Source organism: Cupressus sempervirens, chromosome 2 (assembly GCF_028749045.1).
Source record: "Cupressus sempervirens isolate cs-2001-9-10 chromosome 2, ASM2874904v1, whole genome shotgun sequence".
Taxonomy (NCBI): domain Eukaryota; kingdom Viridiplantae; phylum Streptophyta; class Pinopsida; order Cupressales; family Cupressaceae; genus Cupressus; species Cupressus sempervirens.
Genome location: NC_143119.1, coordinates 609,786,174 through 609,858,262, shown reverse-complemented (window position 1 = coordinate 609,858,262; position 72,089 = coordinate 609,786,174). Strand labels below are relative to the sequence as shown.

The window sequence follows — 72,089 nt, the reverse complement described above, 5'->3', positions numbered from 1 at the left end:
GCAAGAAAAATACCTATACAACAAGAAGGCAATGGCTAGAAAATTTGAGCCTGAAGATTTGATCCTAATGTGGAGTGCAAGGATTGAAGATAAAGGTAAGCATGGAAAGTTTGACCCAATTTGGCTTGGCCCATACTTGACCGAATCCACATGGGGTGAGGATTCATATATTTTGAATGAATTATCAAGACATATTCTTGAATTGCTAGTTCATGAACAATCCTTGAAGAAGTACTTCTGTTGAAGGTACTTTTCTCTTTATGAGCAGTAGTTTAGGTTTATGTAAAAGTTGTATTTTTGTATATATGAGTGCCTCTCTTTATATATTTATTGTGTTTTCCTATGTGTGGGTTGCTCTCTAAAAAGTTGTCATTTTCCAAGTTTGTGGTCAACTCAAACCAAAAATTCTAAATTCTTGTATGGATGCTTGCTATCCATCATCCCCAGATAGAGCCATTGTTGGCCTATATTTTCACCTGGTTCTAAATCCTAAAAATGTGTTGTGAAAATCCAGTTCTTGTCTTAATCAATTAGGGTTTTCAATTTTTATGAGTAAAGTTGCCCTAGGAAATGCACTAGTTCATAATGCATACCCTTGTTCTATTTAAAAAACCCTCCTCATGTATTGAATGTGTTTTCAACAAATCCTAAAGAGAATCACATGATGACTATAAAGAGGATATTGAGATATCTAAAAGGTACAAAAGACTATGGATTATATTACAAGAGAAGTGATAGATTTGAACTTAAGGTTTTCATTGACTTAGATTGGGTTGGAAATATTGATGACAAAAAAAGCACTAGTAGAGGTACATTCTTTGTAGGAAAGAGATTGGCGTTATGGACAAGCAAGAAGAAGAATTGTATTTCCCAATCAATAGCTAAAGCCGAGTATGTAGTAGCTACAATGAATTATTCAAACATAATGTAGATTAAGCAATTGTTGAAAGGTATGAAAGAAGAGATTACATATCCAATAGTTATCTATTGTGATAACAGAAGTGATATCAACATTTCAAAGAATCTATTGATGCACACCAAGACAAAGCATATTGCTATCAAGTATCACTACTTGAGAGAATTAGTTAAAGATAAAGAAGTGAAGCTAGAATATGTGAATACAAAGGAATATATTGCTATCATATTCACAAAACCATTACCCAAAGATGCTCATGAATATATTAGAGGTAAACTAGGGATGATTCCCTTAACTAAGGCTACTTAAGAAGACAAGGTGTATTGCATCACATGTGCTAATCAAAACATTCTACATAGTGGTGCAATATACCTCTACTTTGGGACATGCCTAAGGTAGAATACTTCAGTAGAGCATAAATAGATCAGTCATAGATAGATGAGAAGTATCAGCTAGACATGCAAAATCTACATAATTAGAGTTTGAAGTTGAGAGAGCTACACATCTTTGGCATTGTTGTCAAAGAGGGAGAGATTACTAAAGAGGGATAAATTACTAAGAGAAATAAAATCTAAGGGAGAGATTACATATTAAAGAAGAGATTACTGAGAAAGGGGGTAAGATAAACCTCAAAGGGAGAGAATCATGTAAGAGCAATTTGAAAATATAGAATGATGATAGAGGGAGTTTTTAGAAATTGCATGGATGAGAATCAAAATGAAACTAAGGATATTGGTCACTCATGATAGTGAAATATTTTGGATTGTATGGTAACCTAGCTACTAGTAGTATTCAAATGTTTGAGATGTTGCCATTAATGCCAAATAGGGAGATTGTTGAAAAATTATAATTGGAACAATTGTTATTTTGTCATTAATGTTAAATCTATGGATGAGACATATTTCTACCTAATCTAAATGTCATATCTATTTTATTGATGAAGAGGATTTGAGAAGTTACTCATAACTACAACACCTAGAGGAAAGGTTGAAGTTATGAAAAGGAAATTACAATGGGCATTTGATTAGATAGACTTTGGTAAAGCAAAGTAATTATTTATGTCAAGAAAGTTAAGCTAAGCTAAGTCTAGCAAAAGAGTAAAATACTAAGGAGTGTCGAGTAATGCTAGTGTCAACTGAGCTAAAGTTAGTGTTGAGCAAATCTAGTGTTGACCAAGTAAGACCGAGTATTTTAGTGTTGACCAAGTATCATAATTTAGAGATTTCCAAGTGAAAGTAAGAGAGCAAAATTGAAAGAAATCGTAAGATCAAGCCGACTCAATTAATTTCTTGGGAGATGTAAAACATGTTGAAGATAAGATTGATGAGTTGGATCATTAAATTCAAGGAGATAATTAGGTAAAAACCTAACAAATGGATTCTAGAGAAGTTTCTGGAGGATGATCAAGAAGATGAACAGATACATTGAATCGAATTGAATATGATCATAAACCCTAAGATCTATAGTGGATGTAGAAATGGTAAAGCATGAATTGCCTATTTAAAGAGACACGTAACTGATCATTTGGTGTTGTGTCTAGGCAAGCCCAACTGATCCCAGTCAATGTGTATATGAGCGAGTTTGTATGTGAAGGAAGGCATACAAAGCAAGAAGCTAAATGAGAAAGCTTCTAGATATGGTGTTGTTATTGATAAGTGAATTAGAGCATAAGGATTAAGTGTTGGTGAGAAGAGTGGACTGATTGCTTGAAAGGTGTCCAAGTAAATCAAGATTAGAGATGACAATGAAAGGCTTATTAGTAAACCAACATCAAGATCGAATAGAGATCTGAACCAGCAAAAGTGAGTTGTAATCACACAGATCAAACCTATTATTTTCTTTCTTATCATTGTAAATAGTTTTTATTGAAATTATTTTAACAGAGGTTGACCTAGCAGTCATTTAAAGACTTAACAATCTATGTTAATCCTTTAACTAGGTGACATTCTAAATGGAATGATCAAAGTCCTCTTACAAGGCCACTCCTAATAGGGTGATTAAATCTGGTCACATTTAACAACGTGTTTTGTAACCTTTAATAGAGTTGGCTCCTAACTGAGCTCACTTTGAAAGAGTGAAAAAGAGTGACATTTTGCTAGTGGTTTTTTCCAAATTGGGTTTCCACATAAAATCTTAGTGTCAAACTATGATGAATGTTTTATGAATTTTTACATTTGATAATGTTTCCATTATGCAATGCAAGTTATGTTTATGAGAGTTTTATAGTAGAGACCGAGAAACAATAGGATAAGTAGAACAATAAAGTGTTTAATGTTTGATTGTTCAAGTGGTAAATAGAGACCTTGAGTGACCAATTCAACCCCCCCCCCCAGTTATTGTAAACATTTCTAACAGATACAACTCTATGACACAATTGACATGGGCAAATTCTATGTCCAAAGAATATTTTGGCAAGTTTGAAATGAGTTGATTTGGATTTTTGGGAAAACTATGTTTATGGAAAACAAAAAATGGTTAGATTTCTTAGAGTTAGGAAGGAAAATAAAAGTTAAAAATTAGAGTTTGTACATTCTTGTGTATGGGGACCAATCTAGATAGTGTTTTTTAGTGGGTCTTATTGTTATGATACTTCTATTGATGATGCAACTAAGAAGACTTTCTTTTATTTCATTCTAAGAAAAAAATGATGTATTTAAAGTTTTTAAGAAATGGAAAAAATTGATTGAGAATGAGACACAAAACAATATGAAGTGTCTCAGATCAGGTAATGGAGGTGAGTATTATAGCAAAGAGTTTGATATTTATTTTTCATACCATGGGGTTCATATACAAAAAAGAATTCTTAGAACCACGTAGGAAACGAGTGCATCTGAAAGGATGAACACAACCATTATGGAGACTACAAGAAGAATGAGATTGTATGCAGGACTGTCATTACAATTTTGGGTAGATGTTAATTGATAAATAGAGGGCATTCTAGTTTATTAGATGGTGGTATTTTATAGAAGGCATGTATGGGTAAAAGATAAGTTATTCATTTCTAAATACTTTTGGTTGTAAAGAATATGTCCATATTGATATAGAAAATTGATCTCGAAGCTTGAGGCAAAATTCAAGAGGTGTACTTTCATTGGATATGGAGTTAATGGTTTTGGTTATCATTTATGAGATTTTGAAAAAAGTTGTGTCACTTTTTATGAAAAGGTCATGTACAAGGATCAGATGCATAGAAAGAAGCAAGAAGAGGAACACACAAGACACATGGTTCTTAATGAAATCCTCATAAATGTATTACCAATAGTGCAAAAAATATTGCACAACTATAAGCTCAATAGGTTCTTAAAACTCCAATAATAAGATCTTATAGGATAGATAGACCTCAAAACAATATTATCCTTCATTACAATATGTATTATTGATTAAATCAAGTCAGGTAGAAAGTTATGCAGAAGTGATCTAGGTTGAAAGTAGAAAGAAGTGAGAGAAAGGAATGAGACAAAATATGGATTCCTTGATAAAAAATTGAACCCAAGAGTTAGTTAAATTTCCTAAAGGTAAAAGAGAAATTCCTAATAAACATGTTTACAAATTAAAGTAAGAACATAAAGGGAATAAAAGATACAAGGTTATACTTGTTGTAAAAGGTTGATTTTGATGAAATATTTTCCCTTGTTGTTAAGATGACTTCATTTTGAACTATTCTAAGTCTTTTTGCTATAAAATATTTTCATTTGGATATATTAGATGTCAATACAACTTTTGTCCATGGAGATTCAAAAGAAGAGACTTATATGCAACAACCACAAGGATGTAAAGTCAAAGGTGAGGAGGCTTTAATGTGTAGGTTAAATAAAGAAATCATATGGATTGAAACAAGCACCACATTAATGGTATTTGAATTTTGATAGCTTAATGGCTGAAAAAAGTTACAAAAAATGTCATTCGAATTACTATGTTTATTTCATGAGATTAGATAATGGTAGCTATTTTATCTTGTTATTATATTTTGATTGACATGCTTGTTGCTAGGTCAAATATGTAGCATATAAATTCCCTTAAAGAAAATTTAGAAAATTAATTTTTTATAGAGGATTTGGGTTCAAAAAAATAAGCCTTGGGTGTGAGATTAGCTAGGGATAGAAAAAAATAGACATTGACAATTTCTAAGAGTGATTACATAGAAAAAGTGTTGAAAAGATTTTATATGTAATATGGAAAACCAAATAGTATACCTTTTCATAGTCATTTTAAATTGTCCAAGGAAATGAGCCCCAAATATAAGAGGAGACAAAGTACATGTCTAAGGATACATACTTTTCTATAATTGGTAGCTTGATGTATGCCATGGTGTGTAGAAGATGAGATATTTCACATGCACTAGGAGTTGTGAGAAGGTATATAAACAATCTTGGAAAAGAGCATTGGAATGAAGTAAAGTGGATTTTTAGGTGTTTGAGAGGTAAAACAACTGGGCCTTTATGTTTTGGAGGCTCTCATTCCACCTTAAAATGCTATGTTAATTTATATTTAGTAGGAGATAATAATAGTTGGAGGAGCACTACAACGTATGATTGTACTATAGGTGGCAGAGTAGTTAATTAGATTTCTAAAGTATAAATGTTTTAACATTATTAATAATGTAAGTACAATATGTTGCTACTACAAAGGTTAGTGATGAGATAATTTGGTTAAAAAGGTTTATGGATGAATTGAGATAGACATAATAGAATAATATGTTGTATAGTGATAATCAGAGTGTAATCCATCTTGCAAAGAATTCAACCCTTCACTATAAAACCATATACATCCAACTTCAATATCATTTCATACACTCAATTTTAGAGAATAGAAAATTTAATCTAGATAAGATACACACTAGCAAGTATCTTGTAGGTATGTTGAGGGGATTCTTGGTGTGATGGTGCACAAGCTAAAAATGTTGTGTATTTTTGTGCATGCATTAATTTTTTCTTATGACTGTGATAAGACTTGGGAGCTGAATATATATTGCCAAACTATAATTTTTGGCTTCTACACATGACACAAATGGTTTTCCTTCCTATGCTGCCACTTATAAAGGGTATGGGCATGATTTTCTTGATTGGAGGAGCATTTATTGACCCATTTTCTGTCATTTCATGATCATATTTTTTCACATAATCAAATTTTATCTAATTTTTTCTTGATTTACACTTTGTAATCTTAACTCTAGTTGGTTGGAGTTTGAACTCAACGATTGTAACTAAGTTATGCTTGATCTTTTTAAAAGATAACTATTAGAGTAAAGGATTAATTTAATTACATTTATTAAATTACCTTTACTCGCTACTTAAGATTTCACTTTATGCACATACATTTCCATTTAATAATTAAATATTAATTATTAAATGTCATTTATCTCTTAGGGTTTCCCTTTTAGGTTTTAAGATCTCCTTCTATAAGGATTAATCTATTATATATTTTACTCATTCTTTTTGTCTGATAATATAGACTTACACATTTCAAATCCAGATCTGCCACAGCTTGTTTGGGTTTATTGAAGAAAATAGGAACAAGGGTTTGTTGGATCAGATCTGGCATTTTTTGGGTATTTTTTTGTGGAAATAAGGGGGTCTCTAAAATTTAGAGCACTTTGATTCCAAATAGACATAACAGTTGGATTCAAAGTGCATCAAAACCCTTATTTCCATATAAAGCACTTCAATTTTGGAGACAAGTCAATTTTGTGGCAACGTTTTTTGGTGTACCAGAGTCGTATGACCCTCAACATGCATACTAAGGCAAAAAAATTACAATTTTTTTAATATTGTTTTAAGTTCTATGTGTTGGGCAAAATCCCCTATAGTTTTAAAATAAACTACATGGTGTTCACAAACCACTATGGGTGCAATATTTTGCAAAAACCATCATCGTTTCTTGACCATTGATGATTTTTTTCTTGCCATTGCCGATGCCTTTTCGTCCACCACCCTTGGTGTCCAAAACTTCACCAGCCATCAACACTTGTGTACCACTGTCAGGACACCATCACTCTCCAACGCTAGCCCAAGGCCATATGCGGGACCAAGGGGGCTTATTTTCAGCCCCAATGATTTTTTTTAGGCCTTTTTTTTGCTTCCAGAGTACTTTTCATTTTTGGGGGTATATATGGAGCATAGGTTATCATTTGTTCGCAAACAAGATATTGTCAGAAAGCTAAATCCAAGACTGACACATTGGTACATGTTTGTTCTAGGTTTTTTTCAGTATGGTACCTATTTTAACTATTGAAGTCCAATGATCATTTTTTAATTATGGGGGGCATAACTTGCTCATTTTAGCTCAATTCTTTAATTTGAAAGAAACATCAAAAAGATCTTCTCAAGAACTTTCTAGATTCTCTGCCATTTTCATTAGTAATTTATATTAAGGTACACATGATACTCAATTGAAGCTTTTTTTTCTCTTCTCATTGTATAAGCTTTATTTCTAGTTATTTGGGTTCGGTTTTTTGCATTGTGGAGGGTGTTTTTTGTTCTTGTTTTTGTCATTTACATTGCTAAACTAGAAGTATATAAAAATAGACACCTTCTAAAAACATGGTTGAGACCTCTTCTTGTCTAGTTCCTCTAAACCAACATAACTATCAAACATGGACAACTACCACGACACGACTTCTCTATTCAAAGAGTTTGCGGTCTTGTTTAGATGAAGTGCAACCAATTTTTCAAAGTTTCTATTAGACCTTTTAGCACAAGAATAAGATGGATGGGGCCATGGGTTTGATTTCTTTGATTATTTCTAAGAACTTGTAGTTTCATCTTGATGGGTGTGATACTCCTCAAGAGATGTGGGCCAAGTTCAAGGATTTGTTTGGTACCATTAATGAGTTCAAAGAACTTTATATTGAGGTAGAACTTACATCACTTATACCCAAAGCTTTTCTCTCCATTAAGGACTTTATGATGAGGTTTAAACAACAAAGATCTTTGTTACATGATTGTGGGAAAGCGAAGACTGATAAGAAGTGCATTTATCTAATTTTGTCAAAGCTTCAAGGAAACTTTTAGAATTTTTTTTCTACCTCCATTCCAATATGGATGTTTTAGGTCCTAGATATACCATGCCCACATTTGAGGTATTTTATGATCAGTTGACTAGAGAGTAGGCCAAGCTTACATAGTTGGACTTTCTAATAGGATCAAAGAACTTGGCATTGGTTGCTTAGACATCTACAAGGAAGTAAAAGCCAAAATCAAAGCCCAAAATAGATTCAGTTGGGAGTGAGAGTTCCTCCAAGCCATCTCCTAAATTAGATACACAAAATTCCACTCTGAAGGGTAAACTTTCTAATTCTAGTGAGTATTCCTTCAAGATTAAGAAGTTTACACGTGATCCTTGTAGTTTCTATGCCAAGAAAGGACATCCAATTTCCAAGTGTTGGAAACATCTTGAGGCTTCAGAGGAGGCCATGCAACAACACAATATTGCTTCTCTGAATCCACCACCCCTCCTTCAAGGAAAGGACATGCTCTTTCTACATGAGCTTTGTCTTCTTCTTCTACTTGGATCATTGATTTAGATGCTTCACACTATATGACACACTCACATGGTTTGGTTACCTCACTTGCTCATAGTGTTACTACATAGATTGTAGTTGGTGACTCTGTACAACTTTCAATTTTAGGTTTTGGCACTATTTCTTTGGAGGGTGGCTCTTTACACGATGTTATATTGGTTCTAGCCATTTCTATGAACCTCTTGTCTATCCATCAAATTTGTCATTTTGGCTCTAGCAAGAATGTTGAGTTCTCACCACATGATGTGGTTATTTGAGACCTGCATGATCTTGATTTGATTTTTGATATTGGGAGTGTTGATTTATAGTATCATTTATATCAGTTTGATGGCTTTGAGAACTTTGATTTTGTAGGTTTTCTCTTGTTGCTCATGTAGACATAGTGAGAAAGCTTTGGCATGAGCATTTTGGCCATGTCAACTATATTTATCTACAAAAGATGAGTATACAAGAGCTAGTGACTGGACTACCTTAGATCTATTATACTGATGGTGTTTGTCAAAGTTGTGCACTTCGAAAACATCACAGATTCTTTTCCAACAAGTAGATTCACACATACTAAAGCACCATTGGAGTTGATACAAAATGATCTTATGTCGTCCCCCACTCCATCTTTTTCAAGTGCTCAATATATAATGTTTTGAAATACAAAGAGATAAAAAAATGTATGGATATAATCTATTGGAGGTCCATACACTATCTGAACAGAGACCATACAGTACACAAGTGCCTAGGTTATAGTCATACGGTATACACTGTAAGGAGGGGGTCATACAGTGTTTAGTGCTTGGTTGTACAGTGGATATTGGAGATCATAAGGTATGGAGGAATCTAGACCATACGATTTGGAGAGGGATAATTGGTTGACTGTACAAATAGAGAAGGGAGGTCATATGGTATGCCAAGGCAAGTTGTACGGTGTTGGGAGAATGACCATGGGTGATGGTGTGAAGTCTGTACAGTGGAAGGAGTGAGCAAGTGGGTCATACGGTCAGTGTAGGAGAGAAGTGAAGGTGCAGTGTGAAGGCTAAGAAGGTCGTACTGTAGGTAGTATGGCAAGTAGTGGATGGGGTATGGAAGGAAAATGATCTCAGATCTATAACTTAAACTATTAATTTTGAATATATCAGACGATGCTAAACAAGAATGGAGACTTGAACACAAATAACTTTCAATTAATATTTGTCAAAAGATGGTGCTCCAATTTTTCATATTTGAGTAAAGTGTTAAAGGCAATGAAATAGGGTGATGGTTGAATCCCACCAAAACTAGACAAACCAAATAGGGAAGGTCTTTCACTTTCGAAATAGAAAACAATAGAGAAATCCAACAATAATTCATAGTACAGAGAAAATAATCCAAATTGCATCCCTAATGACTATGAACAAGTTGTGCTTAAATACCTATTGGGGAAAACTTTTCGAGGGTGTACAAAGATAGTTAACGGCTACACAAACTACATGAACAAAACAAAAATGGGTCTGAGATATATTAAATGAATTGGCCCATTAAAAATAGTTTGATTAATGATTTATTTTATAACGAGAACATTACAGTCCTCTTATCCCAAATTTCACTTGTCCTAAAGAAAATGCAATTCCATATGCTGTAGAATGTGTTGTCCCTCCCATGTCACATTGTCCAATTGCAAGTGTTTCCAATGTACCAAATATTCCTTCACTGTATAGTTCTGCAGGGTCTTCTCATGTACTTTATAGATCTTAACTAATTCCAATACGAGCTTTCCTTCTTCGTTGAGTAGCAAAAGGTCTACAACTACCATGACATTCTATCCCACAACTTTCTTAAGGCAGGAGACATGAAAAACATTATGAATATGACTCTCCTCTAGAAGTTCCAACTCATAGGCAACTTCACTGATGCAATGAACTACCCAATAAGGGCCATAAATCATGGATTCAATTTTTCTTTTTCCTTTTCCTTTAATGAGGATTGTCTGTATGGTTGAAGTTTAAGATAGACCAAGTCTCCCACTTCAAAACTTCTCTCAATTCGATGTTTGTCGACATACATTTTTTGTTGATTCTGTGCCCATTGTAAGATTTCCTTCAAGCATCTAAGGATGTCTTGTCCCTCCTGAAGCTAGTCCCTCGCCCTTGGTGCATGATTGTCACCCAGAACTATATCGATGAAGGAAAGGGGTTCATACTTGTATAATACTTTGAACAGTGCCATCGCGATGGACATGTGGTAAGTGGTATTGTAAGAATATTCCCTTAAGTGCATCTATTTGACCCACGTCTGTTGTTGTGTCGAAACGTAGTTTCGAAGGTAACCTTAAAGCCACTTGTTCACAATCTATGTCTGTCCACCTGTCTAAGGGTGGTAACTAGTGCTTGGTGACAATTTTGTTCTTGCCAGTCAAAATAGTTCTTTACAGAATATACTGATAAATTGTCCATCTCGATCACTGACAATGTTTCAAGGTAACTTGTGTAGATGAAAGACTTCTCTAAAAAATAGATCGACTACTTGTGTAGCTTGAAAGTCTAAGGGGATAGCAAAAAAATGCATGTACTTCGTCACTCTATCAACCACCTTAAAAATACAATCCTTTCCATTCACCTTGGGATGTCCAATAATGAAATTCATTGAGATACTTTCCCGCTTTTGTTTTGGAATTGGCTGAGGTTGCAGTAACCCAACAGGTAGAGTATGTTTGGATTTGTTCTACTGGTAGACTGCACACTCTCTCACATATTGTAATACATCTCCTTTAAGTCCTTTCCATGAAAACCTCTCCCTAAGATGTCTATAAGTTTTGAGGAAGCTCGGGTGTCCTACCAAGGATGAGTCATGTACCTCCTTCAAGATTTTATGCTTCAATTTGGATCTCGACACTAAAAGTATCTGATTCTTATAGTAAATGATGTCATCCACCACTTTTTACCAATCATCCTATATATTTCCATCCATTATCTCATAGGAAAATATATTTTTAGAATATTCTACCAATAAATGTGCTTTCTAGTCAGATAAAATCTGGTTTAGTAAGCAGATGGTGGGTTTCCTAGAAAAAGCATCTGCAACCACATTGTTCTTTCCTTTCACATATTCAATGTCAAAATAAAAAGCATGAACCTTGCTTACCCATTGTTTTTGCCTCTCATTCAAGCCTCGTTGCTCCAAAAAATATCTCAAACTATTGTAATCTATACGAAGACAAACTTGGCACCCACTAGATACTACCAGAACTTGGTTAGTGCATGTACAATGACCAACATATCTTTGTCATAAATGGAATATAAGTGTTCTATTTGTGTAAGTTTCTTTCTCTCATAGGCTATGGGATGTCTATCTTGCACCAGTACCACGTCGATGCCTTCTCTAGATGCGTTGCACTCTAGAATGAATGGTTGAGTGAAATTAGGCAATACAAGTATGGGACAAGTGCTCATTGCTTATTTTAGCTTATCAAAAGTGAGTTGTGCCTTTTCATTTCATGGAAGGAACCCCTTTCTTGTTAGATCTATTAATGGGGCAGTAAGTTGAGAGAATCCTTTTACAAACCTCTGGTAATAAGTGCACAGTCCAAAAAATCCTCGCAACTCTGTGAGTGATTTCGGGGGAGGCCAATCAAGGATAGCTTGAATAAGTTTAGAGTGGCTTCACTATCAAGCATCACCATAACCCTTTTTCCTTGAAGAGTTCCCCATATATGAAACACTATGCACTTGAGGCTACCGACAAGGGCGATGGTTCCTTCACGACGTACCAATGCTTCAATTCTTTTTGTACGATTCAAACTAACCATTTTGGTGTCCTCATGGGGTTGGTTGTCTTCGAAGGGTATATCTTCCTATTCATCCTCATCATCATATATGACCTCAATATAGTAGATTTTTCCTTTCCCGAGGCATCTGTGCCCAGGTTCCCGTGGCCCCTTGTAGTTGAAACATAGTTTCTTCCTTTGGAGCTCCTGTCTTGTATCTTTGTCCAATAACAGCTTCCTCGGTAGAGGTTTATTATCTTTCTCCCTCAAAAATACAGATGGTTTGGAGTGTAGGTAACTTCTTGAAGATGAAGTTGATGATGATGCCATACTATATGCCTTTATATTGTCATTTGATAGCGTGGCAAGATTGAACCCCTTTACCTAACCTTTCAGTGGTTCTGTCAGTCTGTCCATGAAGAGAACTATCTGTCTTCTTTCAAAAATGTCTGTGACCAAAATTGAGAGTTTCCAAAATTTTGCAATGTACTGGTCAACTGATCCAGTTTGCCTTAGTTGTGCCAAATCTTTGAAATTAAGTTCTGGATCTTTACCGTCAAATCAATCTATCAATCTCTTAGTAAAATTTGCATAGGTATTTATTTGATCATGCCCCAATGTGATGGTGTCATGATGCCACCATTCATGTGCAACTCCCTTCTTCTGGCATAGGATTGAGCTGGAAGTAAGTATTGACCTTCATTACCCATGCTTGCATAGATATGGATCTAGATTCATCTAATGGAGATAAATTTACTTTACTCAACTTCCTTCTAAGATCATTGTTAAAATATCCTCAATTTTCACCTCTGAAATATCACATTCTCAGATCTGTGTAGTCTTTGTAAGTTATATCTTCCTCCAAGTTCTCATTATTCTAGTCCTCTCTCAACTGCTCTTGAACTTCCTCAAATGTTGGCTACTTACATCCATGTGGTGCCTCTATCCATGGGGGAAAAGATGGCATGGAAGGTCATGAGCGTGCTAGATGAGGGTTTGCTTTACCCAACACAGAGTCCACACTGTGACTATTTTGTTCACCAGATACTTTACTGTCTACCAATTCCTTAAGAGTTTCTTCCATGAGTCACTAAGTATCATTGATCTGCGCTTGATTCCTCACAAGTTCTCTTAGTAGTGTTATGAGTTCAACAATTGCAGGTTCTAGTTTTGTTGCCATTTTATCAACCAAATGGGATCTTCTTCTCTTTCAGCTATAAAGTCTCATTCATTGTCCACAAGCTGGCAAGATTGAAGCTTTGATACCACTATAATGTTTTGAAATATGGAGAGATCAAAATTGTATAGATATAATCTACTGGAGGTCCATACACTATTTGAACAAAGACCATATGGTATGCAAGTTCCTAGGTTACAGTTGTATGATATATACTGCAAGGAGGGGAGCGTACGATGTTTAGTGTTTGGTTGTATGGTGGATACTAGAGACCATATGGTATGGAGGAATGTAGATTGTACAATGTGAAGAGGGATAATTGGTTGACCATACGGATGGAGAAGGGAGGTTGTATAGTATGCCAAGGTAGGTTGTACGGTGTTGGGAGACTGACTATGGGTGATGTTGTGAAGTATGTACGGTGGGAGGAGTGAGTGGGTGTGTCATAGGGTCAGTGCAGGAGGGGAGTGGAGGTACAATATGAAGGCTAAGAAGGTCGTACAATAGGTAGTATGGTGAGTAGTGGATGGGATACGGAAGGAAAATGATCATAGATCTGTAACTTAAACTATCAATTTTGAATATATCAGACAATGCTAAACAAGAATGGAGACTTGAGCACAAATAACCTTCAATTACTATTTGTCAAAAGATGGTGCTCTGATTTTCCAAATCTGAGTGAAGTGTTACAAGCGATGGAATAGGGTGAGGGTTGAATCCCACCAAAACTAGACAAACCAAATAGGGAAGGTCTTTCACTTCTAAAATGGTGAACAATAGAGAACTCCAACAGGAGTTCATAGTATAGAGAAAATAATCCAAATTACATCCCTAATGACCACCGACAAGCCATGCTTAAATACTCATTAGGGAAAACGTTTCGAGAGTGTACAAAGATAGTCAAAAACTACACAAACTACAAAAACAAAACAAAAATGGGTCTGAGATATATTAAATCAATCGGCCCATTAATAATAGTTTGATTAATGATTTATTTTATAATAGGAACATTACATGATATGTACTTACCTTCATAGATGACTTCTCTAGACACACATGGGTGTACTTTTTGAAGTACAAGTATGACGTCTTTGATTCATTTCGAATCTTTAAGACATTTGTGGAAAAGCATTTTGGTCTTTCTGTCAGGCATATACGTACTGACAATGACAGAGAATATGTGAATCAGTCATTCAAAGATTTTTGCATTGAGCATGGTTTACATCACCAGTTCACAATTCCTCATACCCCTTAGTAGAATGGGGTTGGCGAGAGAAAGAACAAAATATTACGAGAGATGGCCAATTGTATGATACAATCTTGAACTATGACTCCTTTATTTTGAGATGAGGTGATTGTGCCAACTATATTCAGAACTAGATGCCTCATAAGGCATTGCAACATTTGACTCCTGAAGAGGCTTGGACTCATGTCAAGCTTGATTTCTCTACATTCTATATTTTTAGTATTCAGACTTGGGCATTTATTCCATATACTCAAAGGAAGAGATGACCACTCATTTTTGTTGGCTACTATGAGTATGTGAAGGTGTACAAGTTGTTTGATCCTGATTCTAGAGAGGTCTTTTTTTAGAGGGATGTCCAATTTGATGAGAGTTATCCTCTAATGGAGCCTCCATAACCAACTTCTCCCTTATTTCCTAGTACTTCTTCTTCTCCTCTATAGGATTATTTATCTTATGAGGATGATCCACCTTCCCCACCTCCACTAGATGTTCAGTGAGTGCCCTAGCAGGCTCGTAATATTGTTGATCCAGTTGGACCTATGGTAGGAACTCCTTATGATTCTCATCACACTCATGCTTAGACATCTGGTACTGGACTATTAAGTCATGCCATTTTAGATGATCCACAGAGTTTTTCACAGGTGATAAGACACTTAGATTGGGATAAGGCTATGGATGAGGAGTACCCTTCTTTGATGAAGAACCACACTTGGGATCTTTATCCTCTTTCAAGAGGAAGAAAGTTGGTTCAGTGCAAGTGAGCGTACTATACCAAGTTTTTTGTAGAGGGTTTGTGATGCCCCACCCGAAGATCCTTGGAACACAAGGATAAAACATTCACTAAATAACTTTTTTCTTAAGATAAGTTACTTAACAACAACATAAATTAACTATGTGCAAGAATGAAACATCTATACAAGATAATAAAATATGGAACATGACTAAACTCACATGTTCACTACACCAACATAAGTCTTACAAACACTTCCAAAGATCCCTGAGCACTAAACCAAAACTTACAACTACAAATCACATGAATCATGAGAATACACAAGGAGAGATTTTCTTTCTAAGCCCCAAAGAACAAGTCCCTAGCATGGTTAAACATACAAGTCCATTTCCATCTAACCATAACATAATCAAGAATTATAGGTAGAGACCATCAAATAGTCATGCACAAGACAATGACTCAAGGTTACATCCACTCATCTACTAGACACCATGCTGAAAGACAAATGTTGAATCCTAAAATTGGCTAAGTTTGGAATCCTAAATCCTTGAAATATGACTAAGTCTGAATTCCTAAAGCCTTGAGATTTTCTAGATTCTTTATCTTAACTTGGAGAGGTCTGGAACCTATCTCAAATGAATTGTCGCATTTATATAAAATATATCTTAAGTATAAGTGGCATTCTCTCTTCTTCATTTACTCTTCTTCTTCTTCTTCCTTATACTTGAATGATATATTTTATATATAGGAAGCAAGAACCCCCAAAAGGGTACCCAAATCTCCTTCAAGACTACATCTAACAAGTCGAAAAGTGCCCACTATCTGCTCAAGCAGGTTTTCCCATAGACCCCATGCGATACTTTTTACTAGAGTTAGGCAATATTTTTTACCCATGTAATACTTCTTGCTATAGTCATGCAATACTTCTTACTATAGTCATGTGATACTTTCTACTATGGCCATGTGATACTTTACCAATATCATACAATATTCTTCACTACTATAGTGCGATACTTTTCTAGTATCACCCAATGTTGAACAAATATCACCCAAGTTTTGAACATATGGCCAATTATCCATTTAAGAGGAAAATTAGGGTTAGAACCTCCACATCGAGGAGCATCAAAACCACCAAGCTCGAGGAACAATCACTCAAGAGCATCAAAAGCATAGGGAAGATCTCGATAACTTGCATAAACAACATGCTACTCTAAACCATGATAATGACATTGTAATGAAGTAAAACAACATCCTCATAGGATACATATACATAATCAACATCTCTAAAATGAAAGCATGAGCAAATAAGCCACCGAACTAAAAATAACCATGCTTGTTTCCTTCCAACCATAATGGCATCATGAGACCTCAAAGGCCCTAACCATAACCTGAGCATGAATCTCAAAATTCCAAAAAGATAGTTGGATTTGTCTCATGAGATCATTCTTACCAATAACCATCAAATAACATCACAAAAACAAGTATGTACAACTTGCTACTCTACCAATCGCATCACTAATCCAAGGTAGTGGTAAGAAACATCATCTAGAAATATGATACAACATCATGATAAAGGAATGCATAAAGTAAACATGCTAAACATCATATAGAACATGATATCAATGCATCCAAGATAAACCATAAATCACAAGAGAACATACTATGGATATACCAAAGTACCAAGTGAATATCCAACATCAACCTCAACTAGAAATAGACCATCTCTATACATCAGTCCCTAGTAGTGGCACAAGTAGCTATGCCTCCCAACCATGTGGTACTCATAGGCCCACTCCCATCATGTTGATGGAGATAATGATCTGACCAAAAACACACAACACAATCATCCATGGCTAACACTCATGCCAAATATTACAAAGAACTGAAACCAAGATCATGATATAATGCACTACAATAGGTCTTGGTCAGATGCTCTATGGGTCTACTATGTAGGGACTCTAGTGGAGAGTAGAACGCTTGGCATCACAAAGCCCAAGCTAAACATTGTATGAAAACTCTCCCTTGAGACTCCCTCGAGAGGTCATCACACTATGTCCTTGGATAAACCATACAGCCACCTGCCCTTGGCTGGACCGTATAGGCACATACCCTCGGATAAATCGTAAAAGTATTTTGCATTTTATTATCTTAGTTTTATTACCCATTAATTAATTTAGTTATCACCTATTATAAACTTCTTCATGTTTACCTTATCGAAGATGTTACCTAGGGTAACGAGAGAAGCCCCTCCACTTGTCTACCCTACATTACCATGCTCATCACATGATGAGTGCCCATAGGCAACGTAGTTTCCCAACCCAACCCCAATGAACATAACTCTACTAATATCAACTTGGAGTTTGAGACTCGCAAGAACCCAACAAGTGCATGCTCACATGCTCATGTGTGGGTACACTAACTACATGAAGATCATAAACAACAAGGGTTGGATGAGAAACAATAAAAATGCCAAGTATAACAAGATCACTCAGTCGGTCTATATCCAAGAGTACAAATTCTACATGAATCCCAATGATGCAACACAACCACACATCATGAACTCACTCAATCGACCTGAATCCGAGAGTATGGATTCTACATAAATCCTAGTGTCCATGAAATAATATCATAACATGAAAGGAAACATGGAATACCATCCATTTCCACCATCCCAAGAGACAACGCCAAAAACTCAACCAAAAATGGGTGGCACACAAAATGAAGCAAGAATAAAAAACCCAAAACTCAAAGTTCTCGGATAAAAACAAAACTGAAACCTCAATTCAAGAATAGGGTCACAAGACCAAGGGTCCAATAAAATTCACCAAATAGGCTTTGATTCCCAATCTAAAAAAATTGGCAAAAGACACAAGTCCACAAAATCTACTATGGAAATGATAGCTCAGATTGAGAGATAAAATACTTCAGAATGTCCTATAACCATTCTAATTCCACAATCCTAATAGTTAAGGTGAGGGATATAAGATCCAATCTCTAAATAGGCCAAACAAAGAAATGGGCAAAAAACTAGATGGCATGCAAAACAAGACAATGCCAAAACACCCAAAGCTAAAGCATCTTGGAATTTGTCAAAATTGAAAACCCATTGATCAAATAGTCCCAAACTAAGGAATATCAAATAAAATTTGACTTCTAAGCAACCACGTGAAAAATGGCAGCATAACAACACCTAAACTTGCATTTCTAATTTCCTACAAAATAGAAATGCTCACACCCATCCAACCGGGTGATATGAATGCATAAAAATGGAGGGGAACACTATTTCTCCACTCCCTAACATTTAGCAACATGAAACAGAGAAAAATCAATAAAACTCGAAAGCCCTACCTTGCAACCAAAAGGGCAAAACAAGAATTATCGCTATAAAATAATGGGGACGTCAAATCAGATGAAACCATTAGCATAGTGGAGAAATCTTGATATGAATCCAATGAGACCGATCTCGCAATGATTTGTCGAGCCAAACACTCACAACAAGCAAAACTCTAATTTCTCACAAGATGGTTTGGGGGAATTTTCCCCAAAACCATAAAATAGCAAAGTGAGAAGTGAGAATAAACTCGCTTTTAGCCAATATATGCACTTTTGCAAAGTGACATATAAATTAAATTATTTAAATTAATAATATAATTGGCTCCCTTAACCCAAATTAACTCAAGTAATTCCAATTGAATCATAATTCAACTACATCAAATTAGCTGATAATAAAATAAAGATTAAATATAATAATTAAACCCTTCTAACCCATTAAACAACATTTAATTTAATCTTCTTTGCGATCACTGCGAAATCTTGAATGCGCACACACTCCTAAGTTTAATCACATAGTGCATTATGAATCTGGATTTACCAATTATCGAAGGATTAAAATAACAATAAAGATATATCACCCATACAGGGACAATATACAACTTGAAAGGTCTAATCACTAACTCCATGTGCCACTGTCGAGGATATAAGCCCTGCACAATAAACAAACACAATCAAGTGTAGGTGCACAATAATAATAGTCAAAGCGACAATTATGTGAAATCACATAATTAAAGCATTTAATGAATTTCATTTAAATAGTTTATTTTGCATAAATTACTGAAATGAACAAGGTAAATATCCATAGCGCAATAACCAATGAATCCAACATGGATAATTCATTTTTAATTATTTAAGCATTTAATAATGGAATTAATAACAATTTTTCAACAACTTAAATGACACTATGCACATTTAAGTCAACATGGTTAAACATACGAGTAAATAGTACTACAAGAACCTGGTTAAATATAGTCGGACAAACAAAACACAATGCAACCATTGTTCACATCTCAAGCAATCACGAAACAACATCGTGATACCAAATTAATCCAGATAACCACTGGCACAAACCTCAGTGAACCCATCTAGTATATCATAATCTCATAAATCAACCATAAGCATAATCAACACAACTGATACAATAACATAAACCCAATCACCCCAAGAGTGTAGACCACTCATGGTCCCAATCACGATCACTCACAAAGAAAGATCATCAAGGTTGCATCCATCAGGATGACTTAAAGAAATCAAATGGGAGAGGCACTACAGGGTTCTATTGGTACATACAAGGCACATCTTATTGCAAAGGGCTTTTCACAAGTGGAGGGTATTGATTACTCCTAGACCTTTTCTCTCGTCGCCAAGATAAATTATATTTGCCTTGTACTCTCTCTTGTAGCTTCTTAGGGATGGACAATATTTTAGATGGATGTGAAGAGTGTATTTTTGCATGGAGACCTACATGAGGAGATCTATATGGAGAAGCCTTAGGGTTTTGTGCAGGACTCTTATATGATGTACAGACTTTAGAGGTCTTTGTATGGTCTCAAATAAGCCCCTTGGGCTTGGTATGAGAAGATGGATTCCTTCTTGCTTGTGTTACGCTTCACATGCTGTCATTATAATCCTATACTATACATTCAATGTCATGGAGCTGACCTATTGATACTTGTGCTATATGTTGATGATCTCATTATTACAGGTAGCTCACCTTCTATGATTTAGAGTGTTCAATGATCTTTGACAAAGCAATTTGAGATGATAGACCTTGGACTTCTGCACTATTTTTTGGGCCTATAGGTTGTTCAGTCTTTGAATGGGGTAGCCATACTCCAACAAAAGTATACTCTTGACAATATGCTTGAGAGATTCAACATGTTTGATTGAAATCCTGCTCCTTTTCAGTCAAATATTTTTATATCTACCACTTGCTCTACTCCTACAATGGATTACACTTAATATAGACAACTTGTGGGTAGTTTTTGTATTTGACGTACATGCAGGTCTTGATCTTTCCTTTGTGGTTGGCCTTATCTCTAAATTCTCACATGATCCTCATGAGATTTATTGGCAAGTTGCTAAACATATTTTGAAGTACATTTGGGGTACTACAGGTCATGTCATTCATTATACATCAAGGGATCCTCACATTGTTGGTTATATAGACTCAGATTGAGCTGATATTGTTGATTAGAGGTTTACTTCTAGCTTTGTTTTTTGTCTTGGTTTTGGTCCTATCACATCGTCTTGCAATAAGCATCACAATCACACATTGTCATCTAAAGAGACATAATACAGGGCATGTGTGCTAGCTAATTAGGAGGTTTTATGGCTTTTACAATTGATGACAGAGTTTGGTTTCCCCCTTGATAGTTCCACATTTCTTTGGTGTGATAACCATAGTGCTATACACATTTCCTACAACCAAGTTGAGCATCAGATGACCAAGAACATTAAGCTTCATATGCACTTCATTAGGCATTTGATTCAAGGGGGCTCTCTTAGCTTGGAGTATATTCTCATTGTTGAACATGTTGTATACATCTTCACTACACCTTTTGCATCCCCACGGTGTCTTCAACTATGTTCTTTGCTTGGGATGAAGGAAGTTGTCCTTGGAGGGTCTTAATGATGAGTCCTTCCTTCCTTCTTTTTGTTTTATCGATCTTCTCTCCTTTTGGAGTAGGGTGTTTTCCACATGGTTTTCCCTATTTCTCCATTATTCAAAGATCTGTTTGTGTTGGGTACCTCATCAAGTCATGTTGTCAGGACCCATTTATGCTTTCAACATTGTAGTTTCCTTGCTTTTTTATGCATTGTTTGTAGTTGGATTGTTTCTCATCTTAAGGGGGGGGGGGGGTGTTAGAGTAAAGGTTTAATTTAATTACATTTATTAAATTACCTTTACTCCCTACTTAAGATCTCACTTTATACTCATGCATTGCCATTTAATAATTAAATATAATATTAAATGTCATTTACCTCTTAAGGTTTCCCTTTTAGGTTTTACGATCTCCTTCTATAAGGATTGATTCATTGTATATTTTACTCTTTTTTTTTATATTTATAATATATTCTTTCATATTTTAGAGCCAAACCCTTGCCTTCTCATCTTTTGCTTCTATGTGACAAGTTCTTGCATGCAGGTGTTCTACGGGATCTATGGATTTGCATTGCTCAATTCCTTCAACAAATTTTTATATTCTCTTAGGATCTCTTTTTCTAATTCTTTTTTTGAATTCTCTTTTGTAAATTTTATTGCCTTATTCAATAGGAATTGTTGTTGTTCTATCTACTTTCAGCCCAAATAAGTTTGTGTAGTCTTTTCTACCTTATTTGTTTGGATTTATTTTTCGCCATCTGCAACACTATGAGATAATGTTAATATCATTCAATAAATTTGTTAAGTGAATATCTATGTTCCTTGCTCAATTGTATTGATTCTTGACTTTTATTCTCGTGCTAAAGTTGATAAATTACAAACAATAGTATAGTTTTGTGAATTTTATTGAAATTAAATGCAAATTATTGGAAAGAGTAGATCGAAAAATCTATCTAGTACACCACCTCCATTTCCCTTTCAAAATTTTATTTCAGCATCCTTCTCCCCTTTTCCTCATAAGTTTTAGTTTAGCTACATTCTGGTAGTAAGGAAGCCAACCTTCTTCGGAGACTCAATCTCGTATTTCAAGTCTCACACTTTGAGATTGTTTCCATGTTACATAAGGTTTCTTAAGGGCCATCCTTCAATTATGGGTGAATTTTTTTGTGTCAATAGGTATATTCGAGGAAGGGAAGATTCCAGGTGGAGCATACAATAAGTTGATGATGAGGAAGTCTGGATATTCTAATATCTTGAGGAAATTTGATTTAGGTAATGCATATAAGTTGAGTTTTCATAGCATATCAATATTCAACATTGAAGATTTATGTCATGAGACAAAATTCAATGATGATAGTGGATAAGAGTTGGAGTAGTAGTTTCCTAAGGAGAAATGAGATAAATTAATGAGATTTGGGATTGTGAAGTTTTTAGAAGCACTAGAGACAAGCAATACATTATCTTATGAAGTGGAAGAAAAAACTAGTTGTGGATACTTCATGGATTTCTTATGTTGAGGTAGACCATATTGGTTTTCTTTTAGCATCAAATGATAGGCTGAATTTTCTAATAACCTTGGGTGTTTGGTGAAAGATAATTCTTGGCTTATGATGATCTTGCATCAACCAAAGTTATTTCCTTTTAGTTTGTTCTTGTGATTTAATTTCTATGTTTGTTATGTCATTCCTTCAAGTTGGCTTGTTTCCTATGGCAAACCTCATGAAATGTTTCAACATCATGTTTTGCCTTTATCTAAGTTTTTACTTTGATATGTTGCTTCTCAATGGAGATATCTTGGATTCTTTCTTAGATCTATCTTGTTCATCATGTTTGAATAACTAGTTGGAGTTTCCCAATCTTGTGTAGAAATTCCTTGCTTTGTGAAGATTTGTGGCTTATCATTTGATGTTTTTAAGCTTTTGGTTGACCTACCTATGTGTTTTCACTTCATTTCAAATTGTGTTGGTTGGGTTCTTTATGATTTAAGTCCTAGCCTATATCTAATTTTAGATTTTCCTTACCTTAAAAAATGTGATCTTTCCTAGGTGACATGTTTCCTATAAAGATAATATATATATTGATGTAATTGATCACTGTATACACAATTCTTATAACTCTTAAAGGATTGAAGGACAAATAATTATGGATTTCATTATGTAATCTAGTATGTAGGCTTAGAATGCAAGCCTGCATATTGCTGCCCAGTTGTGTATAATTTCACAAATTCATGTTAATGCAAACATATGATCTTGCATGCTCTCAATCTCTTGTTGTTGTTTTCAGTGGGTGACTATTTATGCACAACTTGGATTGTCCTCATTAAGGATCCTCCTACAATGATCACACCACAATCCATCATTTTGGGATTCAAAATTAATCCCGTCCAACCACGAGATATTTTTTCCTATTAAAACCCTAACATAGGGCTCCAAGCCAAATCATGTCATAAATCTAAGGGCACAAAACCACTAAGCCATTTTATACCTAGGATTTCTATTTCAAATTTGTGTTGGGTGTCACATGTGATGGTAGAAAACAAATGGAAAAAGAGGAATCAAGTTGCCAAGATCAAGCATAACAAATATCAGATATCGAAATTACCAAAATAGTGGCTAAAAGAGCATCCACTTATGGGTACTAACTTTTTAAGATGATATAATCCCATATGTGAAATCTCCACCAAGTGGTGTGCTTTATGATGATCCAACATAGAGCTTCTTAACCTATTCATTGTCAAGTAGGTAATATTTTTCTTTGCATTGACTGACATTTCATGAATATTGGTCTGCAAAATTATATCTCTCATGATTGTGAATTGTCTACTTTGTACTCATTGAATGTAGGTGATACTCATAAGGGCTGATTATTGGGACTCCTTATGAGGTTATCATCACAATACTGCTTGACTCAAGTAGACTTAACCAAGAAGCTTTCTTCAATAGCAATTCTACTTGCCTTGTCACCTCATTGTTAACCTACAAAAAGTGATAGAATTATAAACCTTCATTATAAAGAGTTTTAGCTCACTCATTATTAAGTAGGATTGTTTTATTTTAACATGCCAAATTATGTTATATTTTGTTAAAGATTGAAGTGTAGATTTTTTTCTGTCAAAATAATGGATCCATATTTCTTGAACAATGTTTCATCACAACCCACATCGTACGACACAAAAAATCCACTTAGAACTTTTTTCATCTAAGTGATGCTTACAAGGGAAAAATATTGTGCGTTCTTAGGATGCCACCCATGATTAAGTATAGTTGAGTTGCATTAGTGCTAACATGGATGATAAATTATAGCATAGAAAAGTGTGATTTTATTAGAAGTAGGGATACTTTACTTTTGTGAACAACACCTAAATGTCATAAATACTCTCACTATCATAATGAGATAGTAGTGAGATATTTTCTTTTCATCAACCAATATTTTACTTGTAGTAGAATATAAGAGCATGCTTGTTATGGATATGAAATACCTACTCACCTTTCATTGCATCTAAGTGAGACTCACATGATTGAAGCATTAAAATTCCTTAGGAGGTCACCTATTTTATTACCATTTGACACAAGTACAATTTAGAAAGGAGTTTCCTTCACATGGTCTTTACTAGAGGGGCAATAATAACCACATGCACTCATATTGTGGGATTTGTAATGGCCACATAAGGGGACAATATGTTATCTAAATAAGGAGCAATTTTTTTGGGGGCGAGGGGTGGGGGTTTATATAAGAAAATGGGTATGGGGTGGGGGAGTTATTTGAAAGGGTGAAAAAAAGGAGTTTGGGGCAACATTTTTGGGAAATAGGGGGATTCTTTTGTATGTGACAAACACACACGCTATGATTAAAGTTTTCTAAGTGAAGCCTCCATGGTTTCCCTCAAGATCAAGCCTACTTAGCTTTATACACCATATGCAAAACCTTCATCAAGTGTTGTTCTTCATGAATGATCCAATATATAGCTCCTTTGCCCATTCATTATTAAGTTAGTAGTATTTTTCTTCATATTGGCCCACCTTTCATGAATGAAAGTTTATAAAAATCTCTCTCTCGTGACTATAAATAGTCTACTTTGCACTCATTATATCTAGGTGATACTTACAATGATGAATTATTGGAACTTCCTAAGATGTCACCATCATAGTGGTGGATATTGGTGCTTGTTATTAGGTGTCTTTCCACCCTCTCTTTTGTTATAGTGACAAAGGATATCTCATCCTCATCTTCATAATTTGTACTAGTTGACTCTTCATCAGTCACAACCTCCTCATCAATAGAGCATTCATTCTCCCCTTTCCTTTGGAGCTTGGCCATCTTTCCCTATTCTCCCTCTTGACAAGTTCTGGACATCTAGCAACATAGTGTCCTACCTTCCTATAGTTGAAACACTTCAATGGAACCTTACCTTTGTACTTCCCTTTTCCTCTCATCATTCTCTTTACGAACAAAGCCTCCAACTCTTCAAGTGTTCAACTTCTTCAACATAGAGACTCTCTAGTTCTCTTCTATATCTAGAAGTGCTCTCCTCCTCCCTTTCTCATTGGGTTGTAGTAGGTGTGATTGAGGCTTTGAATCTATCTTCAACCTTGAATTGACTATTGTTGAAGTTACTCATCTCAAATACATTGAGCTTTCCCATCAAGGCATTGAGAGATGCCTCCATTTTCTTTATTGATCTCAACTTCTAAATAGTTGAGACCCTTATGGCATACTTGGGCAGCAAGGTTCCCAATATCTTGCTTATCACATCGTCTTCATGTAGTGTGCCTCCACTAGCTCTGATGGTGACATCACATCTTTCACCCATTTTACATAGGTTTTGTTGTTTTCTCCTTCATGTATCCTCATTTGATCATATTTTCCTCCCAGACTATTAGCTTTAGTCTTTTGAACATTCTTATTACCACCATATATGATTTTAAGATTTTTCCTCATCTCATAAGTTGTTTCCAACTCCTTAACATCTTTGTATTCAACACAGAACAAAGTTCTAGCTAGAGCATCCATTGTGATTGTGTGGATTTCTTTCTCCTTTAGCTCGTTAGTGTTGATTGGAGTAACAAATTCCACATATTTGGTCTCCACATGACTCTAGTATGCATCACTAAGAGTTCTCAAGTGCAATCTCATCTTTCTATACCACAAATTGTAGTTTTCCTTTGAAAACTTAGGTGCTTCTTTTTTCAACATCTTGATCTTTGCCTTGAGTTGTTAAACTCCTAACTTCAGAGAACCTAGGCTCTGATACCAATTGTTGGTCTACACACAGGTAAGTATACTTGGGAGCGGGGGGTGAATTACTATACTCTAGATAATTTATACTTTTCTCACTTGTCTATCTTCACACCGGTCTACATGTTAATGATAGCTATAAATTAACCTCTCAAGATTAAGAAAAATATAACGAAGATAATCATAACATCACTTAACATAGTATTTATCTTGTGGAAACTTGACGAGGGTAAAAACTATGGTGTGTGAGTCGATCCTCACAAAGATTGCACTCTCTTGAAGTGCATCCAACCAAGAGCTTATGTTGTTAAATGATTACAAAGACATTGTTAGGTGTCACCCAGTTAAGGGGTTTAGATAAGACATGTGAACGTCTTGCTTGATTAAGAGCAACCTAGTTAGAGGACTTTTGAACATGAACTAATGTGTCATCCTGTTAGGGATTTAATACAAAGAACCTGTTAGGGTCCACCCTCAACAAGATTTGCTATTATAGTGATTAGAAAACAACATAGGGGATGATCTATTCAGAATAACTACTACACTTAGCTTGAATATAGATCTCTTTGATGCTCCTTGCAACTTTACTCTACTCTCCCTAGGCTTTGCAACTCATATGAGATTGCTTACATGTTTGGCTCTACTAGCTTTTGCACGCTTCCTCACTTGTGTTTAGCGCAAACACTGGCTTCTCCTCGACACATTAATTTCCTCTCATTGTTCATGACCTCTTAATGTCACACTTCTTACTTTGAGATTACACTTAGCTCAGCTCTATGGCTCTCTTGTTGTTTGCTCTTCAATCTAACCTTTTCTCTTGAAGCAACGTTCTCTTATGTGGCCTTTGCACGCTCTACTTTGAAATCCTAATATTTGAATTCAAACTTTGAATTCTCAAGCCTCTTCCTTGCTTGTCCTCCTGTTAGTTTCATATTCTATTCTTGTCAGGTTTAGCATGTAAGAACAAAAGTCATATATATTTTGTGATCACGATGGCTTGCATTACTAGAAAGAATTCAAATTTGAATTCTCTCATCTATGGACAATGTGACAACACTACTACCATTAAATGCAACAATGAGCACACTTCTTCCTACTTCATGACGTAGCGGTCACATGTATCTTGCTACTTGCCTTGTCTTACTGACTTGGCCTAACCACCCTGCATGACTACCAATCACTCCATCTTTCCTGCATCCTTGTCATCTTCCTTCACATTCTTACTAACTTAACATGACTCCATCTAAGTGGTTGTCCTTTATCACCGCCTCAATTGGACTTGTCTTTCTCCTTTTCTTCGGTCAACCTTATGATCTAGAGTCACACATGTTTGCTCAACATGCCTCACCGGTCATGGCTTCATATCGGTCGATGTTCCCTTTTCACCTTGACATCAATGACAACTTAGTCATAACTGAGTACACCAGCCACTCCTTAGGCTTTTGGTTAGTTATGCCAACATTAAGATGTCACCATCATAATGCTACTTGACTCAACCACACTTAAGGAGAATACCCAAATGACATATCTACTCACCGTCGTACCTCATTTGCTAAACCTACAAGTGTTATGATTCATGAACCTTCATCATAAAGCTTTTTATCTCTCTTATTATTTAGTTGGGAATATTTTATTCCAACATGTCAAATTATGTGATATTTATTAAAGATTTCAATACATACTTTTTCAATTTAAATGATGGATCCACATTTCTTGAACAATGTTTTATCACAACCCCTCTCTTATGACATATATAGTCCACTTAACACTTGTTGCATCTAAGCGATGCTCACAAGAATGAAACATTATGACTTCTTACCAAGTTACACATAATTAAGCACAATTGAATTATATTAATACTAAGATGGATGATTAATTAAAATAGTATAAAAATGTGTGATTTTTGAACCAATAAAGATACTTTTATAAACATTGTATAAATACAATAAAAAGTAAATAGATTATACTTATCTACAATCTCTTAAAACATCCTCATGCTTTACTCTTTAAAACTTCCACCGACTTTTGAAGTTCCTATAATTGAATTAGTTTATTATTATTATTTTTTGATTTCTATTTAAAGAAACGAGTAGAAACAAGAGACACAATGCGTCATAGTTCCTGCCCAATGCATAATGGTTGTAGAGGTGTAGATGAGTGAGAACAAGGTTAAATAGTTCTAAATTAACATTGTGAATGCATTAATTTTTGCCTAGAAATGCACTTGTGATCTGATAGGATGGCTCATATTTTGTTGTTAAGTTCTCGTGTTATTATATATTTGGGCATTTAAGCCCAAGAATAAGAGGCCAAAGTCCCCAATATGGCACTAAGTACCTAATATCATACTACGATCAATACATATGCTTTAGACAAATTTGCACCTTCTACATTGTGCCATGAGGAAAGTTATCCATACCAATATTTGAATTATAGAACTTGAAAAAGTGACGAAGCATTTGGAGTATCACATTATATGTTTAAGCATGTTATGCATGCTACTAGAGAACCATAAGTAGTTGGAAAAACCCCCCCAAAGATCAATACATATAAATTTGATGTTGATGAATAAATATGATATAATAAATAATAAATAGAATATAACTATTTAATTTTAATACATAGTTTATAAAAACTTAATAATAATTTACATATCTTTTAGAATTGAATTTTTTTTTTTTGTGTGGTTATTTCCTTCAGTATGTTTTTTTATGTAAAATATAATTATTAATTTAATATCAAAATATATATTTAAGTTTTAAATATATTTAAACTAAATGATAAATTGTTTAAATATAAAATATTAATAATAATAAATGATATAATTTACAAATTGTAACACTTATCCATTATACATATTACACACACTATTATAAAATATAATTAAAAATAAATATTGTTTAATTTATTCGTACAAAAGTAAAATAACATTAATAATTTAACAACTTTTATTAAAAAATCAAAGTTTAAAAAAAAATAGAAATTCAAATAGAAAGATATAAAATATTGAAATTATATTTTTATTGAGAATTAATATTGATTAGACATGTGTGGGGTGAAAGATAAAATGATTGAAAAAAAAAATCTTATCAACTTGTCACAAATGTTGAAAGGATAAAGTTGTAATTAATGCATTCATTAATGCAATGTTAGAAAATATTTGTATTTTTGTTGAAGAAAATTAATTTTCTTCCCCACCAAAAATAATATGAACCAATAGAATGATTGAAAAATGCGATTTATAACATAAAATAATGAAAAATTAGAAAAATATATAAACATTTGAAATTTCATATAATGTTTTAAATTCTTTAATTTGATTGGTCAGTGTTAATGTCATATTAGCACTTACATGAATGCATAAGTTGTCTGCTTTGGAACTAATAAACTAACAAGAGCTCTTTGAGAGCTGGAGTTCCTACCTCTAGAGAAACAAATTGGACGTAATATTTAAAATTACGATTTTGAAAAGAGAAGTTATAAATTTTAGCAAATTTAATTTAGATTTTTAATTAATATTTTAAATTTTAGTTTTATAGAATAATGTGGTGACTAGCCATTGTTTAAAATCACGAAATTTGAATTAATAGATTTTTAATCAAGAAATTATTTTTTTTTTGAAATTTTATTACATAAGTTAAATTTAGAAATTAATTGTTTTTAATTTTTTTAATTAATATATACTAAAGTCTCTCTCTATATATAAAGCAATACAACTCTTAATAACAATAATATATTTTAATAAAATATAAATTTAATAATTATTCATTTATATAAAAACTAATTTTTAAAATAATTTAAAATATATTAACATTTTAAAAATCTATTTTAAAACTAAAAATTGTGATATTAATATTGATAAGACATTATTTTTGTTGTGGAAGATAAAAAACATGACTTTTTGAAAAATCTAATGAACTTGTGACAAATATGCAAAAGATAAAGTTATAATTATTTTATAAATCTAATGAACTTGTGACAAATATGAAAAAGATAAAGTTGTAATTAATAATGAACTTGTCACAAATATGAAAAAGATAGATTTGTAATTAATGAATTCATTAATGCATATTAGAAAATATTGTATTTTTTGAAGTGGAAAAATAAAATAAACCTTACCAAAAATACAATGGACCAATTAGAAAAAGGTAATAAATCAATATAAATTAATTTAAAAATATAAAGTTTGTTGAATTTTAGAATTTAGTATTTTTTTGGGTTGCACAAATTAGTAGTGGGGGTAACAAAAACATTAGTACCCTGCCTATGTATAGAGGCAGGGACTAACAATAATTGACAATGAAAAACATTACTTTCCTTTCAATAATTTAATGGTTAAGTTATATTGTAGAACCGAGTTTACATATTTCCCCAAAAAAAAAAAAAAAAGATTTTAAATATAGTATTTGATTGTTTAATATACTCTGATTGTTTTGCCCGATCCCAACTTAAACGTTCGAGGTTCGAGTCCGGCTTTGGCGCTTTCCAGCTTGATCATTGAACTCATTTTTGAAACTATAAAAGAGAGAAACAAAGCACAAATCGGATTTTTCGATAACGAAAAATCACAGTGAACAAAATCTGCAAAAGGTGAAGCGTAGATCTGACCCAGCATCAAAGAAATTTGCCAGGTTTTTGTTGAAATTGGGAGAATTTGAATTTGAATTGTTCACAGGTTTGAAGGAAGATAGTAGAATCAAGGCCAATTAGGTCAAAATGGTCAAGCTGACGATGATAGCAAGGGTTACTGACGGGCTTCCTTTAGCGGAAGGGTTGGATGACGGCCGCGAGCAGAGAGATCTGGAGTTTTACAAGCAACAGGCCAAATCTTTGTTCAAGAAGTTGTCCCAGGGGCAGCACGATGCCTCTAGAATGTCAATTGAATCGGGCCCCTATGTATTTCAGTATCCTATAATTTATTTCTTGATGTTCGTGTTTTCAAATTTTGTACACTCATTCATAAATTCACATGTGCTGTGCGTTTGAATTCATTGGCCGGCAAATAGTGTCGTAGTTTTCAGGTGTTTCAGCGCTTGCAATTTTTTTGCGGCAAACGTGTGTTCGATCTAGGGTTTGGACGGCAATGAACGTCAATTGCGCCGGTATTGAGATTGTTTTCAATTGTCTGTTTACTATATTGCTTTATTTGGTGATTCTGATCATTACGAAAGTGCAACCCATGTATTCTCATGAAGATCTTTTTCTTACGTGTCTCGATGCTATCGGGATTTGGAATTGGCTTTGGATTTAGCAGGCTAATAGGAGGCAGGGGCTCGGTCAAGCAAATGGGCAAAATTTCACAACAGTTTTCAAATTGAATACTTAGAAACGTAGTAATATCACCCAAGAATCAACCAAAAACACAAAAATTGGGCCATCCGTGCTACAGCATTCTGTTTTTTTTTGTCCCGGTGCTGCAGAATGGGAAATTTACGGCATTCTGCATTTATATCTTTTTGCTGTAGAAAAGAAATTTAGATTTTGTATTTCATGATCCTGCCCAAGAGCTCTATAATATTGTTTTATTCCCTGGACAATCTAGCTTGAAACTGGTTGTCTTTTACTGATACACACAGTATCTTACTCATGCCTGTCTTCTATGGGCGATGTGCAGTGCAAAATGGACTATTTTCCTGGCAGGACATTGACATGATATTAGTTTTACGTGTCTCTCTTAGTTCAATTTTATTATTACCTCAGCAGAAGTGATGGTATAAACTTTGTAACCTTTTGATTTTTTTTTTTTTCAAATGTGAAGTTCAGAATTTTTGCACTTAGTCTTCCTGAATGCCAGAAAATGCACATACCACCTTATATAGTGTTCTGACAGGAAGAACTGCTGCTACGTTTATGAACATTTTGAAGTAAGGTCTCATCGGGGAATAAGTAGTTCTTCTAAAGCTTCTATAAGCTTCATCCAAAACTACCTCAACCACTCTGGCGCAAAGTTCTAATCAAATTTACGTGGCATGCAAAATAATATTTGGCAAAACAATTTCCCAAACAATCCGAGGCTTGCAAACTTTCAGCAAAAGTTTATTACTTTCATAAATTTAATAAGTCATATCTCATTGGATCACCCAGGGCGTGCAAATTGAGGTGGTTGTCTCTTTCATGGGATCTCATGCTTGGAATGTCTTTTTCCAACAGCTAAGAGCAATCGGTCATGGATGAGTAGAGTAGTTGTCTAATTCGGAACTATAAACTTCCTGGTTTGTCCTTAGAAAGTAGATTGCTTTTTGGCAGTTTGGTAATATAAGTTTTGTAATCTGTTTGGTCGAATCTTCTTGTAAGGTATCCTGCAGTTTACACGCCACAATCGAGGTGTATCTCTTTTGTCAACATTACGTTTTATCCTCTCTTAAGATATACTGTAACTGATTTTCTATGTATTATATTACTTAATTTCATCACTTAACACGTCACATTGGGATTTGAGTTGGGGACTCAAAAATGAAAGCGATGATGATTTATTGCTTATGCTCAACCTATGACAGGCCTTGCAATATGTTCACATTTTTTCTTCAATTTGGCTCAAACTATAGGCTTGCATTTTTAGGTTTTAGCATCTTAGTACGGGCTAAATTTACATGGCTTACTGTCCAATTGTTGAAAACATTTGTGCTTTTACCTTGCCCAATTATCTTTTCTATATTTAATTTTGAATTAATGACTTATATCAGAGTAGTACCAAATTTGGTATTCAAGACTATAATAACAAATCAAGCTCAGAGTTTAGACATGCCTTTACTCAAGACACATTTACAACATCCAGCTTCTTGAACAAGCATAATTGATTAGGGCGTTTGCCAATATATGGGACTATCCTGAAGTGTGATTGTCGAAATTCTTAGAATTAGAATATGCAGCTCTTGATGTTTATGCAAATATCATAACACCTTATGCCACCATATCACAAGCATTTAATATCCATCTAGTCCATATTCACCATGTATCCTAAAAAATTTAGATTTTTGTTTTCAAAGTGTATGAAATAATTTTTTGTATTGCTATTGCAGCTCAGTAATTGTGGGGTTCTTATTTGTATGATTGCTTTTTATTTGTTTTGAATTGATTCAAGGACAATGCATTTAATCCTATCTCACATTTATGTTGTTGGCCTGATTTTGTAGCTCTTATCTTGACATTTAATTAGTTTGATCTATAAATTATTTATTGCTGTACTTTGTCATTTTGACTTAGCGGTTGATAGGAGACATTGCCTTGTAATGAATACTGAAGTTTCTTCTTTTGTTTTATATTGTTTTTGTAGCCTTAGTTATGAAATACTATGCTTGTTTTCTGTTTTTCCTTTTTTGTGCATGTTTAAGTTTAGTAAATTTTGCCTTCAATTCCTGTTTTATGGATTTAATTTCATAAGCAATGTATACCTTGACTCAATGCTTTCAGCTACATTATTGAAGCTCGAGTTTGTTACTTAACCATGTGTGACCGATCATATCCCAAAAAGCTTGCATTTCAATATCTGGAGGATCTTAAAAATGAATTCGAAAAAGTTAATCACTCTCAAATTGAAACTGTGGCAAGACCCTATGCTTTCATTAAATTTGGTATGATGTTCTCATTTTTAAGATTTATATGACATCTCATTTTCTCTGTTAGTGAGATTTTGTGCTATTATCATTGAAAGCTTTTTGAACATTTCTTGATCATTGTTTTACAAAATTGCAGGGCAGTAATACACAGGCAGTCTGCCAGCATTTTTTTTCTTATTAGTTATCCTTTTGGTAGAATTTATTTTCTTACGGGTTTCTGTTGTTGCTGTAAAAGATACATTTATTCAAAAGACAAGGAAGCTGTACTTGGATACTCAGACTCAAAGAAACCTTGCCAAGTTGAATGATGACCTGTACGAAGTGCAACAGATTATGACCAGAAATGTTCAAGAGGTTCTGGGAGTTGGTGAAAAATTGGACCGTAAGTTCACTTTTTCAATTAGCATCTTGAGTGCATATCTTTAACAATTCCCCCTTTTGTTACAGACAAAGATAGACGTCAGATTTAATTAGTCCTTTGAGGTTTTGATTGCATGCAAGTGCACTGTCTTAGGGTGTGGACAGCTATATCTTCATCATGTGTGTGACGACTAAAATTTACTTACACTGTGTTGTAATAATTTTCATGGTCTGTTTTATGCTTTTTCCTGGATTATGGAAATGCTTGTTCAATTTTTATTCTAGTTCATGGCTGTGCTTTCTATTTGTGCTAAGTTCCAGAATTGTGCTCTTAATCACAGGAATACGAATTTTCTTATAATCATGCTTAATTCAATACCATAAATGACATGCACATTTAAACACAACTCCTTTTGCACACTCATGTGGTAAAGTTATTTGTCAACAATCATTGACCTCACTTTTTCTTCTGAATTTGGCAAAAAGAGCAAAAAGTAGCAAAGACAAAAGATAGCTACATGTGTTCCACTCTTGTGGATTTATGAATTAAAGTAGCTGTGACACTGTGGAGGCCATCTTAAGCTGAAATAGCTCAAAGGGGAAACCAATCTGACCATGGTAGACACTCAGCATAAAAACTAAATAATTACATAGCAACTAAGTTTTATTTATAAGACAGCTGACACCAACCAGCCAATGGCTCTAAATTACAGATTATAGAGTAATGTAGCGATCCTTGATGGCATTAGTCCATAGATGAAATACATTTAACAGAAAACAGTAAACTAGCATAGCCTTTGTCTGTCCAGTGCTGGGCAAATTTTCCTGACCGAAGGCCTAGGGTGATAAAGGGCTGCCCTACAGTGCTTTTGGGGATCCACAAGACTTGCTGCCAGAAACTTGTGTTCTATAATCGACATTACTTTGAAGCCTGAGCTGGAAGTTGTAAATAGATACCCTCCTTTGTCACATTTAATTGCTGATTTGATTTGGACAATGAAGGATTTGCTTTGCTGATGTGACAGACTCTTTAAAATTTGAATAGTCTAGGTCAGCTTTAAGTGCGACTAGGTCAGTGCGAACAGCAGGTCATCTGGCTTGGTGGGCTTGTTTGTTTGATTTGATTTATATAAGAATAAGCTTCAAGATTTTGGTTTTCTTTCAGATGTCCTTGAGTTTCTTGGAATGGGTGCAGAGCAAAAGGTTTCTTGCTAGAAGAAGCTAGGAAGGCTGAGTTGACGGCAGGTCTAGTCTTGAAAGGTAGTAACTAGTAAGTACTTTGGTCCTTGATCATGGAAACATTGTTTTCAACTTATCTTTTAGTTGAATATCATTTTCAATGAAAGGCTGAACATGCAACGAGCTTGCTTAGATAGTGCCTGTTATTCTGGCCATGTTAAATTTAGTAATGGCAATTTCGCTGTTTTAGATGAACCTCCCAGATCTAGTATGAGCCAGGTCACATGGGATGGAAGTGATAACAATGTCATGTTATTGGAATTATTTAATCAGAAAGAGAGGAGGCATTGTGGTAGTTGGTTGGTTATAAGTCATGTTGGCTATGATAGAGGGAGTGAGGGGAAAAAGTTAGTCATAGTGGGATGCCTAGAGGCATGGGTATGGCCTATGGTTTTGGCAGAGGGAGGAGGGTATCAATCTTCTTATCTTGATCTAGTAGATAAGGGCAGACGGTATCCAAGGAAGTTATAACAGAAGAAAGAGAAGATGAGATTGCTATGTAAGAAGTCGAAAAACCAGCAGTAGGAGTAAAAAGTTACATCTTCATGAATCAGGTGTGGGGAGCATCATTTTGTGAAAGCTGTAGAGGACTGGAGATGTCGAATTGGAAACTGTTTGGGAGCTCAAGTTCTACCATTCACATTATAAGAAGTAGAGACGAGATGTTTAGAAGCTGTTGCAGAGCCAAGCATGAAACGAGGTAGAGCGATGAATGGATTGAGAATAAAATTGGAGAGGATGGAAAGAGTTGTGAGGAGAGTAGGACATCAGATGTTTGATGCTCAATTGGAAATGCATGAAGCCACATTTACACCACTAGCTATTAAAACGTTGAAGATTTGGGGTGCAGTGTGGAGTCATTAAATCAGCTACCTTTGATGTGCCTTTAATTTGAATTTTTGGTTTCATAAAAGACACACTTCCCAAATGATAGATTTTTATTCTGGAGGATGGGAAAAGGAACAGTTGAGGTGGTGAAAGGATGAAACAAGAATAATGGAGATTAGTCTTGATGTTGGTCAACAATAGTTTTAGGTGAGCTGTAATGGCAATCAATTTGTTTTCATGTCATTTATAATGGAAACGAGTCTTGCCTTGAGCCCAGTACTGGGAAAGTTCCTTTTTTGTGAACAAAAATTATCCCCAATTTGAAGCTGAGTTGTATGTTTGGCTCAGGCATGCACAACATGGTTAGCCTCTCTTCTGGTGCAATCGAAATTTCAGTATCAACAGCTGGGGCCTAGCATAATGTTGGCCAAAATTAAACCTTTGGATTGGTTTAGTTTGCAATCCAACAAATTGGACTTTAAAATGGAATGATTAGGATCTGGAGTCTTATATCCAGCTATAGTTTGTTAATTTTTGATTGGTTGGCCCAAATTGAAACCTTTTGATTGCCAAAGACAACATTCTGTTGTTGTTGGTTGAGCTTAACTTGAGTAAAATTTTAGGATAGGTGGGTTCTGATGGCCCTTAGAAAGGCCACCAACTTTGGCATTGCCTAGGTTTCCTTCCTAAGCATCATTTCTGTGAGTTTTAACCAAAGTTAGGCAGGAGGCTTCATTTCTTTTAAATTTTTTATGTGTCCCTTTTTGGGATTCCCTTAATTGGTGGAGAAATCATGTAACTTATAATTTTTCAGGTGGTGATTAATTTTTTTCCTTCAAATATTTAAATTGCAAAAGTATATAGAGAGATCTGTAAACCCAGTCTGCTTTCAACTTGGTGTTGAGTGAAAATCTGGATTGGTCAAGAGGATCCAAGTAGCCCAAGGCAGGATAAACCTATTGCATCCAAGCTCTCTACTGTAAAATAGTAGTGAAAACTAATGTCATAATAAAGTAGATCAATTTGATACATCTACCAATACAAGAACTATTGTTTAAACTTTAGAGTAAGTCTTAAACACAGATCATCTGGGGTATATTCCCTCACATCAGAGTAGTAAGGTTCAAAGTTGCCACCTTTTTCCCTTTTCATATTTTTAATCCCAGAACTTGTCTTGATTAAATGGATTATTGATCGGCAATACAAAAATGTTATGGAGAGTTGCAAGTGCACTTGACAGAAGATGCTGCATCCATATGAAAATCATCAAATATATTTGCATTTTTTAGGACATGTGACCTATTGTGGAGTTTTGTCATAGAAACAACAATCAGTAGTAATCACATATATTCTTTTTGAGATAGTATCATAACCATAAAAGATTGAATGTCCTGTCTCACCATCCCAGCACTACTTTAGCTGAATTTCACATCACAATCAAGTTCACTTAGCTTCCTACCCTATTTGCATGACTTTCAGTAACTGTCATGCCTTCTTTAGTTAATTCATTTTCAGAAAAGCGGTACTTCTGCAATGCTTCAAATAATTTGCTTTGAATCAATCTTCATTGACCTGTATCTCATGAATAGTGGTTTGCTAGAATCCATCTATCAGAGCATTTGTGGTCCACTTATATTGATTGCATTTAGGTGATGCAAACAGAGATGAAGCACTAGGGCTTAATAAGAGGCAACCTATCCCTGCACTCATAGTTTGCAGACTTGCAAACTATTTGCATAACTTTAGCTTCCTACCTTATTTGCATAACTTTCAGTAACTGTCATGCCTTCTTTAGTTAATTCATTTTCAGAAAAGCGGTACTTCTGCAATGCTTCAAATAATTTGCTTTGAATCAATCTTCATTGACCTGTATCTCATGAATAGTGGTTTGCTAGAATCCATCTATCAGAGCATTTGTGGTCCACTTATATTGATTGCATTTAGGTGATGCAAACAGAGATGAAAATCCCTGCACTAGTTTGCAGACTTGCACTTGGGGAGTACTCGGCAAGCCCAAAACTTGGCAACTGAGAAATTATCAAAAATGAAAATCTCCTGAAGATGCATATTTATAAAGTAAAATTCAATTACAAAATGTATTATATTAAAAAAATTGACATCTTGAAAGAGAAAATGCATGCTTTATACTTTATAACAATGTTACCACAATCATTCAGCAGACCCCAAATTTGAAATTTGGTTCACTTGGAATTCGAAGTTGGTGCACATTTGCTGCAAATTAGGCGTCAGTCTGAAAAATTTTGTCCACATTTGCTGTTTCGAACCCTGGGCGAATTTGAAGGGAATTTGGCAGACTTTTAAAATTACCACGCAAGCCCGGATAGAATTCCAGTGAATTCCAATGTCAGTTTTGGCTTTCAATAAAATTGGAGAAAGATCTCTAACTTAGTGCACTGCATGATTAGATCAGTTTTGTTGTACTCCCTTGCTATGTTGATGAACAGATTACAAATCTTATGGAATCAACAGAGTTGAGAAATATTGCCAACTTAGTGCCCTGCAAATCATATTTATATTATCCTACAACCTGGTGAATAGGGCGCAAGATCGTCCCTGTGACAGACCAAACTGTGGTGGAATGACAATCGTAACCACAAGACACCTTCCAAAACACTGTTTCCACATAACCAGAATTGGCATAAACTTCAGGCACTGATAGGGCAGGATTATTATCTGGCGCCCAGTACACACTGATCCCATCATCAAATCTCACCACCATTGGTTAGTACCGGTATTATGGTCTCTTTGTCAATGTCTTTTTACAAAACAAATAACAACCCACGATTAAGATCAACACATTCATGAAGGTCAGTTCAGCTCCTTTGATATAACAAAACAGAAAATACACTGAAAAGGACAGATAAAACATACTCCAGAAGTGGCCCGGACATTCTCAGGAGTCCATGTCATATTGCTCACATTAGTAGGCATGGTACTGTTTTCAACGATCTAAAACACTTGTCAATATTTGGCATGTTGAACCATTATAAACGTTATGATCACATCTTACCCCATGAGAAGTGGCATGACATGTTGACATTCTTGTTTTTAAATTTTGAACCAAAACATTGATATGGTGCTGTATCATTGGCATTCTATTATCTTATTTGGACTAAAACGTTAATATATGTGCTGGTGTATTTTGATATGGTGTGTTATTCTTGTATGAACAAACTTAAAACTAACCCAAACCCAACCCAATTTGTTTTGGATGAATTTTGAATCCAAATCTTGAACCCGCATCAGTACCAGAATCCGAACTGGAACCTTATGTTTATAAGAAAAAACATCTGAAAAAATTTAAGTTGCCGGTTCAGATTCCGGTATGGAAGCGGGTTCGAAATTTGTCCAAAATTTTTTTGGGCTTAGGTTCGGATTCATTTTGGGTTCATCCATTACAAAAACAAATGTTTTTTAAAAATATGTATATGTGTGTATATATATTGAACGAAAAATTAATCCATACTCGAATCTACTAATAGTAAAGGAACATAGCAAAATACACCATTAAATCTATGTTTCAGTTCAATAGGACATTAATTGCATCATTCAGCACTACATACAACTTGATAGGTCACATGCATGGAACATATTTCCATGTCATGGGGACAGTTTGAGAATGAAAGTAATTGTCAAAAGATAAGTGCAGTTATCTGAATTTTTATTTTGTATTGGTTAGAGTATTTCTAATCAGGCTATATCAAAAGGTGAGATACAAATTTGAAGTCCTGGGTTCAAACGTATCATTTCTTTTTAAAGACATTCCTCTGTAATCATCAATTTAGATGTCACTTATATTGTCAATTTCGATTTCCTTTATAAGCAAGTTTTCATTTTCATACACAAATGCATAAATGCCATATAAACATCTTGTTTTGGTTTTTTAGCGGTCACAAGAGGGTTGAGAGGTCAAAAAAACACTTTAAAAAGTCCAAAAAAGAGGTCCAAGACCAATTTTAGCCCAGGTCTAGACAACAAATTCTTCAAATTTCGCTGCAAATTCTGCCCGGGTTCCTCTGACAGAATTTGCAGCAAATTCGTAGCTCTGCAAGAGAATTTGACAAGGACCAGACTTTGTACAGAATTAAACCAGACTTTGAGGGTTGCTGGAGAGAATCTGGTAACTTAGCAAAAATCATTCTAACCAGCATTTTATCCGTCTCGACTTTTTTAGACACTTTTCGTTTCCATAAAAATGTGATGGTTAAACATGTGAATACTTGCCAAGCAAAGAAAATGGATAGTAATTGGCAACTCGGAGAGTGCTCACAGAGTTTTCAAACTATGCCTACTCTATTCTTGCTCAAGCCTAGTTTGAATTTATTGAGAGACTTCACCACAAGTAGGGAACAACATTTAACTTTGTATCCAATTATTAGAGTTTGTAGCACAGGATTAGAATCTCGTCATTATTTATTTTAATTTAAGTGATTTTGGGCTTAATCTATACCCACTTTCTGTTTTCATTTTTAGCAACTCTGTGATTGGGATAATGAGGAAAAATAATGTTGGCATACTTCTTGCACCAGTTTCTATGATAGGTAGCATTTGCACTTCTGTCCCTACCAAATCGAAGACATGACTTTAACAAAGAGATCTTTTGGGTGCAAAAGGGAAACATTTTTCTTGCAAATTCGCTTTAACAATTTCTACTATATCTTTACCGTTTTCCCTAATACTAAAGAAAATACAACTTTTATAAATAGATCTTTTGAAGACTTGAGTCACAGAGTATGGCTGAAAAACTTGAAACTTTTACGATAGAGAAAAGGCTCTACCTGAAAGGAAATCTTACATGATATTGTCATAGTCACAGACTCCTACAGGTTATATTTTACTTCAACTCTTTATTGTTGTAGGCCCTGCCCATAAAGAAGAATGAGTCATGTTCTGTGCAGATCCAATTTCAACAAATTCCGAAACACAGGGAGGCTAGGAAAATGGGCCTGTTTCATCTCGAATTGTTTCTAGGCCCTGATGAGGAAATATCCTTCCAAATTTTTTATTGTTGAAAGCAAGAGTGCAATTACTATGTTGATCTGCATTTTAAGCATAATCATTTTGTTGGACGATGGATAGTCTACTTCTGGCTCTGTAAAAATTAGAAATGTATCCCATGATCAACTTTGTATTGAAATCTTTATCATCCCAAGATTTTGTAATACCTTATCTTGATTTTTCGCTTCTCTGTTTTCAAAGAATTGTGAAGCAAGGATAAAAGTTAAAACTTCTGTATGGAGCTACATAGGATCTATAAGATTGTTTGTGTTTGAAATTAACTGGAGTAGAATATATAATTTTGGGCCTTGAATTTTTCTTAGTTTTTTCCTAAGATCATCTTTCAATCTTGCCTTAACTTTTATATTTGTCCCTTCAAAATATAGCAATAGGAGTTTTTGATTATTTCACCTATCAAATTTTCTTTTGCAAATCTTTCTCTTTACCTTTCAAGAATTGGTCCTTATTGCTGTCAAAAACATTATTAACTGAGCATTCACCTTTGGTTTGGTTCCTGCAGAGGTCAGTCAGATGTCTAGTCGGTTATCGTCTGAGTCTCGCGTATATGCTGACAAAGCTAAGGATCTAAACAGACAGGTCTGGACATATTTAATTCCTTTCCTTTCTCTTTAATGTTTTAATATTTATCATTTATGTTTTGAATGGATCAGCTTACTTAAGACATTTGATGATGGATCCTTTATCAATCTTATAGTAATGCAGAAACATTTATAGTTTATATTGCTAGCTGCCTAATGTTAAACAGAGAATAGTGAGTTTCTTAAAGGCACAAGTGTTTCAGAGACTGCTAGTTACACAGTTGTTACAGCTGAGTTCTCCAGGATAGAAAATACACTGCTGTGTTTTGTTTGTGCCTTATAAGTCGCACAATTTACCTATTTGGGTTTCATTAACAGAATTAATGATGGTATACTTTGTCTCTGACTTTTCGTATTGGTGTCGAAACTATGAGAGATTAGTTTCTTCGTGCAAAAGATACTTTGTACTGATCAGTGACATAAGAAAAATTCTTGTTGCTGAAAGTGTCCTTAAATGTCTCAGTGCTTGGACATGAATTATTAACTGTACCAGGGTTATGTCTATATTTCTCAGATCATAAAATCTTTTATCTATAGAAGTGTTATCACATTATCTCCTTTTTGGTGTGTATTGTTGAAAATGGAGTAAATATAGCTTCAGTCTAACATGGCATGGTTGCTGAATATAAGATTTATGCCTACAGTCAAAATTTTGAAACAGAAATTGATGCAGAGATAGGACGACAAAACTTAAGACTTTTCAATCACTCAAGGCAGTGTTACTCACTTTTCACATTCTTAGCATACTTGGAACATTCTTGGCAATAACCCAATATGAGAACCAACGACTCAATGCTTAATTTGACACTTGGTGGACCCTTCACAAGATGATAATGTCATATGAAAATATAGAAACCCCTGTTAGCAACATGGAAACATCAAAGATGTAACATTTTTTCATAAGCCGTTCTATGTTCTTTTTGCATAACTGGCATAACTTTTTACACAGACCTGCTATCAACAAGACAAGAAGCTTTTGGATACTCTTTTGGAAAATACAAAACATATCCAAATTAATCCTAGGATTGTTTTGGAACACTCGACCCTAAATTTTGACTGGTAATAGTTTGCCTAGGTCCAGTTAGCCCTCTTTTTCGAAGCAACACTATGTAGGTTTAATCTCCAATTTCTAAACCGTACACCAATGACATGGACAAAATGAGAATAGTATGAAGTCCACTAACTTTTATCATGGGAAATGCCCTCAAACTCTCACAATCACACAACCCTTGTTTTGTCGTTAAGTCTAGTTTAACGAGGGTTTCATGGAACTACACACCCCTAGCCTCTACTCTGCCAACCAACACCTCAAACACTTCATAATAGGTCTGCCTAGGCTTTCCAAATCATCAGCTGTCCTTGGTTATATCATTTGATGCAAACTCTGGGGCTGAAACATCACTTTGCAAGCCAAAACTCATGGAAAACACAACTAAGGCTTCGCTCCTTTGGCCAAAAATGACATTTGCCGCCCTTGAAGGTTACACAATTTACTTATATTCCTCATACTGAACTTTTTGCAGACCAATTCCATATATCTAATTTTCTCCTGTATCCCCATGTGGGTCATTTTATATTTCTTTATATACCTTCATATGAGAAAAGGTGTCTTTTGATTTAATTAATTATTTTATTTATTAACATTAATATTGTTGTTATGTTATTATTTATTAATATTACTATCATTATATATATAATGCATAATATACATACTTCACTTTATATATTATGATTATTAACCTAAATATAATATTTAATTCTCATACTTTAATATTAGTATATTATGCAATATTATAATATGATTATAATAAATTATAACTATACCATTATTAATATTATATCATCATTATTTTATTTATTTATTATTTATCTATTCATTTATATTTTAATTATATAGATCTTGTTTTGACGTGGATATCACATTTCACTGGTGGGAAGTGCCTCAAATCACTAATTTTGCATTCAAACCCTCATTGGCAAGGGTTTCAGACCCCCCTCAGGAAAAATTGCCATATCTTGCTTAAATCTCCATGAAAATTATTGAGACCACAAGCATATTAATGGCCATTCAATGCTCTATCAAACCATATCATTTTCATATCTTAAAACATCAGTGGAAATCTGTACTATTCACAGCAACATGATTCTTACCTGAAAATCTGGAAATTTCTGTCATTAAAACAATCATAACTTTCATGATACTCAATGCAAATCAATGAATCAAAATGCAAATGGAAGAGGATTCAGAGCTTCACCAATCCTAATAATGAAAGATCATCCTCAAGCCGTACAATGGCCTGGAGCAGTAAAAACATATTGGAAAAGTAGGGGAAAGCAATGATTTTTATTGAATTTTTTGAATATTCTTAATATACCATGGCCGACTTGCATCTCAACCTTACAAGGCATATTAGCATGACCCAATCAGTTCCAACCAAAAAAAAATGACTCGTAGCTTTCTTTCATCATTTGACTCTTCATCTTCCCATTGCATGGCAAAAGTGCAAAATTGCACTTGATAACTTTTGCAATATTTGAAAAATGAACCAAAAAGGACTTTCAAAGACTTGAAACCCACTCACACAAGCTCAACATCGTCATTTAGACCTTATTACATGATTCAAATACCATGGAGGCATGAAGTCAGTATGGTGCTCCTGCACCATACTCCTGGAGAAAAGAAAATTCAAGTTTGCTCATTCCTGGTCTTTCAATTCTTCTGTAAGTTTTTGTTCATCTTTGCAATTGTCCTTGGGTCTTTCTTCCTCTTCTTTTTCTAACACGATCTCCTATTCAACATCCTCTCAGCTTTTAGCTACCAAAATTTCAATTCTGGTGCATATACCCCAGTAGCATCATCATTTATGCATTTATCATACACTATAGCAGCACATTCACCATTAACACAATCTGTATAATAGTTAGGATGCCAGTTTGGGTCTGGTTCCAATTTTGGGTACAAAGGACGGATTTGCGGGTATGGCAAATTTTTGAAAAGGGGTTTGGGTTCGATACACACTCACACAGATTTGTGAAGCGTAGAAGCATGAGTTAAGATTAGAATGTCACATAGTATCATAAAAACATTTAAACATCAAAAATGCCATAAACTTGTAATCCATCACGAGTCATGATTATGATCATACCATCATAGCATCGTATACTTCAAGTTCAACATCAAAGATTCAAAGTACTAAAATTAAATCATAACATCAAGTTCAAATATCATTGTCTGAAATTCAACTAATGCGCTAAAAATGTATTGATATTCGTCTTCTTCATCATCTTCGTCACTTCCCTTTTAAAGATTTTTAAGGTAGTTGTAGGTGGTCTTAGGTAGAATTAGGTGGTCCTAGGTGGTAGCAATTTTGAAGTCTTTGAGTTCGAGAATGAGTTTGAGCAATTTTGGCCTTTTGGAATGTAATGTCTGGCTGGAGTGTGAGTAAGTGTTGAGCTAGTCTATTAGGATAATAAAATTGCAACCAAGTGATTTGTGAGGGAATGAGTTAGAATCATTAGAAAGTCCTTGTTCCAGCTTCAATTTGACCTTAAAAACCTAGTACAGGTTTTGGGAAAGAACACTGCTGAAGGCATGCTGAATCATGAAATTTGGCTAAGTTTGGAATTTTTTGAAACTCCCCCAAATTTATAATCTGCTTTTTGACTCCTATGAAGTTGAAACCTGTAATGACCCTTACTCAAAGGTCACTAAAAACTACTAACACTGAACTATGCAATTACGTCAAACACTTGGCATGTAGTCTGAACTGTGCAATGTAACATATTGAATCTGTGCTAAGCAATTTCATCAAACACTTGGCAAGCAATCAACAACACTGCTGAGATATAAAATGCTGAAAGAAATATTTGTTAAATTATAATTCCACCCTACTCCATGATACCCAAACAGTGCTAATATATATACGCATTCAATTAAGATGTTGCTGCTCTTACTATCAATTACAACTTCAGATTACCAGTAATTTATGGTCTTCTACTAAATTAACAGTGCACTGTCATGACTGATTACAAAGGATTAAACATGCTTTTTGTGTCACTATCCAAGATATATCAATGTCCTATGCAGCTGGGTACAAACAGAGACAAAATTCATAGTCTTTCTTATCACATGAACAACAATTGACATTTAGAAATGCATCTCGCATATACAGCAGTGATTTTATCCATTAAACTCTCATATACAACATATATTCAGATAATTGTAATTAAAAGAAGAACTTGGGAATGATGCAACAATGTTGTCTATATGCTGAAGATACAGTGATCAGGCTGCAACCTTAATCTGTCCCAAATCCAGCAACTGTACGGTCTGCAAGTACAGCCATACCTGTACAGCCCTGTTTGATATTAGTATAAATTGTTTCCTTCTCCAAATGGTGCTAAATCAAGCATAGTCTGAATCGCCCAGGTCTTAAGAATGCAAAGAAATTGGCAACTTGAATTTCAAACCAAGTATGATGAATTTATGACTCTAAATATACTCCCAATCTGATCTTTGAAAATGACCAGTGCTGCATCAGATTTGTGCATAAATATTGTCCCAGATTTTATAAAACCCTTCTAACAAATATGATGCAGTCTTTTCACCAAAATGACTCCAGAGATGTTCACTTTCAACCCTAGTCTGAAAACTCAATGAAGCTCAACTTGAAATGCTTTTTTGAATTGCTTTTTCGTATCTGCTTTTTTGAGCTGCTTTTTCAGACCTGTTTTTTTCGGACTGCTTTTTCGATTCTGCTCTTTTCTACTTGCTCTTTTTTTGATTTTCTTTTTTTACTTTGCTTTTTCGACCTGCTTTTTTTTTCAGTTCTGCTTTTTTCGAAAAAATCAAACCCTCAGGTAGTCTGAGTATACAAATTAAGCGCAACTTGAAATGGCTGAATACCACTTCCAAAGTGCAACCCTTCAGAAGGTCTTTCACTTCCTCAGTTATGCAATCTCTTGAGAGGTATCGTTCTCAAGGATTATGCTGAATATTTGCAGACCTGGATGGTGCCACAAATGCTCAAAGAGAATGGTAGCAGAATCATCAATTCCCATCCATGCAAATGAGAGGCCAAGCCCTATATTTATTCACTTTTCTAAGAAGTTACTAAGAACTTTTAGAAGCATCCATTATAAAAACTCATTATAATGCACTTTTATAATTAAATAATTTTATAAAATAAAAAGTGCAACTCAACTTAAAATTATAACATATAGGCCGTGTATAAAAAAGTAATGATAAAATAATATCTCCAAGAGCATAATAAGCCATCCAATCCTCAAATAAATGCCAGAATGACCCTCTCATCACAACCACCAATCTACGAGAGTCCGTGATAGACTGATTCGGCACGCAAAACGATGTCAACCAAAACGGGGACATTACAAAACCTATTTCAAACATCTTGATAGTATTTATACAAATATAACTTAACGTATGATAAATGTATTTTGTGCTGAAATATTATATTTTTATAAATCCTCCTACCCCTGAGCTGAAAAAATGACCAAGTTTGAAAACATGTTACCAATAGAAAAATCTTAAAAAGTGAACTGAAAAAGAGATATCTTTATTAAATTTGCCAAAAAAAAAGTGTTGGCCACTGACTTTTAGCATCAACAGGCTGAAATTTGCGTTTGGTTAGAGCGGGGTCCATGTATTGTGTGTCGGTTCCACCTAGATCTGATCGACCTATGGTCTGGTTCAAACCAGGCCTGTGGACTGGATCCTGTTCGGACCTTTAGGGAAACCCAACCAATACCATGGACCAGTTCGAACTGTGGCTAGTCTGAGGGCCCATTCGGATGAACAAGACATCCTAGCATAATACCCTTGCAAATTTGCATATACCTCATTAACAAACAAATCTTCAACATCTTTATTAGCAACTTTATTATCAACAACGACTTGATCATTAATATCTACATCAACCTGCCTTTTACTTGCTCATCTTGAACATCATACTCAAATAACTGAAAATGACATCGAGACTCATCCACAACCATGTTTACCTTGTCTTCTTCAATGCTTGATGTCAAAACGGTCATAGCTATACTTCACCATTTCATTTCTTACCTCTTCCTATGTTGCTGCTGTCCTTGCATGTCTTTTCCTTCTTTGAATCATCTTTTTAATAGACCACCTTACTTTTCTTCCTAGTGGTAAATGCCAACCACTACTTCTGCATTGCTAGAGAAAATCTTGTCTCCAGTTCTTCTAAAGCTTGACCTAACCTTTGTACCTCTTGCTTAAAACTTACAAATTGTGCCTCGTCATCCTCTTTCTTCTTTACACTTATCTCTTTTCTCTTCTCTTGGTTTTTTATTGTTGTCTCCTTACCCTGCAAATTGCCATACATCCATTTCTTCCACAAATCACTTTTCCTTTCTCAAGCAAGTCTCTTTAACCTTGGTTTCACTTGTCTGACACCTTATCTCAGATCCTCTTCTCTTTGCTCTCTTGGCCTTGTCCCTTGGCATCTAGGCTCTTTAAACTGCAAAGATAAACACACAACTCCAAAACTTCTTCAGTTGCCCAGATCTTTGGACTCCTATACCAGTTGATGTAGAGGTAGGAGGACAGAGCTACATCTTCTCAATCTCTCAAGGCAGTGTTCTCAATTTCACGTTCTTAGCATACTTGGAACATTCTTGGCTATAACCAATATGAGAAACCAACAACTTGATGCTTTATTTGACACTTGGTGAATCCCTCACAAGATGATAATGTCATATACAAATACACAAATCCCTACTAGCAACTTGGAAACATTAACAATGTGACTTTTCTTCATGAATTGTCCTAATTCCTTATAGCCCTATCAGATGACAAAATCTGATACAGCTTTTTACACAAACTTGCTATCAACAATATAAGAAGTTTTTTTGATACCCTTTTGGAAGATATAAAACATATCCAAATTGATTCTATAACTCTTTCGGAACACTAGACCTTAAATTTTACTGGTAATAGTTTGCTTAGTCCTCTTTTCCAAATCAACACTATGTAGGTCTGATCGTCAACTTCTAAACTGTACTTCAATAGCTTGCAGATTGAAAATAGTATGAAACCACAACTTTTATCATGTGAATTGCCCACAAACACTCCCCATCACAAAACCCTTGTTTTGTCCTTCTTAAGACTGGTATAATGAGGGTCTCATGGAACTACACACTCCTAGCCTCTACTCTGCCAACCAACACCTCAAACACTTTATAATAGGTTTGCCCAGGCTCTCCAAATCATTACCCATCCTTGGTCATATCATTTGATGCACACTCGTGGTCTGAACCATCACTTTTCAATCCAAAGCTTATGTAAAACACAACTAGCGCATCACTCCCTTGGCCACAAATGACATTTGCCACCCTTGAAAGTTATAAATTCTTTTGCTGAATCGCTAAAACATCATTCTACAAATTTAGGGAAATTTTCACCTGTGGGAAGAGCCTCAAATCACTAATTCTGAATACAAACCCACACTGGCAAGGGTTTCAGACCCCCTCTTAAGTTTCCATAAAAATTATTGAGACTAGAAGTTTACCAATTGTAATTCAATGCTTTGTCCAACTATATCACTTTTAGATCATAAAACATTAGTACAAATCCATACTATTCACTGCAACATAACTGTTACCCAAAAATATGAAAATCGCAGTCATTTAAACGATTATAACATTGATTGTACCTAATGAAAAATTAAAATCAATGAAACAATGAAAATGAAAGAGGATTCAGAGCTTCATCAATCTCAATGCATTAGAGAGCATCCTCAGACCGTACAATGGCCTGGGGCAGTAAAGAAAGTGGAAAAAGTAAGAAAATACAATGATTTTTATTGAATTTCTTCTTAATACACAATGGCCAACCTGTATCTGGACCTTAAAAGGCATATTTAACTTATCCCAATCAATTCCAACTGAAAACAACTAACTCCTAGCCTTCTTTCATCATTTGACTCTTCATCTTCCCATTACATGATAAAATTGCAAAATTGTACTTGACAACTTTTACAATATTTGATAAATGAGCCAAAAAGGACCTTCAAAGACTCAAAACCCACTAACACAAGTTCAACATGGTCATTTAGACCTTATTACATGATTCAAATACCAACTATAGCAGAATGGCGATCTGAAGCCAACTGAATGCTTGTGCACCATACTCCAGGAGAAAAGAAAGTTCAAGTCCTCTTGAATGAGTGTCTGCTCCTTCTTGCTCTTCTAATTCTTCTGTAATTTGTCCTTCATATTTGCTTGTGTCAGTGGGTTCTACGTTTTCTATTTCTGATACCATCTCCTATTGAGCATCATCTCTGCTTTCGGGTTCCAAAATTCCAATTCTTGTGCATAAACCTCAGTAGCATCGTTACTTATGCCTTTGTCAAACAATATAGCAACATATGCACCATTACCCTATCTGCATAATACCTTTATAAATTTGCATATACCTCATTAACAATCAGTTGTGCAACATCTTCATTAGCAATCTTATTAAATTTGACCATTAATATCAACGTCAACATGCCTTTCTACATGCTCATCTTAAACATCAGACTCAAATAAGTAAAAGTGACATGGATACTTATCCACAACAATGTTTACCTTGCCCTCTTCAATGTTCGAAGTCAAAACAGTCATAGACCCTGTATACTTACCATTTCAATTCTTACCTCTTCTTCTATTGCTGCCATCCTTGCTCGTCTTTTCCTTTTTTGAATAATTTTTCTAAAAGGCCACCATTCCTTTCTTCCTAGTGGTAAATGCGAACCATTCTACTGCTGCATTTCTAGAGCAAATTGTGTCTCCATTTCTTCTAAGGCTTGACTCTATCTAACTCCTGCCTAAGACTTTCTAATTCTGCCTTGTCTTCTTCCTTCTTCTTCACACTTGTCTCTTTCCTCTTTTCTTGCTTTTTTCGTTTTGTCTCCTTACCCTTAAACCACTGTACATCCATTTTCTTCCGCAAATCCATTTTCCTTTTTCAAGCAAGTCCCTTTCACCTTGCTTTCACTTGTCTTTGACACTTCACCTCAGACCCTGTTCTCTTTCCTCTCATGGCTTAGTCTCTTGGCATCCAGGTTCTCTCTTCAACCTGCTAAAGTCAAACACACAACTTCAAAACTTCTTCACTTGCCCTGATCTTTGCACTTTGATACTAATTGATGCAGAGGTAGGGGGACAAAACCACAACTTCACAATCACTCAAGTCAGTGTTATCACTTTTCATGTTCTTAGCATACTTGGAATATTCTCGGCAATAACCCAATATGAGAAACTAACAACTCAATGTATTATTTGCAACTTGGTGAACCCTTAAGAAGATGATAATGTCATATGCAAATACACAAACCCTTACTAGCAATTCGGAAACATCAACAATGTGACTTTTCTTCATATGCTTTCCTAATTCCTTGTAGTCCGAACAGATGACAAAATTTGACATAATAATTTACACAGACCTGATATCAACAATATAAGAAGGTTTTTGACACCCATTTGGAAGATACACAATATATCCAAATTGATCCTACGATTGTTTTTGAACACTTGACCCTAAATTCGATTGGTAATATTTCATTTAGATCCAACTTACCCTCTTTTTGTAAGCAACACTGTGTAGGTCTGATCCCTAACATCTAAACTGTACTCCAATGGCTTGGATAGATTGAAAAAAATACGAGTCCACGACTTTTTTCATGGAACTAAACACTCCTAGCCTCTACTCCGCCTATCAACACCTCAAACATTTCATAATAGGTCTGCCCAGGCTCTCCAAATCATCACCCATCCTTGGTCATAGCATCTGATGCAAACTCTTGGTCTGAACCATAACTTTTCAAGCCAAAACTCTTGGAAAATACAACTCGGGCATCAGTCTCTTGGCCGCAAATGACAATGTCCACCCCTGAAAGTTACAGATTCTTTTACTGCATTACTAAAGTCTTCAGTCTACCAGTTTAGGGGAAATTTCACATTTGGGAAGTGCCTCAAGTCTCGAATTTTGTGTTCAAACCCTCATTATCTTAGTAAAAACGGCATATCTTGCTTAAATCTCCATTAGATTCAATGAGATCAGAAGCATAGGACAGGTAATTCAAAGCTCTATTGAACCATATCACTTTCAGATCATAAAATATCAGATCAAATCTATACTATTTGCTGCAACATTAGTGTTACCAGAAAATCTGGAAACTGCAGTCATTAAAATGATCATAACTGTCATGATACTTAATGAAAATCAATGAAGCGAAATGCAAATGAAAGTGGATTCAGAGCTTCATCAATCCCGATGCATGAGAAATCATCCTCAGGCCGTACAAGTCCGTGGAATGGTCTGGAGCAGTAGAAACATGTTGGAGAGGCTGGGAAAACAATGTTTTTTATTGAATTTCTTCTTAATACACCATGGCCAAACTGTATCCTGACCTTACAAGGCATTTTCAACATGTCTTAATCAGTTCCAACTGAAAACCACTAACTCCTAACCTTCTTTTAGCATTTGACTCTTCATCTTCCCATTAAATGACAAAATTGCAAAATTGCATCAGATCTTCAAATATTTGACAAATGAACAAAAAAGGATCTTCAAATACTTGGAACCGACTCATACAAGTTCAACATGGTCATTTAGACTTTATTACATGATTCAATAACAACTAGAATAAAAGTTTACAAAATGACCTTATGGAGACATGAAGTCAACCAGGTGCTCCTGCACGAGAAATTTCCTGAAAACAAATCCCTTGATGTGTTCTGAGTGTGATTTTACCCATCATTGCTTAGATATTACATTCACACTCCATTTGATTTTCAATTAGTAAATTCTAATTAGTCAAGTTGATTTCTTCATTGGAGATATATTCCAATTGTAGTTTGACACTTCAATAACTTGAAAAAAATGTTCTTTCTACATTGAATATAAGAAATCCTCTAAGTTGCTGATTTGGATGTGGATGGGAGAATCCGGTGCACGTTTTATTAATTTATTTTGGATGCATTTAATATATATATATATATATATATATATATATATATGCAAGAAATATACAAAAAAATCATTTCATAGTATGGTACTTCACCGTTGATCAATATTCAAGATATTTCATATTTGATAGTTCAACTTCAAACTTAAATCTTGATCATAAATATGCAAAGAAATATTAAAAAATAAATCATTTCATAGTATGATATTTCACCATTGATCAAGATTCAAGATATTTCATATTTGATACTTTTCCATTGATCCGGATGCACTTCTTGCGTACATCCGCAAGGCATGTGGAGAACATCCAGAATCCAAACACATTAGGAAGAGCGTCCGGGTGCTTGGGAACCGCTTCCTGTGTGCATCTAGAGAGCATTCAGAATCCAAACACATCAGCATTCGCTTCTAGACTTGGATGCCACGAACTAGTAACTAAGGAAATCCTAAATTTTTTAATCATGTCAAAGTCATTCTACATATGCTTTCACATTTCATTTCTTGTGTTAGGTAACGTGACTTAATGGATTCGAACATTCTTTTCCCACCACAAGCATTGTAGAAAGCATGTTGTCTCCTCTTTGAAAAATTAGTACACATGGAGTACAATCTAAAATCATATAGTTCAATTTCACATATAATCCTTACAACAACCAATGGAGTTCTCCCAAGGAAAAGTTGCATATGTTTATGCAAGAAAAATATTTCTACATAATGACCTTTCTACTACATAGTAAGCACCATTATATTGAAAATGAACATAATGTCAACAATGTGTATTACCTTAGTTACCAATTTGTGAAATGAATCCAATTTGGGCATCCGTGGATTCAAGATTTTTCTTTTCCCAATTATGATTCGTGCATATATATATATATATATATATATATATATATATATATATATACATTATATATACTAAAAATTAAGGGAAAATATACATAACTCTAAAACTAAATCATTCCATAGTATGAATCTATAATTCTAGTATTCATCTATGAATCTAGTATACTTGATAATTGATCTATTTTCACAATTATAAAGAAAATCAACATATTCATATTGAATTACTGAATTACAAAATGAAATTATGAAAATGCAAAATTTAGATCATTAAACTTAAAGTTTGTAACATGATTCACTCATAAAAGTGTCAAGAGTCAAGACTAAAGTTTTTGATCTCAATCATCAAATGGATTTTCAAGAAAGTCCGCATTAGAGGGGTATTGATAAGCTGCAAGTGCCATATTTACATCACTAGAGGAATCCAAACCAGCTCCACTAGTACTAGAGGGGATTGTGAACTCATAATCCTCATCATCCACATCAGCCAAAGTGGATCTAGCAAGATCTCGGATGGTAATATCTAAATCAGGAGTCTCAAATGCCACATCCCAAAGCTTTTCAAGCCCCTTCTTGTACTTAGGATCCTTATGTGATAACAAGTGCAAATTGTTGTGAATGAAGATAAGGTCTTTTGTTTTTTTTGTAGTCAACCGGTTACGTTTGACCTAGTTGATAAAGGAGTAACTACTCCAATTCTGCTCAGCTGCAGAAGAGTTGGCAACCTAGAGAGATATTTTAAAAGAATATTGATAAAGAATCAATATAAATTCAAGGAATTGACAGTGTTAACTTTAAGAAATTAACTTTTAAGTGTTAAATTTTATGAACCTACGTGAGATAGGATCTTTATGGCAACGGGTTGGAGGTACGCGAAGTCTTTCCCATGTAGGTACCATCATTTAATGGCATCCATCCTGCTTTGGTTCGCTATAGCAAGAGGGTGGAAATCATTTCTTTAGATGAAGAAATGAAATTCATTCCTCACAATTGCCTCAATTTTTGGATCTTGGAAGATTTTAGCTAGTGCCTTCTTATACCCATTTGCTTAGTTACCCGGGTTCGTTGTTTTGGCCCAAGAACCCTGCCTAGGTTTGAATTGGTCCAAAATATGGGTCCGGTTCAAGCCAAGTTCGATCAGGGTTCAAATTCCCTGGGTTGGTTCGAACCTGCAGTCTGGAATTTGAGCGTGGGCGAATTTTGGCTGCCCAGATCGAATTTGGGACGAATTTGGGCAAATTTTATATTTTTTGAGTTCCAGTTGCCCTAAAATGTGAATGTAAGTAGGTTATTTTGGCTTCTAACATCATTTGTGGTGTGCAAATAGGTGTTTTGTGAGCAAATAGGTGATTGAGCAAAAGAAGTTTGTGCAAGGTGGAGTTTACATCCTATGATTTTATGATACTCTATGCTTCTAGGCTTCATATATATATATATATATATATAATTTTTTATAATTTTTAAACGTTTTTGTACGAATGAACCCAAAACCCTTTCCAAAATTTTGCCATACTGGCAAACTGGTTCTTCGAACCCGTATTTCAACCGAACTCGAATCGGTAACTAAGCCCATTTGCAATCTCGGCATCTCTAAATGTTTCCACGCTACTTGAAAGGCGAAATACATTTGCGCTATAGTACTTGGGCAATAATGTAATACAATTGAACGTTATTAAATATCAATAGCACAAACATTGGATAATAGCAGCACAAACATTTGATAAGCACTACAATACCTCGGGGATAGAGCATATGCAGGTAGGTGCAAAGGTGTGGTCATCTTGTTCCATTGATGAACAATTGCTTCCACCTTTTTGTAAAAGGTGTCCTAAGGATCATTCTCCATCCTTTGTATGACCTTGGATATGAAATATGAATAATAATTATAATTAATGATTATGTAAATTTAAACTTTAGAATCTAGAGATCTCTCAAATAGACAATTGTAAAAGAATGTAGAACTTACCATTTTAATCTTTTCCAACATGGTGTCCATGAAATCACTTATATCCCCAAGGCATGGCTCATCATTGTCTGCAAAGCGAAGCATTGCGATGATTGGATCGGTGAATTTCAACACATTATTTACAAGACTCCACCAATCCTCATCTAGTATCATTCTTCTCACATTTTGGGCCCTTGCTGTATTGGAATTCTTCCAAATGCCTCATTGGGGGCTAATGACCATATATTTCAATGCTTCCTTTACCTTCACAAGTCGTCTCAAGACGATTCTATAAGAGGCAAAGCAAGTTTCAACAACCTAAGAACATGTTAAACTCAAGTTAGTAATACATATAAAATTGTTAAAGAAAACAACAAAAAAAGTAATAAAATTTTAAATGTAATAATATATAAATTAAATTTTAAATCTACAAATTTACCTTCAATAATTCCAACTCTGAGAAACTCCTAAAAATTGCTTGCGACATGCGGTGATTTGTCACAAACATTTAAATCTCTTCAGCCTCCTCTTATATCCGTTTCGTCCAATCTATTTGGCTGTCAATTGATTTCATCACCAAATTGAGAGAGTGGACGGTGCATGGTGTCCAAAAGATATGATCATATCTAGACTATACCAAGAACCCTACAGCCATGCATACATTTGCATTGTCTGTGACCACTTTGACAACATTATCAAGATTCATTGACTTTATGGCATCAATGAGAATCCAGGAAACAAATTTTGCATCTTTGACTTGCCCTTCACAATGAATTGCCTTCAAGAACATTGCCGCCTTAGGTCATACAATAATAACATTGATAAATGGACGGTTTCTACAATTTTTCCATCCATCTGAAATAATAGACACACCTGATTGAACCCAAGAATCTCTTATTGGTTGAAGTTTAGCCTCTACATTTTCCTCTCATCATACAATATGGTAGTGCACAACTTTTCAAAACCAAGTGCTCTGTAACCAGGAGGTGTTTCATTTATTGCTTGCACCATCTCCATCTAATAAGGTGATCTCACTAAATTGAATGGAACACCATTTGCAATTAAACAACGTCCAACTTTATGATCAACAATGTCTCTCAATTCATTTTGGAGTACCCTATCTAGTGGGCCTCTCTTGCGAGTGAGTGGCAATTTTGGTCCACATCTTCATCAATTGTAGATGGCATAGGCAAACAAGGATGTGTTTTTGCGCTTGTTTGATTGGATGGTGGTGTTAATGTATTTGTATTATTTGGAAGCACTATGTTTTCCTTTTGCAATTACTCTATCTGTATCTTCTTGCTCTTTTGCTAAAGCTACTATTTGTGTAGGTGGTAATCCCTTATCTCCCCCACTACCCTCACACATGTTAATTCCTTCACCCGCATGACCCAAAAAATGTAGATTCACTCGGGAATAGGAGCTTCTGTATTGTACATTGCAATAATTACATTTCCATATGTATGACTCACCACGAAGACATTGTGTGATTCTTGTTGTGTGTCTAAGGAGACCCTTTATTAATTTTGAATTTTGGTGATCCAAACCCACCCATTGAGCCTTGACTACTCATTGTATGATTCTTGCAATCTAGAAAAAAAATGAAAGAAAACCATGCTTCAACACTTCTACAAAAACTTGAATTTTTTTTTATAAGTTTTGAAAAACTTGAAATAAATCAATAAATTATGAAAGAATGGTTGAAATGCATACCTTAATCACTTCTTGCAAGGAATTTGTAGCTCTACAAATGATCTCCTTCGAGTCCAAGCACTTTACTTCAAACTAGCAACTATGAGAGAGCAAATGTGAGATGAAATGAATTTGCATCATGAATAAAATGGTTGTTTTTGGGGTTTGAATTAAAAAAAATATTTAAAAATCAACTTGGGCCCACCTTTTTTCTGCCTTGGATTCCTGTGGATCCTCATGGATTCGTGCTGGATCCTCAGGCTGACACGAGGATTCAGGCAGGGTAGCATGAGGATCCGGGCAGGGTCTGCGATCCTTGTGGATCCATTAGGATTGGGCCGTGGATCCTGATGGATCCACAGGCAGGATCATGGACCCTGCCCGGATCCTAGCTTGAATCAGGTTCTGGATCAGACCTGAATCCGGATCCAGCCTGTTTCGAGCAAATTCAATAACTAAGTGTATTACATGTCCGGAAATTCTAAACTGCATAAATTGAGTGTTATATATATAATATAACAAACTCTTATCCCACATACAAGATAAATATGAAGCACTATTTGTATTGTACCAATTTGAATCATATTAATGAAAATCAAGTAATAAAGTACTGAAGGTGAATAATGCCGACAGACAAAGAAATCGAGAAGGATTAACAAAATGTTGCCAAAGCCTGGTGGGAAAGATATGTTGGAATTCATGAGCCTAATATAAAAAACACGAGGCTTAAATATCACTACGATTGTCATTAACCTGTTTAAAAGAAGACATCACTGATCAAATGTGGCGAATGAGGCATAACTAATCCTTTTGAAATTCTCAAAAGGGATTGAAATTCAAAATCAAAAAAAAGAAAACTTTGCGAGTTGAAGTGAAACTAATAAATGAAGAAATAACTACAGCAAGTTAATAGAGATTAATTTTAAAAGTCAATCTTCTGGAGCCTACTTCACACCATAAAGAGCTGTGACAAGCTTGCGCAAGAGGTTCTTTTCTTAAAAAAATGAACTCTTATGGCCATCATATGGATTTCCTTCCTCAAATCTGCATTGAGGATTATGCTTATTATCCATGTAATAGTATTTTCTGTTTGGATAAGGTGATATTAAGCTCGCAATTCTAGGTCAAAGTCACGTGTCTCCTGGATACTTGGCAAGTTGGTTGGTGTACTTGGATGTCTAAGGACATGAGGGATAAAATCATAACAAATATCTGATCAGTATTTATTTATGACAAATTGTAAAATTATTCATAGAGGTGGATCCAGTCATCGATGGTGGTACAAAGTATATTGATAGAATATTATTTTTAGTTATAGGCATCAATTTGGAGGCAGAGACCACATGGAATTGCATGTCTATGTATATTGTTGCATGTATTTTGCAAGTTATTCTGATTGGAGTGCCAAGGTTTTGCATGTTGTGCATGGTAGCTATGGGATCTGTTTCTGAGTAATGGAGCACTTGATATTGATCAACATTAATTGGTTGTTGGTTAGGAGTCTGTGTGAAGGCCATGCAATCATAAATTATTTTTAACTAGGATTACAAGATTCTGGCATAAGGTCAGAGAATTTGTATTTGGTGAATTCTCAACAAAAAATAGCAGAACTCAAAATGTTGTTTTTTTCACAAATTTTAAGTGGAAGAGAATTAATGTTAGAAGTCATCATTATTTTTGCTGAAGTTTAGTCCACTCATTTCACTAGCCATGAAAGAACCATAGAGATGTGTACTTTGAAACTTGTTTTACGATTGATTGTGTTATTTCTCCCTGGACATTTAGCCACCCATCTAGTAGGGTATTTAAGCTATTTTGGCTGATCTTTAAAATTTTTATTGAGGAATTGAGATTAAATTCCAATTGTTGATAGTCTTTAGACATGTCAGGCTCTATAATAACTTCTACTTGTCAAAAATTAAGCTTGAACTGTTATATCTGCCATGCAGAATGCCCCTGTTTGCATGTCTATAAATGAATGAATGAATTAAGGGATTTTAATGACATCCACAAGGCCAAGCGGTCAAGGAGAAATGTTCAACATAGTGGTTAGGTATGCAGTTGTATTAGTGTTATGTCTTAGTTTTTAGGTCTGGTTATAAAAGTGGAACTTGACACAGTTTTCTAATAACATTGTTTATTGCTTTTGTTTTTTCTCTGCTTCCTATTGTCATGTAATTTGTCTACTAGAATGGGTAATTGATGTTTGTTAATACCAGTTCAGAATTAGATGCTTCCTCAGATTAAAAAAACAGGAAAGACATTGGGAGTTTTAGTTGCTTTCTGAAGTGTTTCAAAGTGGTTCTCCAAAATTGCATAGAATATCCCAAAAGCCTTTTTAAATTGGTCAACATATAGTTGGAAAACTTGGAGTTGGCAAAACTTGGCAAGCCCCAAAAATACAACCTGACAAAAAACTGACAAAACTAAGCAACTTAAAAAATTGATTAAATTTCTTTAAAAACACCATTGTTCGCGAAATTGGATGACAAGATGTATCCAACAAATCCATAAATGAGTACAAAAAGTGTTTTATATTAAATTTGAGTGATTTAAATGCAAATTGATTACAAAATTGCATCCTCAGGTGGAATCCTAATGCAATAGGTAGCTGACAACTTGCCTTTGAGCATCATGATTCACCATAATTCATCAATTGCATATTACAACATTTTACATCTTCCTCCTCTATTCTAGTTAAAACCTTGGGGGAGGTTTAGAGTCTCTAATAGTTACAATTGAATCTTGGATACTGATAGTATGATATTTTGTCATTGATTAATAATATTATGATAGTGATAAAATTAGTCGTCTGAGTTTGTTATGGTAAATCGACGTTGTTGTAGTTGTATTAAGGAAAGGAGATAAAAGCTCCTTATATAGATTTACAAAGACGATGCTTTAAAAGAAACAATTGTGAATTAAAGACAAATAAAAACTACCTAATAAACTAAAGACTAGCTAAGATGACCATTAAAGAAACATTATAATATTCTAATACCCTCCCTTAATGGTCATTGTCTAACAATTGTCTTTTGGTCACAAATTTGAAAAAATATTTTGCTACTATTGAGACCTTCTTTGGATCTTCAAATGTTAACTACCAAGAAGCTGAAACTCGCCCATAAAAGAACAGAGAAGGCTGTGCTTCAGAAAAGGAGACAAGAACCTGCCTTTGACTTTGCCACTGAGATGAGCCTGCCACAAACCCTCCCAGAATCAGCAAAACATCTGATTAGAAATCATCACAAAACATCCAACCTGATGTTGGATAATGAAGCTACTCTTCCCTGGAGACAAAGACAAATATTGAGAACAGCTAGCACGATGTTAAGGAAAAATCAGCACACTCTCCAAACTTTGCAGATGAGCATGATGCCCCAAAGCAAACTACAAAAGGCCATGATTTTTAGGAGAAAATCGAAAAAAATAACACAATTTTTGAGGTGAAAAATTGATCAAAACCCAACATGATTTTTGAGGTGGAAAATCAATCAAAACCAGACAATACAAAGCTTTGTCCTTATTTACAAAAAACGGTAAAACCCAACAGCTAATTTTTTAAGGGGAAAGCCCACCAAGGAATCCCACACTTTGTGAATTATAAAATCAAAATTCTTTTAAGGGAAAAACTATAGAAACCCATAAGAAATTTTTTAAGGGAAAAAATTATGAAAAACTATCAAAATTTTTTGAGGGAAAAATTTATGAAAACCCATATGAAAATTTTAAGGGCGACAAAAAATGAGCCTTCGCATGGTAAACCAGCACATGAAAGCAACATGCAAGTACACGCAACAAACATCCAAGTACATGCAACCCTAAAAAATTAAAGACTTTCGCTATTAAAGACTCTTGCAACCAAAAAATTGCATGATCAAAACCCTTAACCAGGCTTGTGCTTTCCAGCAAAAATCCTCAAAGACGAACCACAAAAGTTCCATAAAATACCTCTAACAATTTTATTTCTAAAAATTGAAAAACAAATTTTTAGAATAAATTCCAGATTTGAAGAGGCTTGAATTTTCCTTAAAAAATCTGCCAAATTTTATGAAATTCCATTGACTTGCTCTTATACCTATGTTGTTGTAGTCGTATTAAACAAAGGAGATGAAAGCTCCTTATATAGATTTACAAAGACGATGTTTCTAAAAGAAACAATCGTGAACTAGAGACAGAAATAGAAACTACCTAATAAAGACTAACTAAGCTGACCATTAAAGAAACATTATAATATTCCAATTGAGTTCCCAATTGTGGTCTCCACGCCCAGATCCTGTCATTGTAATCATATTTCTTATGCAATAAGAAATCCGACCAACTAGTGCAGGTTTGTGAGTGGAGACCCTACTGGACTTTAGGGCCAGCATTTGTAAGTTGTCCAATGTGTTAGACATGAGAAAAATCCAATGGTAGAAGGGATGTGGGGTCAATGTTTTGTTTCTTCGCAGGTCTGAAGTGGGGGTTTGGGGACTATGCCTTTATGGAACTGAGTTTTTGCCACAAATTGCCGAGTTTTCACTTCAATTTTTTAGTTGGAAAACCTATAGAGGCAAAAACCTCACTAGTCTAAAAAACCAAGCCCAATACTCTGTGTTTTTCTTCTGTGGACTGTCAAACAGATAAATATACCATTATTTGGAGGCAGATCATGGCTTGGATCTAATTTGTCCACTTTCCAACATAGCATGTGTGGCAGCATTCGTAAGTTGCCTAAGTTGTTAGATGTGAGAAAAAGCCAACAATAGAAGGGCTGTGGAGAAATGTTTTGTATCTTCACAGGCCAGAGCCGGGTGCTTGTGGACGATACATCCAGACTTATTTTAAAGATAATCTTTCAATGCGTTTCTGACTTTTTCTTTATGAAACTGAGCTTTTGCCACAAATCCCATTATGGATTTTCAACCATAAAAATTCCCATTACTTGGTATGTCCAAGTGGTGGAAATTAGTCTGAAGAATGGTCATAATCTAAACCAAATTGAGGTTGGGTAAGGGACTGTTGCAAATGTCAATAAACACATTTAGACAGAAGTTAAAATATTAAAGCAATAACCAAGTAGGGCAAGTAGCTTAGTTGTAGAGAAGCTAACCAGGCAGCTTTGGGTTCTAGAATTGATTACAAATTCCAAATTTATAAATACTGTTGTTTTGCCCGAGTCTCGGTAGAACCTTTTGATGCTCATTTCTGTTTGTAGAAATGCAGTAAAAGTCAGCACTCTATACCAAGTCTATTGCAAGTAGTGTTCTCTTGGCTTCTGTAACATTTTTTAGTTACAAATATTTTTAAATGCTGTTAGATGTGAAACAGTGATTTTTTCAGACACATGCACAAGAAATAAATTTTGATCCATTTTCTCCATAGTTTGCTTCTCTAGAACTTGTGTTGGTCCTTGTAAATGCAGCTGTTTTGTTGCATGTGTTAATCTACCTTTTTAAACGTTTTTACTATGTTGACTTTTCTCTACAACTATTGTTCTCTTTGCTTCTTAAAATTTTCTGCTTGCATTTGCTAAATTTATTGTATCTATAAGTTATTTATTTTAATTTTTGTTTCCAATATCAGGCCTTAATCCGACAATGGGCACCTGTAGCAATTGTTCTTGGAGTTGTTTTTGTGCTCCTATGGCTGCGAGGCTATATCTGGAAATAATTGTACCTGAAGTATGAAAGTCATTTTCCCATTGCGACAAGAAGAGAGGTCTGCTAATAAAATCCATTACGTGACTTGTGAAATGGAAGGACTGCTATCAACTGAACAGTAATTTTGGAGTTACTATTGCATGCAGGTTTCAAATGCATGGAATATATTTGAGGTATAAGGACACAGGAACTTGCTGTCCAACAAGAGGGAGAGAAGCGATGGGCTTAATCTGATCAGAAGTTGAATCCATTACATTGTATGCTATCGATACAGTTTAGAGGAAGAGAGAGATTTACCCACTGGAAAATTTAATAAGATCATATTGAATTTTAGTATTACCCTGAATTATATTGATTATCAATGCCTTAGGTAGATTAGACTGTTCATATAATTTTTCCTCAAATTAATTTTGAACAAACATTAATATTTTTGTGTTCATTTTAGATCCATTGCAGATCCAATGTACAAGCCCAGTCATGTTATTTACACTTCTTAACGTCAGGCCTTCAGTTGGTTTAAGGTTAAATGACAACTACATTCATTCCATAAATTTTATTTTTACTTTAATTTTTTTTAATTCAAGTTATTGATTTTAAATTTATTTATTCAAGTTTTGGATTTGGACTAAGCAAACAGCCTGCATCGACTTGTAAGTTTGAATGAGTGGGGTATGCAATTTCAAATTTTAAGAAGTTTTGGTCCTTTGTAGAAGTATGAAAGAGGCAAGGAGCACATGATGAAAAACTCTTATTCACACACATTTGAAATGTGAATGAGAAGGCTTGAACAACTGGCACCTGATTTCATGATAAATGTGGTTTGAATTTTAATTACAGCAGTGATGCTGTAGTTTCTTTTAACAATCTTATAAGTCTACTGCATTTTGAAAGCATTCATAGTAAACTGTGAACAATTTGGAGATTATCTACATAATAACCAAATCACATTTGATTCTTCAGCAACAAGGCTTGTTGTATATGTCCAGTACACAATTAAAAGAACAAAGAATTGAACGGAATTTATTTGGTGAACCCTTTCATCAAATATATTGTCAAAGCCCCACAATTTCAATATTATGTCAACGATTTTCCAATCTTACAACTGGGGCAGAAAAGCATTTGCTGGTGCCATATTTTAATTTTGTTTCATAGGGATCTGTATGGCCTGGACGGGGTCTAGAGAAGTTCCAGCAATAAATAGCTGAACAGAAGTAATTATCTCTTGTAGTTGAGGATATTTAGTTTTCTTGTGGAAAGACAATCTCATCATTTCTCGTTGGAAGTGATTGTTTGTTATTAATGAAAAAGAGATCATAGTTTATCATTTCTTAACTGACAGGTAAAACTATAGAATGTGGGTTTACAAGGAATTTTACCTTCTATGATTACATTGAGTGTTAATAGACTCTAATTCATTATATTTTTAAAGTTCGGATATTCCATGTTCAATTAAAAAATGATATTTTCACAGTTTATGAAAATATGAAATATTTAGTTTGCGTCTGGTAGGAAACTGTGTAGAGTTTTATGATCACACTCTAAGACCTATTACTAGGAAAGAGATAGAACTGAAGTAAACATGAGAGCTAAACCTGCTAGGAAAGGGATAAAACTGAAGTAAATTGCAGAGCTAGTTCGCTAAAAAGAAGATCGCAGAGCTAGACCCATTACTAGGAAAGAGAGAGAACTGAAGCAATATTGCAGAGCTATTTCCTAACAAAGGGGGAGAGAGGATTGCCACACAATCCATGAGGCATAAGGGGGAGCAGAGAGTGCAAGAATCTGCAACATAGACACAAGTTATCAAATGAAATAAAAATTAACCTGATAAGTTATTCATGTTTGTGATGATAATGATTGTGATATTGCTATCAGGATTTAACTGTGTGATTTTTGAGTCAAACTAATTGATTGCTAAGTGTTCCATTTATTTCCATGAGAGATGGATTCATGTTGAATCACTACTCATACATGGGTCAATGAGTTTGACTCAAAAATCACACAGTTAAATCCTGATGGCAATATCAAAATTTGACTTGCTGTGGAAATTATCTCCTACTTATCAATTGATGAGCTTAAGGGGCTTTCTAATGAATGGTTCATAAGACACAACACTTGGTGAAGGTTTTTTGCAAATGGGGTTGCAAGCTTTGGGTTTAACCATGGAGAAAACTCCGTAGTTAAATGAGCTCAGGCTGGAGTAGTACTGGAATGGGTGACCTCCCGGGAAGTCCCGGTGCTTCATCCCCGTGAGCATCACCTAGATCCAATGAGTGCTAAGTGTTCCATTTATTCTCATGAGAGATGGATTCATGTTGAATCACTATTCATGAAACATGGGTCAATGAGTTTGACTGAAAAATCACACAGTTAAATCCTGATAGCAATATCACAATTTTACTTGCTGTGGAAATTATCTCCTACTTATCAAATGATAATGATTGTTAGAATTAGATGAAGGCCATATGTTAGTTAGATCAAATAATAATAAGACAGCTTATTTAATGTAAGAAAACAAGGGCTCTGTAGATATAATCAAGTGTCAAAATGATAGGATTAATACAACATTGCACGTAAACTTGCCTTAAACTAATCTGACAAATTGTTTGAATGAAGACCCCTTGAAAAGAGGATATTCCAGGTCAAAAAGACTTGATTTGTGGCAAACAAAATGATATGTTAACCTAGCAGGCTTAGCATCCATACACGGCTTTTAATATGTAGAGTAGGCACTACAAACAAATCTTTTTCATGATAGCATGCAACAACAGCCATGCACATGTGTAGGGACAAATCTAAGGAAAACACAACGAATGAAACAGTAGGGTGGGAGTAGCAAATAATTTGTCTGTTTACAATGAAAGGTATAGACCATCTTGGTCCAAAGGGTACTGAAAGTTATCATTATCAATCGGCTATTGCGTCAAACTTAAATTGTAGAGTCTATGCAATACAATTGATACAAGAAAATAGGGATTTTAGACTAATATGATTGAAAGAAAGTGAAATTATATTTTGAGAAGTTCTGATCACATGCTAGGGTTTGAAATGTGTTCATGTGGCCATTGCTGTATGGTCTGCCCTAGCTGCTACTGTTGCTTCTGCTTCTTTCTGTTATGTTGCGTGGGTGAGGGTTGTCTTTTGTTTGAGGTCCTGGTTTGGTGCTAGTTGTGAGATTTTTGGTGGTGGCCACTGTAGAGGCTGTGAATCTCAAAGAGGGTGGAATATGCTTCTCTTGGAATAAATTGCTTTTGATGTTATGGCTAATAAAAAACTAGTCAGAGAGCAGGAATATCATTAAATAACAAAGAGGCAGATTTGAAGTCCTCGCTTTGGAAATGGCTGGAGTCAACCACATGGAGTTGGCCTTGGTAAGTTTACTTAGTACTAACCCTTGGTCCTTCCTAATTTTTTTTGGTATTTGGGTTGAAGAAGTATAGTGCTTGTAGGTGTAGGAATGCATTGTATTGTTCTCTCTGGTGGAGTTTTTTGTAGGTACATTTGTTACAAAGTTGGTCATTGTGGCTTTATCTAAATACTGGTCGCCAAACTTCAACCTCTTGTTTAAATCTCGTCCAAAGTCCCTGTTTTGATTAGATCTCCCCTTTTACCTGTCTATATGTGGCATGAAGAAGCCTTGAAAGACATTGATAACATGATTGGCATCTTCAAACTAGGGTAGAGCCAGAAGAAGAAAAACTTAGTAGTTTGTATTTGTGTTGGTATCATCAAGGGACTCCTAGGAGCTGTTAATCTCCAAATTGATGATCTTATGCTCACTCAAAAGCTTGATTACAAATATATCTTTTTAAATGTGGCCATTAACATGAGCATGGATACTTAATAAGATATTGCCCAAAAGGGTGGCCTCCTTGTTTATGTCATGGAAACAAAGATAGAAAGATAAGTAGTGGATGTTCTTATGGCTCTTCATAACTTCGAGAATATTAAAAGTAGAAGATGAGAGAATACAAATGATCCAACAAGCACATTGGTGCCACTTATACAGCCCGCTTTTCTTGTCAGATTGTTGATTTGGACAGTTCTGTTGGAGGTTTTTCGCTCTCCTTTACTGAACACTGCCTAATCATTTTGTAATCATATACCCATTGCAGATGAACTTTGTGAACATACTGAATTGGAGCTTTGTTCTGTTCAAATATTCCTCTATTTGGCTCAAGGAAGATGAGTTTTGCCAAGTTGTCTAGATTGCGTTGCTTGCAGGCCTTGCCCACGTTTCTGATCAGAAGTAGGTTGGTAACATAAAGTACATCAGAAATGTCAGCAGAAGTTGGCTCAGAATGTAGCAAGGGAAAGATAAAGAGTAAGTAAACCTCAAGGAACAAATGTTAAAAAGAACAAGGCCCTCATGAAAGAGCCGAATCTCCAGTATCAAGAATGCATTGAGCTGATTCCATTGGCCATGTATAGAGTTGAGACAATTAAATAAACTTTCTGAAGTCCCATAAAACATTTGTTCCATTGATAAGTAGGAGAGGATAGCACCGAAGAACTACAGAAACATGTTGTTTGCAGGAAACTTGATGACGGCCTAAGATTTGTAGCTTGAATGCTAACTTATACCAGTATTTTTAGTATATCATCAACGACTGATCTTCTTAAAATGGCAGAAGAATCTTGCAAGACCTTTACGATCCACATGGGGGATAATTCTACTTGCTTAGCCACCATTCCAAAAGAATTACAGCTTGTAAGTATTGACTGCTTCTTACAAAATTATTTCTAAAGTTATCTCAAAATGATTTGACAGCTTTATTCGTAACTTGAATTTATTCCTCTTAGGCACATCTCAAAGGACATTATTTTTTCTGAGGAAACTATGTCAAACAATTTGTCATTGGCGATCAAATGCAATTTTTTTATCTTATCAATTACATAGTTCTTGAATTTAGAATCATGAATTTTTAAAATGAAATACAATATAAAATTAATAGTAAGAAAGACTTAAATATTTCTAAAACTTCTCAGCACTACAATTATATTTCTAAGGAGGCCCTTTGAAACCCCAGCCCAACGTATACTCTTCCCAGACCACCTTGTTATTACTGGCTAGGCGTTTTTATAAAAGGACAAGTATCCTGAGTGTAGGAAGGTGAACTCGAAGAATAGAATGATAATATTGATAATACGGGAAATAAAATGCTCGAATGATGGATTGGGGAGAGTTTGTTGGAATAAGTGCAATGTAAATCATTTGTGGGTGTTCTCTCATGGAAGAGGTGGTTTTGTTTTGGTGACAGGTATGAATCCATTCTAGTGGTGCATGGTTAGTGGTTTTACGGTGAAAAGCTTCTGCGCATGTTGTTGATTCTGAGCTGCTGTTGCAAGATGTTTTTGAAATATTGAGATTAGTGTGTTCTGATAAGGAATGATCCACGTAACAGTTTCTGATTTTTACCGAGTCTTCTCTGGTGTGTTTGGAAGGTCTGCATATGAGTTAGTGCTGGGTAAACTATTAAAAAAAATAGATACGGTGGCAAACTGTGCACTGCAAAACACTTTTATGAGATCTTCAAATCCTAGCTTTTAGTCTGCAATTCTAGTAACACAGAAATGAAATTAATGTCATATATGCAGTTGCAGTTGTAATCAAAGAATGAAAAATAAACCAGTACTTTGTTATCTATTAGAAGAACCGATACATGAATCAATCCTGTTAAGAAAGAATCCTTTCATGATAAGACGATCAAACATTGCTATTAAGGGATCGAAATGCTGATCACAAGTTGATTAATAAATTAGTTGCAGATTCTGCAAATAAAACTCTCAATTCTGATTATAACTGGAGTTGGTGCTTCAGTGGGAGTTGGCGGTCTCCTTTGTAACCTTGGTTAGTGCCCTACATCGTGTTCATGCTTGCAATTGGTAGGCCTATTGATTTCTAGTTTTGGAGTTCCCATGATTGAGAAGGGGGAAATCTTCAGATGTTTGTACATGAGTATATTGAGGGCGGAAGAAGAGAAGAAAGAGGAAATGTAATGGTTGTTGTGAGCCTCAGTAATAAGATACAACTGGAAAGTTCTAAAATTTTATTTTTGGTATTTTTCTGAGTGAAAGAATGCAATTAAACCTCAGGAAAGTTATTGTTGATCAATACTAATAAAAAATTTAATTTGCAGAAATTAATTTATCCAAACCTTAGAATTTTAGATTATTTTTATTTTAGAAATTAATAGACATATGTTAATGAAAACAATAGTTCCACCATTTTTGGAGACCTTCACACTCTTGCAAACGTTTAGAACCCAAGTAGGACTGGCCTCTCACAAATGTTTAGGACCCAAGAAGGCCTGACCTCTCACAAACTTCCAAGACCCAAGAACGATAGGCCTCTCATAAACATTTAGGACTTGAGAAGGCCTCGACTCTCACAAACTTCCAAGACCCAAGAAGGACTGGCCTCTTAGAGGCAAAGAGAAATTGTTTGCTTTGATACAAGACTACCACCATTTCGTGGATAACCTTTGTGACGGCTTGCAACACATTCAATGGGGCTATGACAACATGCATTTGCAAAAACCATTTAAATTGTAAGTGTTGGAGCAACAATTTTGGTGTTCAAAGACGCCTTGCTTATTGGGAAAAAACCATGAACAAGCCCCTCAAATCATTCATTCTAGAGTAGTAGAGGTACTAATGGAAAATAATGAATAGATTGTGTCTATGAATGACCTTTGGGAGAAAGGTATCTTTATGAAATGGAGTGGTCCTTGGCCAACTATAAAAATATAAGAGATTGGTGTGATGCACAACGGGGCAAGGGAAAAACTATCAAAACTATACCTAATGGCTTTTATTTGGTGGTTTGTGAAGATAGTAAAGAAAAACTCAAATCTTGGACAATGGACCCTACATGATGGATGGGAAAGGATTTTACTTCAAAGATTGGACTACAATTTTAACCCATAAATGGTGACTATGGATGAATTCTCCATTTGTGTAAGATTGTACAACTTAGGACACATACTAGAATGAAAACACCCTTTGAGTTATAAGCAACAAACTAGGGATTTTTGTAAAAATGGACTAAGTGGTGCAGGCAAAAGATTTCAAATGTGCACTAGAATCTACATTCTCTAATTGGTTGCATCCCCCCTTCCAGAAATGGTGGAACTTATCATTGCAATCATGTCACTACTACAGGGGGGTTACATCGTCTGCAGGGATGTCCAACAATGACAAAAGACAAAAGACTTAACAATGTTCTTGTTCAACAATTTACAGTTGAAGAAGGCATGATCTGGATCCTAAGTTCTTGCAACTCATGACAAAAATGCCAACTTTTACTTAGAATAGCCTAGTGGAGAGCATGACATATTGTTTATATTACAGGCAAATTGGAAAATTCTAAAATGTGACCATTGATTTTAAGAGATTTTGAAAATCTTATGAGATCCCCTCTATGCTACGATCCTCTCTCTCCTATAGTGTCGGTCCCACCTTTTGAGGATGGTTTGGTCTTTCCTACTAGGGGCTTTGTTGACTCTTAGGACCCATGAATTCTAACTTATCTTTGAGATGCTCAAAATCACTGGATTTCCCTTTGAAGGCTCCTTCCCCCCTTCAAGTTTGGCTTTTACTCAAACTCTCTCACCCCTTTTTTTTGTCTCTTTCTCAGTGGATGACCTTTTCCAGTTTAAAATTAGACCCCCTCCAAGGATAAAGTTACCCTACGTGAATAGTCCTTTGGTCCTATGGCTTCAAACTTGCAATGAGACTCTTGAAGAGTCCATTGTTGTAAAGAACATTCCTTTTTCACAAGAGCACAACTTGGATAAAGCATTTGAAGAGACACTAGACAAGGAATAAAGCATCAATGATGAAACTGAATACATAAAAAATGAAGACTTGGTGATGAAGACCCTCTTGGCTTAAAGGCTCTGTCAGGCATCCTTGGAAAGAGACACATTTCTCAAACCTCCTAAAAGAAGGAGAAATACAAAGGAGGGGAAAAGAAAATACACAATAAAAAGTCAGTCATAACCTAGTTGGAGTTAGCTAGATGTGCTTTGGGTTAGACCAAATGTGACCAAGGAAGGGGTACACCCGTCTCTTGGGAACAATGGAGATCCTTTCATGGAATATTAGGGGCTGCAATGCTCTTAAAAAAGTGCATCTTGTCAAATGATATACTATTCAAATCTGTCCAAAAATTATCCTATTATAAGAGTTAAATTTAAGTGGGTAGGAGTTGGTTGTTTTCTCAAAGCATTTTTGAAATTGGCAATGCTCTCTTGTTGAGGCTTGGGGAGCCCCCACGGGAATTGGACTATTATGGAACTCTGAAGTCATAGACATTAATGTTATGGCTCTAGATAAATCCTAGAAGTGGCTTTGTGTTGTTCCTAAACAACTTAATGGTGATATTGATCTAATCAATTTTAAATTGGCCAACGTCCACTTTGAGCTCGTTTGATCTCTAGCATACTCTCTTTGACATCCTACAGAAGGAGAAGGACTATTTTTTTTTTGGTCAAGACTTTAGCTCTATTCTAAAATCAAATGACAAAAAGGGGGGTTTAGGCTGGGATAGTATCAAACAAAGAAATTTTAGTAACTTGTTTATGAGAAATGATCTTTTTGAGTTGGCCTTTCAATCGGGGGAATTTACTTGGACAAATAGAAGAAAAGGCTTCTCCAACATTGCAAAAAATTTGGATGGATTTATGAAAGCGGGCAACTGGTCTACTTTGCCATGTGACATATGTGATGAAATTTTCTTTATCAATGGGTCATATTATTCCCTATCAACTTACACCTCATGGAGGACCTAACTCTAGACTGGTGTCCTTCAAGTTTGAAAAAATGTGGTTGCACACAAAAGGCTTTAAAGATTTAATAAAGAATTGGTGAACCACTAC

At 34.9% G+C, this 72,089-nt stretch overlaps 1 protein-coding gene across 1 annotated transcript; it reads left to right on the top strand.

The window, feature by feature from the left end:
* The first annotated feature begins 30,921 nt into the window (after positions 1–30,921).
* SEC22 (Synaptobrevin family protein) lies at positions 30,922–63,785 on the top strand. The gene is made up of 7 exons (XM_089814694.1): positions 30,922–31,084; positions 31,170–31,398; positions 33,905–34,065; positions 34,286–34,432; positions 42,017–42,093; positions 63,131–63,265; positions 63,354–63,785. Exons 2-6 carry the CDS (start codon positions 31,211–31,213, stop codon positions 63,215–63,217), a joined length of 660 nt encoding a protein of 219 aa, XP_089670820.1. The 5' UTR covers positions 30,922–31,084; positions 31,170–31,210; the 3' UTR covers positions 63,218–63,265; positions 63,354–63,785.
* The last annotated feature ends 8,304 nt before the right edge of the window (positions 63,786–72,089 follow it).

Bases quoted from the DNA above. Each gene is read 5' to 3' on its own strand.
- SEC22 (XM_089814694.1), top strand. From the start codon at position 31,211: ATGGTCAAGCTGACGATGATAGCAAGGGTTACTGACGGGCTTCCTTTA. The intron at 34,066-34,285 runs GTATGATGTTCT...TTGCTGTAAAAG, and splicing joins CTATGCTTTCATTAAATTTG to ATACATTTATTCAAAAGACA. The intron at 42,094-63,130 runs GTCTGGACATAT...TTCCAATATCAG, and splicing joins CTAAGGATCTAAACAGACAG to GCCTTAATCCGACAATGGGC.